Source organism: Clarias gariepinus, chromosome 1, assembly GCF_024256425.1.
Source record: "Clarias gariepinus isolate MV-2021 ecotype Netherlands chromosome 1, CGAR_prim_01v2, whole genome shotgun sequence".
NCBI lineage: Eukaryota > Metazoa > Chordata > Actinopteri > Siluriformes > Clariidae > Clarias > Clarias gariepinus.
This window is the reverse complement of record NC_071100.1, coordinates 10573104-10645192: the sequence shown is the minus strand read 5'-3', so window position 1 is coordinate 10645192 and position 72089 is coordinate 10573104. Positions and strand designations below refer to the sequence as shown.

General features: G+C 39.2%; 2 protein-coding genes across 2 annotated transcripts; both read right to left on the bottom strand.

Annotated features, from left to right (window-relative positions):
* Positions 1-1142: 1142 nt before the first annotated feature.
* Positions 1143-2336, bottom strand: LOC128520091 (low affinity immunoglobulin epsilon Fc receptor-like). The gene is made up of 3 exons (XM_053494124.1): positions 2316-2336; positions 1784-1961; positions 1143-1513 (listed from the first exon to the last, which is right to left on the bottom strand). The coding sequence occupies exons 1-3, from the start codon at positions 2334-2336 to the stop codon at positions 1143-1145; spliced, it is 570 nt and encodes a 189-aa protein (XP_053350099.1).
* Positions 2337-36585: 34249 nt separating this feature from the next.
* Positions 36586-36944, bottom strand: LOC128514007 (lithostathine-2-like). Its single transcript, XM_053487663.1, has one exon. It carries the CDS (start codon positions 36940-36942, stop codon positions 36586-36588), a length of 357 nt encoding a protein of 118 aa, XP_053343638.1. The 5' UTR covers positions 36943-36944.
* Positions 36945-72089: the final 35145 nt, after the last annotated feature.

Here is a 72089-nt window from a genome sequence, read left to right as displayed (position 1 = left end):
GGCTCAAGTTGCCTACAAAGGGTAATCCTGATAGGCTTACTTTATCAATTTTTTATATAAAAAATAAAAAAATATATTTTTTTAATCTGTATATTTTAATAAAATATATAACACTCACATGTGAATACAGAATAAAAAGGCATTTTTTTTCTAGGTTAAGTAGGCCTAACACTTGCTGCATATTTCAATTAAGCACTTGAAGGATACGAATAGAAATCTGAAAATACTACAAGTATGAAGAATCAGAACCGTCAATTAAATACATGAAATTTTTATGTACATACACCCTAAAAAATACTGAGTTAAAAACAACCCGGTTTGCAATATTCAGGTAACCTCTAGCTCAGGCTTTTGCCAGCATAACCGATTACAAAATCTACATGGACTTTGAGTGTTAAATATAATTCTAAAATGTAAAAAGAAATGTATACACACAATTATTCCAGTATACATATTTATTTATTCATTCATTTTAGAAAGAGATTAGCAGTTAACAAACCAACAGTGCTGATGAGCTTTACAATCTATTTGTGGCAGGTTGTCTGTAACTAACCCACAGACTAACTAATGTTTTACTGAAGTAGTCAAATAAAAAAAATAAAAAAACCAAAAAAAACAGCTGTAATATTTCAAAATTTCTTGTGCTGCTAATATTATTGCAAAAAAAAAAAACTGTATTTTCTTTCTATTGGTAAAGCTCAAACACATTGTCTGATTATAAAATAATTCGTTATTAAGCTGCCAGTGCTGCTGCTGTAAAACTGCATCAAATATAATGAATAAAAAAAAAATTCTTGTTAGAAAAAAATAAACTTTTTTTGGAAATTATTGTATCATCTACCAGGCTGTATTTGTGTAGGTGAGCCAGTTGCATTGCTACATGTAACAAATTAATTCCCAACAAAGCAAATAAAAAATATTAATAAAACACGAAACAGCTAACCAAGGCATTACTGATAATACAATATAGTCCATGTGATCAAAAGGAAAGACTCAATTTAAGAAACGTCTGGTCCTGAACTGTGAGGATCCAGCTGAACTTCATGTGTCCACTTCTAATAGTCTGTAAACAGAACATGAACCAGTTTCATTCTCCACAAATAATTTAAATAATAGACAAATGTACAGATCTCTGACCTCCACTAGGTGGTGACACAGATGAAGGGGAGTGTTTGAGTCTCTGGCAGGCTAATCCACTCCTTACTGTCAGACAGCATCGCTCCGGTTCTCTCCACATCACCACAGTCTTCCACTCCGGTCCCGTTACCTGGAGCCCAGTTTTGGTAGCAGATGGTCTCTCCTGTCACCCAGTACCAGAAGCCCAGAGCGCAGGTGTGACGCAGACCAACCCATATGAGTGATGCATTAGTGGAGACATTTTGAGTGACTAATTCCACCCTGTTCTGCATTTCCTGTGACTGAACAGAAACCAGGTCGCCATGATTCTGTCTGCAGAACCTCAGGGCGTCTCGCCACGTCTTCTCCTGTTCAATCACGATCAGTGGAGTTCGCTCTGCAAAATTAACAATTATAATAAATGACTAAATAAATGATATACATTAGTTTGTGAATAAATAAAAAGTATGAGATTTAAAAAAAAAATAATAAAAGATTTAAACAATTAGTCATAATAACAGAGTATAAAAATGTATTTTAAAAAGATGTATAAAAACTGATGGCTAATTTATATCTCTGTTCCACCAGCTCCAACAACAAGCTGTTAAAGAGAAATAATTAATCCTGTGAAGTAAATCTATTACTAATGTTCTGTTACATTACTCACTTTTATAGCAGACAAATTTGTCAGTCCAGTTGCAGCCTGCATCATTCCATTTATTACTGTCTTTCTGGATTTGTACACAGTTATCAGTCCCAGCGTTGTTTGGCTCTCCATGATCCCAGTTGAAGTATGAGACACAAGACTGATCTGACCAGACCCAGGACCTATTGTTTCTGGAGCACTAAAAAATGTATTAATTAATAAATAAATTAATGATTAATACCTGTGTGTGTGTGTCTGTGTGTGTGTGTGTGTGTGTGTTTGTGTGATAGCTGTAAGGTATAACATGGCTATATGTAAGGTAGAGTTGTTTAATAAGGCAGAAAACCAAAACAGAAACAGCTATTTGTAACCGTAAAACATGTTTAATAAGCTGATCAGCTAAGTGTATTGTCTTACAGATATGCACCTGCTATTGCTTTTATGTAATTCAGTGTATTTAAATTAATAATTATTGTGAAGTTATTTAAAAGGACACAGAAGAGAAATATCCTCAGTGCTACAATATCTGCAGTCTGATAATTAAAATACTTACATTGCTATGAGTCTGCCTCATTCCTATCCAGAAATTATCACTACTCCCTTTAATCATGGCTTTTACAGTATTCATCTCTTCATCACTCTCGATGGTTGCCAGATCAGTGTAATTCGCTCTGCAGTACGCCTGAGCATCGGTCCAGTTCAGCTTTGTGTTCACCACATAAAACTGACGATATTCCCCCACAGTGAGAGTCCACAGTCCTACTGGGATAGACATTGGTCTTGAGCTGAATAGTGTGATAATGAAATAGAAGATCTTTATGAATTCTAAGAAACTGACCTGAGAGAAGCAGGATGAAGTGCAATGCTGAACCCATAACTGAGAAAAAAAAAATTAAATCCAGACAATAAATATTACTACAATGTCTATAACAAGAGTTAACTTTATGCACAGTCTGTGTGTGTTTTAGATGTAATTATTGTTAGTTTAGTTAATGCTAAAGTTTGACAGCAGACACTAGATTTACCAAATGCTTTTAAATAATGTCATGATTTCACACAAACTGTTTAAAAACAGGCGTTTAATGGCTTCATGATTCTCTTCTAAAAGTCTGACAGAACAAACGATCAGTAAGAAGAATAATGTTGGATTTCTTTAGTTCATATTAAATTCTTAATGTTTGACTTTTTTAAACTGCTAGATGAAAAACAAATAGTGCTTATGGACAGACTGGTGATAGCGATGTTCTTTAATTTGCTGTGTTTTTTTTAATTATTATTATATATATTAAAATATTTTATTCCACCCTTACATAGGAGAATAAGAGCCACCATGAAAACATATTTGAGTTCTGACTTTTGTATAAAAATATATTTAAAAAATTTGCAAGTTACCTGTCTGATCTCAATTATGTGGTTGCAAAAAAATAGTCATGTGTAAAGGTTATGCAAACGAGTTTGCTGCAGTCAATAAAATGTACCAATGTTCCATAACAGGCTGTTTTTAACTATGACTATAATGGGTTTAAAAATAAACATAAAGCATTGAGTTATACAAACCAAGGTACAGTTGAAACCAGATATTTACATACACTTAAAAAAAACATTAAATCAGAGTAAACGTTTTCTGTTTTAGATCATGTCAGAATCGAGCGAGGGAGAATTTTTATGTATTGTTTTTAATTTATAAAAGTTTTTCCTTCCTTACCTCTTAGTGAGGGTGAAGATTCTCTGTTGTCTCTGTCTGTATCTGGAGACCTCTGTGTCTTGTTTTCTCTGGAACTCGAGCTCTACATTTATACATTACTTCCTTGTTTCCTGTGCTGCCTTCCATAAAGTTTTATAACAACATGCAAATGAACTAAAACACACTATACCTATTATGTATGTGAACAACTTGCTCATGGTTGTTACCTGGCCCCGGACCAGAGTGCTCTTACCACTAGAAGAAGAAGAATATTCAATTATTTGTCACATGTACTTTATAGCACAGTGAAATGTCTTCTTCGCATATACCAATTTTCCCCTTCCTGATCTTTTTATTGCATATTTGTCATACTTAAATGATTCAGATCATCATACACATTTTAATATTACACGAAGATAACCCAAGTAAATGCAAAATGCAGTTTTCAAATAATTATTTCATTTATTCAGGAAAAAGAGCAGTCTAAACCTACCTGGCCCTTTGTGAAAAGAAAAATAATTTCCCTATTTCCCTATTATTATGTCCACACAACACCTCTTAAAATAGAGTTTTGGAAAATCTTCACTTTGGAAGGAGTTTTCTAAAAGCTCAGTTTTCAACGACCAAAACTGCGTTTGTATGTGGACGAAAGGTGAAAACCGCAAAGAAAAATCTCCATTTTTAAATGTACCCGACTTCGTGTGGACATGTCTTAATAAGTCTACAGGTGTTTTGAGGTTCTAAAGAAGTTCTGACATATCCTGACATTTGTATTTTTCAGTTATTTATAAACATATAAATAGCTAAAATCTGATTGCACTGTATTCAGCACAAACTGGACTACACTACTATGTGAGCAGCTAAAGTGTTTGTGTTAAATAACATTATAGATAGCAGTGTCATAAGCTCACCAAAAACTGAACCAAGTAGCAACCATAAGCTAAAGCTCTCCAAAACGAGGTGAAATACAATAGCATGTTTACACCACCGCTGATACTGACTCTAATCTACAGAGGGCATTAGCTTAGCCACCGGAAGCGAACATGATCGTGCTAAGCTACATAAGTCGGTATTGTTAGTATGATTAGCAATGTTATCTACATGCTTCCATAAACTATGTAACATAAAACATTGAAAGACATTGTTATATATAGACTGGCCAAAGCTAGCCAAAACAAGGAAAAATCAAATATGAGTTTTATATATTCCGAATAATGATTATAATGAACTTCTTGTCAGGGACTAACCCGAGGAGATCAGAAGACATAGCTTTAGCGGTTAGCCCAGTGTAAAGTGAATGGTAAACCCAAACGCGGAGTGACATGAATAGGCAGGATAATCACGCTGTTTAGTCTAAGGACTCTCACAATTGGGGAGTAAGGGAAAGACACAATCTAACCTGCGTCCTATAAACACACACTCAATATGAAAGCAAAACCACAAAGTGAGTACTCACGAATTGGTGAACACATCCGAGGCTACATCGGCGAACTCAATGACTGAGCGTTGTGCTGTGGTTTGTTTACTCCTCTTATACTTCCTGGTTCGCAACCCCATTACTTCCGGGTCCTAGTGCTGGTCGCGGATTGAGTGTGCATGACACTTCTTCTCCATTCTCTGTCATAATTTCAGTATTGTTCTGAGGAAAAGATTAACTTCTCCCATTGTCTCCCACAGCATTTCAATTACAATTTTATTTATATAGTGCTTTTAACAATTGTCATTATATTAAAGAAGCTTCACAAAAATGAAAAGAACATGTATGGAAGTGTGTATGTGTGAGAAAATAAGTCTAGATAATAAGATTGTCCCTGATGAGCAGTCCAAGGGTGAAGGCGACAGTTGCAAGGAAAAACTCCCTGAGATGTCAATATGAAGAAGCCTTGTGAGGAACCAGATTTAACAGGGAACCCATCCTTATTTGGGTGGTAACGGATAGAAATTATGTAATGTGTGTTATGCAGCTGAAAGTTCAATATAACAGAAGTTCTTTAAATTAACACGAAGTCAAATCAATTTAATTAAATTTTATTTGTATAGCGCTTTTAACAAGTGTCATTGTCGCAAAGCAGCTTTACTCAATTAAAAGAATTATTTAAGTCTGTATGGAATGTGAGTGTGCAAAAATTAAAATGAGCAGATTGACCCTGGTGAGCAAGCCGAGGGCAAGGAAAAACTCCCTGAAATGGAAATGGGAAGAAACCTTGCAAAGGACCCAGACTCAACAGGGAACCCATCCTCATTTGGGTGAAACAGAAAGCAGGAATTGATCTGCATTTACACTGTGTTAGGTGCCAGCCAGTTCAGCTATAACAGTTAATGTTAATTAATGTTAATATGGAGTCCACGTAGTTATACGTCTACATTGAGACTCAGGTAGACTTGTAGGAATTTTCTGTCTTAAACTATCAAGCAACTGCAGTCAAGTCAAGTCCTCAAAGAAACAGCTGACAACACCAGTCGAGGCCAGAACCATCTTTATGGTAGAGTAAAACCATATCCAGAGAGGGGGAGAGAGGAAAGAGAGAGAGGGGGAGAGAGAACAGAAGAGTGCAAGCAGAACTTTAGTGTAGAGTGCAAGCAGAAACTCCGGCAGGACTAACTTTAACAGCATAACTAAAAGGGAGAGCCAGAAGGAAACAGACATGATAGCTCTATCAAGCAACCAATCACCTCACCGTCAACAAACCTGAGTGATCAACGAGAGTAGGGAAATCAGCATCTAAACATACCAGTTTACCATAATACTCTACGTCCATGAGTCCCCCAGATCTGCCCCTTTACCCAAGACAAATCTATTTATAAAAATGCTTGATTAAATAAATAGGTTTTGGCCTGGACTTAAACACTGAGACTGTGTCTAAGTCTATTATGCAGTATTGGAAGACTACTGCATAATTTTGGGGCTTTGTAAGAAAAAGCTCTGCCCCCAGCTGTAGTTTCGGAAGATCCCAGGTTCAAATCCCACAACCACCAAGTTGCCACTGTTGGGCCCTTGAGCAAGGCCCTTAACCCCTTAAATGCTCAGATGTATAATGAGATAAAAAAAATGCAAGTCGCTCTGGATAAGAGTGTCTGCTAAATGTGTATATATTATTTTGTGAACACAAAATGTTTCAGGCTTTTCATCATGTTTTTTGCTGTTTGTGTCCAGCATTAAATAATTTTTTCATCCATTATTTGACCACGGCTGGAAATAAGAGCTGGAACGTGATTGTGACTTTATGCTGTTCACACTCCTGACTCACGACTGTGTAGCAACACACAGTTCGAACCACATTATTATGTTTGCTGATGACACGACCGTGGTGGGTCTCATTAGCAAGAACAACGAGTCAGCGTACAGAGGGGAAGTGCAGAGGCTAACGGACTGGTGTAAAGACAACAACCTGTCTCTAAATGTTGACAAGACAAAGGAGATGGTTGTTGACTTTAGGAGGACACGAGGCGACCATTCTCCGCTGAGCATCAACGGCTCCTCTGGTGGACCAAATTCCTGTGTGTCCACCTAGAGAAGGACCTCAGCTGGTCCCTCAACACCAGCTCCCTACACAAGAAAGCCCAACAGCGTCTCTTCTGTCTGAGAAGATTGAGGAAGGCCCAGCTTCCACCACCGATCCTGACCACCTTCTATAGAGGAACTATCGAGAGCATCCTGAGCGGCTGCATCACTGTCTGGTTTGGAAATTGTGCCATATCGGACCGCAAAACCCTACAGCGGATAGTGAGGACAGCGGAGAAGATCATCAAGGTCTCTCTCCCCTCTATTGAAGACATCTACACCACACGCTGCATCCGCAAAGCCACCAGCATTGTGGCTGATCGGACACACCCCTCTCACACACACTTCACACTCCTGCCATCTGGAAAAAGGTACCAAAGCATTCGGGCACACACATCCAGACTGTGCAACAGTTTTTTTCCCACAAGCCATCCGTCTCCTCAACAAAAAGGGACTGGACTGATAAACACAAACACACACACAAACATTATCACACAGCTTAACTGAACTACCTCAAAATATTGGGACTGGACTAACTAATCAACACAAGTGCAGACACACTGACCTACACCACCAAATTATCGTACACACCAACCTGTAAATGCTTTACTGTTTATCTCTTTTGCACAATGATCATTACTGGACTAATTTTCGCACTAATTCCTCAATTCTTGCTGCTGTTGATGTTTATGTTTACCCACTACCTCAACACCATATTTTATGTTCTGTTTATGTTGTGGTTGCGCACTGTCACTTAGTTTTTTCTCTTGTTTGCACATTTGCACGTGCACTTTATGTTGTCTGTAAAATAGTTATACTTAGCTAGTTAGTTTTTGTTAATTTATGTTGTAATTTATGTTATGTATCTCTGTCCTGTCTCTGCTAGCCAGTTAAGGCCTCTTGGTAAGCTAGTTTAGTGTCTATGGTAATTTATGTTGTAAATTTATGTTGCATGTAGCACCTTGGTCCTGGAGGAACGTTGTTTCGTTTCACTGTGTACTAACTGTATATGGTTGTAATGACAAAAAAGCCTACTTGAACTTGACTGTAATAAAGCTGTTCGTCGCCGTGCGGAAACCTGCGGCTCGTACTTTTACTTTACAAAAGACAGCAATCAAAAAAAGCTGATTTTGTATTTTTTTGATCAAAAAGCTGATAAACGTGTGGGATTTATCGATAAAATTGCAGACATTCTGGGCCAGAAATGCACCCAAGACAAATACAGATGTTACTCATGCGGTATTCTCTTTTTACCGCCACGCCTCATGGTGGCAGCATTTGGGTTTGTGCGTTTGCTGGCTTCTACTGCTGAGTGGCGCTATATAACTACAGACTGACGCCTCGGGCATCAGTTCATTCTCTCAAGGATTAATGAGCCGCGCTCCTTTAGAGCTGCACGAAGTAGTAGATAAAATCAAGTGAAACATTGTAGTTAAACGATTCATAATCACAGTATTAAAATTACAGTACAAATGTAGAATTTAAATTAAATTAAATCTTATTAGGATTAAATTTAAGCAAAGTAAACATTAACACAGTGAGCCTTTAGATTTTATGATGTGTAATTAGAAAAGCTACGCATGTATGTTTTTTGTCATCTTATATTTTTTGTTCTTTAAATTTGTAGTAGATTAACTGAAATAAACGAAAATCTGCGTCAGCAGATGTTGATGTGTTTTTGCATTATTATAAGAATTAAATGCAGTAGGCTGTTATAATCATCATAATGTTCTTTAATAAATAATGAAAACATTTTAACAAATTACATTTTTACATTCGAGCACCCCTGGTGCACTGCGCCACCACCAGCAAAAACCTTATAAAATACAAGTGAAACATTAAACAAATGTATCATCACAGTGCTAAAATTACAGTACAAATTGAGAACTTAAATATAGGGGTTTCTTAGTTCCATCGAATTTAAGCAAAGTAAATGTTAACACAGTGAGCATTTATATTTTATCATGTGGAACACTCGCGTAGCCAGAAAACTCTGGCTGTGTGTATCAGAAAACTTGGGTGAGTCACAGGTGTTGTCAGATTAATGGGCAAAAACTATATAATAAACCTATATAAGCTACATAACCTTTATAAGACTTTACTTTTATTTAAGTGCACGCACAATGACGACAAAACGTTATGATGTTGTAAAATAATGAAAGCAAACAGGGATACAGCGCTATTCTGTCTCGGTTTCTGTGAACTGAGCGCGTCAGAAAATAAACCAAAACTCTGTGTATACTCACCTCACAGATGTGAAAAATATACTGTATACTTATAGGCAGCAAAATGTCTGCTTTTATATAAACTAATGGAGAAAAAATCAGCTTATGTAATTCGTAGAAAAAGTGGATTACTACAGCGCATCCACTCACAGCCGAAACGAAAAGACTTTAACTTATCAATGAACTATTAAAATGGTCAGTCAGTTTCCTTGCTGTTTTCCCCGATGCATTTATAATCATTAGTCTAGTTCTGCTGGTGCGGTGTTTCTTATCCACACCCCCGTTAAAATGGCGTATTCAGAGAAAGGCTCGCCCGTGAGAGGTTGTGCACATACTACACAGCTAAAACGTATTTGTATACTATGACTGAGATAGGGTGGCTCACGTCGGCGTGCATTTCGCACAGCGCCGCAAAGATAGCGCTTATTTAACACGTATAAATTTGTGTTGGTTATATTTCTGGGAAAGAGAAATCTCTTATACATCTTTCATATCGGCGCGCGCGTTCATCTGACTCTATGTGAGCAGCTTTCACTAACCACTAAAACTGCAACAATCACTAACCATTAAAATGTTTAGAATTTAAACACGAATATATAAATTATATTTTGTTTATACATAGTATTTTTATTATATATTTTTTTTTATTTTATATATATATATATATATATATATACTGTATATAACAACGACTCAGGAAATCATATCTGTCTGTATACACGACAATCACATTAGCACATATTTGATTTATATCTGATTTATTTCCACATATGAAGGAGGCCTGAAACCGATCTTGAAAAATCGAAATGCATGAGTTTTTTTCCTGTTTACACTGACATAGAACATATGCGATATGTGTCACATATGAGCAAAAAATCGGAATTGGGTCACATTTACCTGACAGTGTAAATGTAGCCTTAGAGGAGCGAGTCAGGAAACGTTTTCCTCCACGAGAGTAAAGAAGAGTAGAGGAGAGAGCAGACAAGTAAGAGAGATAACAGTTAGGTATGGTCACTGTCACACAATGTTTAAAGTGTGCACAGTAAATGCATAATTTCCAACACTTGCAATTTAAGCTGTTGAATTACAACATAGTAACTATAAGTAATATAGTAAAGATTCCATTAGATTACAATTAACTTTATTGTCATTACACATGTACAAGTACCAGGCAACGAAATGCAGTTTAGGTCTAACCAAAGTGCAATTAGCAGAAAGTGCAGGATAGAGGTATAAGTTCTAAGTACACTTAAAAGGGATATGTGCAGGGAGAAGCTATGGGTAATTATTAAAAAAGGATATTATGTGAGCATAATATACAGGTCTTGGACAGCAGCCTGTCTTGCATGCTCTCTGCTTTTTAAGTTACTTTCCTCTTTCTTTGTTTTTCTTTTCATATATTTATTGTTTTTTACTTAGATAAGTTTCAGTTTATAATTTTTGCACTGTTAAGTCATTTTTTATCTGTTTGGACATGCAATTCTTCTGCATCTGATGACAGCAACGCCACGCTGCCCCTTTGTTTACAGCTGGGACCAGCTGCTGGGACTCCGACAGCACAGCCACACTGGCATTCAGCATGATCTTAACCACACAAATCTCACCACTGTTCTACCCACGTTCAAGAAATATGTGGACTGCAAAACAAGAGACAATAAAACATTGGACCTGCTCTATGCCAATGCTACGGAGCGTACACCTCCATCCCTCTCCCTCCCCTGGGCAGGGCTGATCACAACCTAGTCCACCTCCAGCCCTTTTACAAACCTGTTGCAGATGACATCAGAAGGGAACTGTGCAGACTCAATTTCAGTAAAGCTGCTGGCCCTGATGGTGTCGGTCTCAGGGCCCTCAAGTGCTGTGCTGCCCAGCTGTCTGGAGTTCTACATCAGATCTTTAATATGGGTCTGAAACTGCAGAGGGTCCCGTCACTATGGAAGACATCCTGCCTGGTTCCTGTCCCAAAAAAAAAATCAACCCGTCGACCAGTGACTACAGGCCAGTGGCTCTGACTTCACACATCATGAAGATGCTGAAGAGCCTCATCCTGAAACACCTGCGTCTGTTGGTTGAGCCTTGGCTGGATCCCCTACAGTTTGCATATCGACCACGTATTGGTGTGGAGGACGCCATCATCTACCTGCTGGACCAGGCTTATTCTCATTTAGACATTGTTGGGAACATGGTGAGGATCATGTTTTTCGACTTTTCTAGTGCTTATAACATGATCAGACCATCACTGCTGAAGAATAAGCTCACAGAAATGCAGGTGGACGACTCACTGGTAGCTTGGATTACGGACTATTTAACAAACACAGCATGTCCGGCTGAAGAGCTGCTGCTCTGATAACATCCTGAGCAGTATGGGTGCGCCACAGGGGACCGTCCTATCACCCTTTCTCTTCACCCTCTACACATCTGATTTCAGGTACAAGTCTCAGTCATGTCACCTGCAGAAATTCTATGATAGTTCTGCCATTGTGGGCTGTATCAGGGATGGACAGGAGGAGGAATACAGGAGTGTGGTGGACAGCTTTGTTGAGTGGTGTGAGCTAAACCATTTACAGCTTAACATCACAAAGACAAAAGAAATTGGTTGTGGACTTTAGGAGGCAGGATCCTCCTCCCACCCCTGTCATCATTAGAGGGGCTGATGTGGAGGTAGTTGAGGACTACAGGTACCTGGGGGTACACATTGACTGTAAACTGGACTGGTCTAACAACGCCAATGCTGTTTTCAAGAAAGGGCAGAGTCGGCTTTTCCTACTGAGGCGGCTCAGGTCGTTCAACATATGTAGGAAAATGCTGACCATGTTCTATCACTCCGTGGTAGAGTGTTACATCCCTGATGTAAAAGTCTAGGGTAAGGGACGTAACAGTGAAAAGTAAAAATAAAATTGGTTGGGGTGAGTGCGTACCCGTCCCCTGCCTCACACAACAGACACAGTATATTTCAAATGATCTGGTCTTTTTATTGACAAAGGGTATGATTTAACAAAGTAGAAAAATGGAAGCAGAAATAGACTTCAGGAGGGGGAAAGGCCAAAACAACAAACAAAAGGACCCTCTTACTAGTTAGGGAGTAAAAACTGTCTAAACTAACAACATAAAAGAAAATTAACAACAGAAATGTACACTAACTCCCTAACTATACCAAAAACAGGAGAAAAGAGTTTCGCAGAAATAAAATGGCACCCACCTCCTTACAGCTTCCAATACACACAAACTTAAACAACAGATCAAAAAGGGCTACAATAAGCCGTAACTTGTAGTTTTTGGACAAGACCAAAGTCTGTGACCCAACAAACAGCAACACAAGGCAGGCAAGGGGAACAGCACTCTGGAAGGCAAGCTTCAATGTGGCTGGCATGCCGAGCAACCTTTGTTTGCAACCTTAGCCCAGTAACGAGCAGCAGGTGAGAGCGATCACCTCCCTCTCTTCCACACCTGGTTGAGCAGCAGGTAGAGCAGACACACAAAAAGAGAGAGAGAAGAGCACACCACAGCACATAGCATCCAACATTATACAAAATAACCACGGAACTTAACACCCCCACCCATAAGTTTTCAAGCATCAACCAATGTCTTGAAAATAAAGAAACTATGCAAACCATATACTCACTTTTCTTTCACTCTACAGCACAATATACTCTCGAAAGGGCATCAGCTACAGTATTTTCAGAACCCTTACAATACTGAATATTCAAGTTGTACTCTTGAATAATGAGGGACCACCTCATCAGACGCTGATTTGAGTTTCGCATCCTATGCAGAAAAGCAAGTGGGTTATGATCTGTATAGACAGTGACGACATGATTACTACCACCACCAAGGTAAACCTCGAAATGTTGTAACGCCAACACCAGGGCTAAGGTCTCCTTCTCAATCGTACTGTAATTTTGCTGAGCGTTGGTGAACTTCTTAGAAAAGTAGCATACAGGATGTTCTACACCATCGGCATCTTCCTGCAGCAGCACAGCTCCAGCACCTGAGGAACTGGCATCTACCTGCAGTCTGAATGGGAGAGTAAAACAAGGAGCAGAAAGGACAGGAGCACTACTTAAGAGATCCTTGGCAGCATTGAAGGCAAAATTACACTCAGGAGACCATACAAACTTCCGGGCCGTACTGAGCAAGTCAGTCAAAGGGGTGACTACTAAAGCAAAATTTCTACAAAAGCTCCTATAATACCCCACCATTCCAAGGAAACGTCTCAATTCCCTTTTATTACGGGGTATAGGAAACTCCAAGATAGCTTCTACCTTGGCCTCTACAGGCTTTACTTGACCTACCTTTTTACCTAAATAGGTAACCACTGCTTTGGCAAACTCACACTTCTTCAGATTAAGAGTTAGTGAAGCGTTGGCCAGCTGCCTAAAAACTTGATCGAGGCTACTTAGATGCTCTTTCCAAGTGTGCGAAAAAACACTACATCATCCAAGTAGGCTTCACAGTTAGGGATACCCGACAACACTTGTTGCATCAACCTTTGGAATGTCGCGGGAGCATTGCGCATCCCGAAGGCCATTACAGAGTATTGCAGCAGGTTATTAGGGGTCACAAAGGCAGAAATCTCAGAAGCACGGGCGGTTAATGGCACTTGCCAATACCCTTTTAGAAGGTCAAGTTTTGTGATGAAATGGGCACAACCAATTTTGTCCACACAGTCCTCCATTCTGGGTAAAGGAAAGGAGTCTGGCTTTGTCACACTATTTATTTTGCGGTAGTCTGTGCAAAAACGGTAAATAGAGTCTTGTTTAGGTACTAACAAACAAGGGGAGCTCCAAGGGCTCTGGCTTGGTGTGGCAAGACCATGCTTTAGAAGATATTCAACTTCTCTTCTCATTAGCTCTTGTTTTTGAGGATTGACACGGTATGGGTGTTGTTTTATCGGGGGACAATTACCTACATCTATGTCATGAACAATCATAGAGGTTCTTCCAGGGACATCAGAAAAGAGCATGTGATACTTATTTAACAGTTGAACAACAGATTCCTTCTGATCTTGAGGTAAGTACACAAGGTAGTTATTAAGTTGACTTAACACCGCTGAATTCTGAAGGTGTTCAGGAGTCAGTTTACCCACAACTGGATCATCTTCAAAGGAGCATAGAGCAGCAGGCACCACCACAGCAGGCTTAGCTGGCTCAGCATCCTTGTTTGAAGGAACTTCTGTTACATCTTTACTCACATAAGATTTCAACATGTTAATGTGACAAACTCTGCTTTTTCTTCTGCGGTCTGGAGTAGAAATGACATAATCCGTCTCACTTAACTTTTTCTCAACACTGTAGGGGCCAGCAAATCTAGCATAGATAGATCCAGCGCAGAGGATGGAACGGGGAGTAAAGCAAGCACACGATCACCAGCCTGAAAACTGCGTTTAACAGACCTTCTATCAAATCTGGACTTCATTTTAGACTGAGTACACACTAGATGAGCTTTAGCAAAGTCACATACACTATGTAGTCATTCACGGAAGTTACTGACATAATCAAGCACGTTAGTGGCAAGTGGGGTTTTTGACATCAGCTGTTCTTGAAAAAGTTTTAGGGGCCCCCGAACTGTGTGACCAAACACAAGTTCGGATGGACTAAACCCTAACGATTCTTGGATAGTTTCTCTGGCAGCAAACAGTAGCAAAGGTAGACCTTCCACCCAGTCTTTTCCCGTACTCACACAGTACGTACGGAGCATGGACTTCAGAGTCTGGTGGAATCGTTCTAGCGCCCCCTGTGATTCTGGATGGTAGGCACTAGACATCTGATGAGAAACTCCCAATTCTTTCAGAACCTGAGCAAACAGCTTTGAGGTGAAGTTAGAGCCTTGGTCAGTTTGAATGACCCTTGGTAGGCCAAATGTTGAGCAGAACTTGATGACTTCTTTAACGATGATGTTAGCTCTCAGGGAACGCAGTGGAACAGCTTCTGGAAATCGTGTGGCCGCACACATTAATGTTAGGATATACTGATGACCAGATTTTGACTTGGGCAAGGGTCCAACACAATCCAAAATCAAGCGTTCGAAAGGCTCATTCATCACTGTTATCGGACGAAGAGGAGCAGAGGGAACAGTCTGGTTGGGCTTACCTGAGACTTGACAATCATGGCAAGCTCGGCAGTTACTCACTACAATGTTCCTCAGTCCAGGCCAGAAGAAGTACTTTAAGATGCGCTTGTACGTCTTAGTGATTCCAAGGTGACCAGACAAGGGATGCTCATGCGCCAATTTCAGGACCTGGGAACGGTAAGCAGAAGGTAAGACAAGTTGATGTACAGCCAACACATCCCCATTGACTGGTGGTTGCCATCGTCGCATTAGTACACCATCATCCCAATAGTATGTAACAGGACCACCCGGAGCTTTTTCCAAACTGACAGCAGCATCTAGACAGGATGACAGAGAAGAATCAACTTTCTGAGCTGCAGCAAGGTCCTCTTTTCCAACTTTTAAAAAGGTTGCAGCTGGATCAGGGTTATCCTTTTCAAGAGAAGAAGAGATTTCAGGTTTAATGAGGAGAGTGCACTCTGAAATGTCTGACACAGGGTTAATAAATGAATCTGTGAGGTCCACAACATCATCCCACTTCCGGGACTGTGCTCGAGTAACAGCACAGGCGGGGAAAACAGCAGGGAAATGAGCAGCAACATTTGGCTGTCCTGTCACCATAGGCTTATCCACCACAATAGGACAAGGGAACACTTTACCTCCAGCCAAGTCATTTCCCAGAACCCAGTTCGGTCTTTACTCCTATCCGAGCCGGACCTGTGACCAAGTCTGATTTCAAGTAGACTGTATGCAAAGGTACTTTCACGCAGCCTAGTTCAATTCCTCGAACCAGTACGTCTGCACCAGAGTACGTTTCAGGTGAGAAAGGCAAAACTCCAGCTAAAATAAAGGATTGTGCAGCCCCTGTATCTCGCAGGATAGACACAGGTTGGCCAGGCGAGTCAACTGAAAGAGACACAGAGCCAGTTAACAGGAAGGGTTGGTAACCAGAATTCTATAGCAGGGGGAATGAATGGTCAGACATAGAACTAGCTTGAGCAAAAGCTACACTCTTGGACTTTTCAGCAGCCGTCTTCTGTTTCCACGCCTTGCAGTCAGATATCAGGTGACCTGGATCTAAGCAGTAAAAACAGACACGCTTACGGCTTGTGCGATCCAGCATAGGCTTCCCTTTCTCAGACTTCTCAAAGGAAAGAACAGGCAACGTTACTTTTTCTGTCTGGTCATTTACAAAATTCCGACGTCTAAACTGACGTGAAAAAGAAAATACTGACCTGTGTGTGAGTGTAAACTCATCTGCTTATACTACAGCTTCAGAAAGTGAGTTTATCTTTTGCTCATTCAGGTGAAGTACAATATTCTCAGGAATACAGTTTTTGAACTCTTCAAGCAAAATGAGTTCCTGTAGTTGTTCAAAACTGGTTACTTTATTGGCCAAGCACCATCTCTCAAACAGGGTTCTCTTTTCTCGTGCAAACTCAACAAAGGTTTGTTTGACTGTTTTCACTAAACCTCGAAAACGCTGGCGGTATGCTTCAGGCACAAGTTCATATGCACGTAGTACAGCTGCTTTTACAACATCATAATCTAGGGACTGTTCTATTGGTAGTGAAGCACATACCTCCTGAGCCTTACCCACAAAGTTACATTGAAGCAGTAAACCCCACATATCCTTGGGCCAACCAAGTTTTTCAGCAATTCGTTCAAAGGCTATGAAGTAAGCATCCACGTCAGCTTCTCGAAAGGGAGGTACTAATTTATTATATTTTGCCACGTCAAAGTTAACCCGAGAATCATTTGGAGTGCCAAAATTAACAGTGCTACTCTGTACCGGAACAGCAGTCAATGGTGAGGAAGGCCTAGAATGTGGAGCTGGCACAGGCTTACGGCGTAAAGCTTCTGCATCAAGCTCTAAAGTTCTTAGCTTGATATCTCGCTAAACCTGTGCTTCAATAGCACGGAGCTGAACAACTTGAGTTTCATGCTCCTGTTGCTTAATAGCTAGCTCAAGTTCTTTTAGTCTGATTGCTAATAAAGAATCTATACTCGGATTAATACCAAGGGGAACAGCTGCAGCACTAGTTTCAGCCATTTCAGCTACTTCGTTCTCCTCCTCTACCCCTTCAGTTTGTGAATCAGTCGGTAGGATACCAGCATTAACTAACTCAGTGTACAATTGATCTTTTAAAACCTCTTTGGTTACATCCCTAGACACAGAGATATTAAAAAACTCAGCAATTAACAGCAAGTCCTTCTTACGGCAGTGATTGAAAACTTCTACTGAGGGAGCAAGGGTAAAGTCAATCAAATCAAATTCCATTCTACACAGTATAACCTCTCCGCCCCTACCAAAAAAGAAAACAGCCAAAATTTAGTTAAGTAATACAAGATTCGAATTACCTTGAAGTGCTCACAATAAACAAATGATCAATTCTTCTTTGCACAAAATTTCAAAAATACAAGTTGTAGTATAACACAAAACAAAAAGTCTTTAGCTTTACTTTGCAACAAATATAATATTTCACTTTTAGAAGTAAAGAACAGACGAGCCCCCAATTTTCACTGTTACATCCCTGATGTAAAAGTCTAGGGTAAGGGACGTAACAGTGAAAAATAAAAATAAAATTGGTTGGGGTGAGTGCGTACCCAGCCCCTGCCTCACACAACAGACACAGTATATTTCAAATGATCTGGTCTTTTTATTGACAAAGGGTATGATTTAACAAAGTAGAAAAATGGAAGCAGAAATAGACTTCAGGAGGGGGAAAGGCCAAAACAACAAACAAAAGGACCCTCTAACTAGTTAGGGAGTAAAAACTGTCTAAACTAACAACATAAACATGTGGGCTGGGGCAGTGGGGTGAAGACAGCTGATGCAAACAGGTTGAACAAGCTGATTAAAAAGGCTGGTGCTGTCCTGGGTGTCAGTCTGGAGAACCTGGCAGAGGTAACAGAGGAGAATGCTAAAAAAGCTTCTCGGTATCTTCGACAACCCCTCTCACCCCATGCAAGCCTCCATGATGGGCCATCGGAGCACACGCAGCAAAAGACTCATCGCCCCTAAATGCAGAACTGACCGTCACAGAAAATCCTTCCTACCTGTGGCAATAAGACTGTACAACTCTTCACTGCTCTGTAGGTGATTTCTCAGGATTAATAATAATATTAATATTAATGTTACTTTGTCCTCAGTCATATCGTGCAATATTACACATATTTATGTCATTGACTGTTTGTTTCATCCCACTATTACATTCTTCTACTTTCTTTATTCATTTTGCACTGTTACTTTTCAGAACCACCTGCACCAAAAGTTATATTACTGTATTTTATTTTTTATCTATTTGCACTATTTTACCGTGTTATTACTATTACCTGTACTTATGTATACTGTTTTTATTTTTATTATTATTATTACTTACTGTATATTTTTATTTTTCTTGTTTTTTGGCTGCATTGAGCATGTTTGTGACAAAAGAATTTCCCTCTGGATGAATAAAGCTGCTCTTATTATCTTATCTTATCTATAATTATACATTAAAATTGAATGAATAGTATATACAAGTTGCTATTAACTGTAGTCAGGAATTTGCAAATAGATATATACATAATGTACAGGTTGCTATTTTCTATAGACAGGAATTTACAAGTAGACATGTACAGATATATACTCAATCAGAAGTTTACAAATGTATTGTGCATGGACATTTGTTTATTCAAACAGGTATGTACATTGTAGTGCAGTCCATATTAAATAGTGTAATGGTAATGGGAAGAGTATAGGGGTGTGGGCAGGTGTCAGTGGGGGCAGAGTTCAATAAGGAAACAGCTTTGGAAAAGAAGCTGTTCCTCAGTCTGCTGGTTTCTTTCTGGGACACCTGAAGCGCCTACCAGAAGGCAGGAGAGAAAACAATTTGTGGGCGAGATGAGAGTAATCCTTAAGAATACTGCGTGCTCGATGCACACAATGTTTCTTTTGAATGTCCTCAATGGCTGGAAGTGGAGTCCCTATAATACGCTGGGCAGTTTTCACCACCCGCTGCAGTGCCTTAAGGTCAGCAACAGAGCAGCAGCCATACCAAACTGTGACACAGTTGGTTAGGATGCTTTCTATTGTGCAGCGATAGAAGTTCACCAGAGTAGTTGAGGACAGCTGGTTCTTCTCAAGTGTTCAAGAAAAGAGGCACTGGTAAGCCTTCTTGACCAGGCTAGAGGTGTTGGTGAACCCGGATAGGTTCTCCAAAATGTGGGTCCCCAGGAACTTAAAGGATGAGACAGAATTAACAATTATCCCGTTGATGTGAATGGGTGACCTCTTCTTCCACTCCTGAAGTCCACAATGAGCTCCTTGGTCTTATTGGTGTTAAGGAGCAGATTATTGTCCGTGCACCAAGTGGCCAGGTGCTAAATCTCCTCCCTGTAGGCAGTCTCATTGTTGTTGCTGATGAGACCGATCACCGTAGTATGCAAACTTTGATGATGTTGTTAGATCCATACACAGTCGTGGGTGAAGAGGGAGTAAAGGAAGGGGCTTAGCACACAGCCCTGTAGTATGCCAGTGTTGACCGTGACGGTATTGGAGCAGATGTGGCCTGACCTAACATGCTGGGGTCTGTTAGTCAAAAAGTCCATAATCCAATTACAAAGTGATGTGTTAATATCCAGATCTCTAAGTTTGGTGATTAATTTAGAGGGTAAAACAGTAATAAATGTTGAGCTAAAGTCAACAAACAACATTTGTGCATAGGTGTTTGTATTGTCCAAGTATGTGAGTACATAGTGTCTATGGAGTTTAGTCTATGGAGACTACATCATCTGTGCTTCTGTTGGCACAGTAAGCAAATTGGTGTGGGTCTAGTGAGGATTGGAAAAAGTCCTTTAGGTGTGTCAGGACCAACCGCTCAAAGCACTTCATAATGATGAGTGTGAGTGCTACGGGGCGGTAGTCATTCAGGCATGTTGTCAGGGGTAGCTCAATGGTTAAGGCATTGGACTACGGTTCGGAAGATCCCAGGTTCAAACCCCACAACCACCAAGTTGCCACTGTTGGGCCCTTGAGCAAGGCCCTTAACCTTCAACTGTTTAAATGTGTAATGAGATACAGTAAAAATGTAAGTCTCTCTGGATAAGAGCGTCAGCCAAATGCCTAAATGTAAAATGTTGTAGCATTTTCACTACTGGAAGGATCTTGAAGAACGAGTGAGGTTGATTGTTTCCCAATGCAAGGGCTGGGGGAACTTTATTTCACACAGCACAGTACAGCATAGGAAACACATTCACTCAAGAACCCACACAGTTCAGCACATTCAACAGGTCACACACCCTTAACACACAAGCATGGCCAAAGCCAGTAACCCAAACAACCCTTCCCAACATGTTGAACACACAAAAACCCCTCCTGCAAAGCATGATGGTCGCCAGCCTACGCCACACTAGTGAGGGTCCACGCTCATACGCTCCATAGGTGCCCCCACCCGAAAGTCCTGCAGCAGTGCCTGCGAGCGCTGGGTAGGGCCCTTCTTTTCCGTGCAGAGGTCGCATCGGTGGAACAAGAGTTTACTGTGGGTATGACAGCCTGGCCAGTAGAAACGAGCGCTCAAACGCCGCAGAGTTTTAGCCACCCCGTATGTCCATGCACCAAACCCAGTACACATGTCCGCAAAGCCCTTGGTACCAGCAGCTGAAAGCATTCGCCTGCGCCGCATGGCCATTCCCAGTGGCCGAAGAGTAACACTTCGTGCAACGCTAGGTGAGTAAACTGGGAGCGAAAACCTTTTACCTCTCGCCCTAGATGAGCGACTGCGGTGTAATCTGGTCTCAGGCCCGCTTTAACCCAACCTAGCACCCTATGCAGAACTGGATCCTTCTCCTGCTCAGCAATGAATTGATCATGGTCTAGCTGTGGCAAAGGCGAAACAACTATGGTTGGTGCTCTAGGCGACGCAGTTACTCGGCTGCGCGCCGGCTGGGACGGCTGATCACTGTCGGAGAGCCCGGAGGACTGCACGGGGAGAATGTTCTGAGTTGACGGTTCTACTGTACGTCGCAACCGCACATGCGCTCTTCAACTTGTTCGCAGTACCGACAATGCACTTTGCTGCACGGCCGTCGGGATAAAGCGTCGGCGTTAGTGTGTAGTTTTCCCGCTGCTACCGGATGTTTACATGGCGCGACTACCGTAAGTTCCGCCCCCGGGTGTGGTTTGGGTATTAGCAACCTGGTTAACCTGAAGTTACCACGCAGAGTTCCATCATTTAAGTCCAACACCGCACCCCATTTTTCTAACAAATCCAACCCCAAAATGCAATCATCCTCAATATTCTCCACAAAGAATTCATGTGATTTTCGCTCACCTATTTTTACTTGCACCATGCGACAAGGCTGTATCTTCGCTCGCGAAGCCGCGGTGGCCGAAGTCCTTGGGAAAATGCGCGACAAGCTAGCTTTTTCTGCTTATCGGGCTCGAATTCTGGATAACCCCGGCTCATGGACCGCCAGCTCCTCGCACGCTGCCTCTTTGCGGTCATCCGCACCTAACCGGAAGTGGAGCGACTCCCGTAGCTTTGACCAGTCCTTCCGCACATCGGCCATAGGGTCTTCCAGCGCCCAGAGCGCATCGCCTTTTAGCGAGAGTGCTACTTCCCTAACCCTAACCCTAGGTCCTCGATAGTGCACTCGAACTCGTAATTCTCCCTCCCACTTCTTACACCAATGTAGCATTTTTAACGCTAGAAGGATCTTAGAGAACAGGTGAGCTTGATTGTTTCTCAATGCAATGGCTGGGAGAACTTTATTTCACACAGCACAGTACAGCATAGGAAACACATTCACTCAAGAACCCACACAGTTCAGCCTCTGCATGAACCAGAGCACATTCAACAGGTCACACAACCTTAACACACAAGCATGGCCGAAGCCACTAACCCAAACAACCCTCCCAAAACATGGTGAACACACAAAAACCCCTCCCGCAAAGCATGATAGTAGCCAGCCGCCGCCCCGCCTACGCCACAATATTGTAGCGTTTTTACGCCGGAAAGGATGGTGGAGAGACGAGTGAGCTTATTTGCTGCCCAATGCAAATGGCTGGGAGTATTTTATTTAGCACACAGCGGTATGGCGCACACAAACACTTCCCACCATTACTAACACACACCTAAACACATACACACATACCCTGGCCGAAGCCACTAACCCAAACACCTTTTCCCAACAGGGTGAACACATAACAGTCCCATCCCGCAAAGCATGATGGTTCCCAAGCGAAACCCCGCCCACGCCACAATATTATCCATGTCGAGAAATATGTAAATGACATTGAGCACATTATTATAAATAACAACAATAATAATAATGATAATAATTCTATGTAATTAAATCTTTTACTTTATCAATGGCTATTATTTTTTTCCCTTGACCAGCATAAGAGTAAGTCATGCTTGCCACTTGATTAGATGCTCTGTGTCTGGGGTGAAATGTGGTGGTAAATGTTCAACATTGCACAGACAACCAAGGCATGTCACAAGGCCAGACCCACGGCCCCATCTACTAGTCTGTTAATCAAAGATCAGTGATAAAAGAATTAACTGTTCTTGTGTCAAACAATTGATTTAAGAATCAAGTGAGCAACAGGAAATTATGCAGCAGGTGTAGAAAGACTGCAGCCAAAGACAACAGATCAACAGTTTTCTTAATAATTATAAATTGTCAAGAGCCAATTTTATAGGTCAGGGAAATCCTTAGCAGGGAAGGATAAACAATTCACCAATAAAGTCAGTAAGACAACCAACTGGCATTCTTATTCCAGTGACATTCTTATTTTGTAAAATTACTTTTAAAAAGTTACAAAATTGATACATAAAGCTTTCTGAAAGGACAATAATTTTGTTTCTAGAAAAGCATAGAATCTGAAAATAAAAGAAAAAACATATTTTAGAACAAAAGGACTAATAGTTAAATTGCCAAATGTTAATTACATGCTTTTGTACTGAATGTCAGCACAGCTGAGCTCCATTCCTTGTGCTGTGTCACTGTCACATTTGTAGGATGGTGGGCGAGGCATATTAGAGGCTAAGACTTAGAGGCATATTAGAGGCTAAGACTTAGATTATGACTAATCTAATCATGAAACTGTGGCTAGGAGAACTTAAACAAAACATGAAGCTATTGCCTACAGAGAACATGAAACATGGAGAAACAACAGAGAAGTAAACAAAAAAAATCTTCCATCACCTGACCAAGGTGCATTCTGGGACATGGAGTCCAAAACAAAACCTCTGGGCTCAAGTTGCCTTTAAAGGGTTATCCTGATAAGCTTATTTCATCAGATTCATATTTTTATCAATCTGTTGATATTAAAAATGTTGTCCTTAATCTGTATAATTTAATAAAATATATAACTAAAACACTCACATGTGAATACAAAATAAAAAGATATTGCAGTGTTTTTTTCCAGGTTAAGTAACCATGGAATATCAACACTTGCTGCATATTTCAATTAAGCACTTGAAGGATACTAATAGAAATCTAAAAAAATACTACATTTACATTTAGGCATTTGGCAGAAGCTCTTATCCAGAGCAACTTACAAAAAGTGCTTTAAAGTTTACATCATTGAATACCTAAACTGAGTTAACTAGGTTAATAACTAAGTGCCATTAGTCAACACAACTGGGAAGAGGGATTTTTTAAAATTAATTAATTTTTTTATGGAGGTTAGTCCAAGTACTGGAGAAACAGATGCGTCTGGAGTCGTCGTTTAAAGATAGTCAAAGTCTCTGCTGTACGGACATCTAGAGAAGTTCATCCCACCACCTAGGTGCCAGAACAAAAAAGAGCCTGGATGAATGCCGCCCTCGATTTCTGAGAGATGGTGGGATGAGGCAAGCAGTGCTGGAGGATCGAAGGGAACGTGGTGCATTGCGTGGTGTAATTAGCGCAGAGAGGTAAGTGGGTGCTGGGCCATTTTTAGCTTTTTAGGCAAGCATCAGCATTTTGAATTTGATGCGGGCAGCTACAGAAAGCCAGTGCAGGGAGCGGAGGAGTGGGGTGGTGTGGGAGAACTTGGGAAGGTTAAAAACGAGTCGTGCTGCTGCATTCTGGATCAGTTGCAGAGAACGAATCGTGGACAGAGTCAGGCCTGCCAGGAGTGTGTTGCAGTAGTCCAGTCTTGAAATAACAAGGGACTGAACAAGCACCTGAGTAGCCTGTGAAGAAAGAAATGGGCAAATTCTTCTGAGATTGTAAAGAAGAAAGCTATAAGACCAAGTAAAGTTAGCGATGTGTGGGGAAAAATGACAGATGATTGTCCACAGTTACCCCAAGATTGCGGGCGGTGGTTGAGGGAGTGATTTGGTTGTTGTCCAGGGATATCACCAGGTCTTGACCTGGGGATAAGTCACAAGGGATAAACAACAGTTCGGTTTTTACTGAGATTGAGCTTTAGCTGATGAGCAGCCATCCAGGATGAGATGTCTGCCAGACATGCTGAGATCCAAGTAAAAACCTGAGTGTCAGATGGAGGAAAGGGGAGAACAAGATTCAAGATTCAAGATTTAAAGAACTTTATTAATTCCAGAGGGAAATTGCTCTTTTCAGTTATACAGTTGCTCAGTTTAATTTACTGGGAAGCAAGGAAAGTTAGATTAGGAAAAAAAAAATTATATATTAGACAGGAAAATAAAATTAAAGAAATAGAAATGTAAAAATAAAAAAAAAATAACAATAAATAAAAGTAAAATAGAATAGAATAGAATAAAATTAACTCTGGCATATAATTTATAAACATAGTTCACTAGAACTGTAGTGTAAGTGAAAAGAAGTATTGCACAAGTGAATTATAATCGGATATTGCAATACAGATGTCGCCATTAAGACTGCGCGTGTTTTCCCGCGAGATGCCGCAATTTAGCGCGCGGCGTGCCGCGACTTGCCGGAGGCAACATTCGGGAATTTAAAATAAATGTTTTGTGCTTCACTGAACATCCGCCAGATGGCGCATGGAAGGACTTTATGAATGCTGAAGCAAACATGAATTTTATTTTGTTTTACAACAGATATTTCATAATGAATGTGCTTCGTGTTATTTTCATAATGATGAAATGAGATGCCCAAATTCATGCTTTAAAAGTTTTTTATATAGTTTTTGTGATGTCTTACCAGGGACAAAATAATAAAAGACATCGCAATGCCTCGGTTTAAATGGTATTGAAATTATAATTTATTTCCTGATAGTAGGCTATCTGATAGTGTTAACTATGCAAATGTCCGGATTCGTGAATATGCCAACATATCTTATTTAAAACATTAAATATTGGCAGGGGGAATTGGCAGAATTGAGGGGTTTAAAACTATTTAACAAGACTGAGCAGACGTCTCTGCCTAAAATGTATTTCGCCAGCAAAACATAGAATAGGCCTATATACAAATAAAATGCTTAATAGTACCAATCAAATCAGACTTCATAATTACTTTGAGTGTAATTCACAAATTTACTGATTATATTATGTTATGTGTATACAGTATGTGTTTGTATGTGAATATATTATATAAGTATGTGTTTGTGCGCGTGTCTCATATGTAACATTTATATTAAATGCAATTCATGATAAGTGCATGTTGTCAAAGTATTTGTGGATATGTATGTACAGTAACGACGCGGTTTGCACGAGGGGCAGTGCCGCGCATAAACAATTTAGCGCGCAATCTCGGGTTAAAGCGCACAGAGCACAAACTCTCTCTTTCTATAAATCCTCGGTAAGGGCATACAGTTAGCCCCGAGAACATCTTTAGTTTTTTTAGTTTCCAGAACCCCGTCCGTTCTCGCGTAGACGGCGGAGCTCTGGTTATTTTTATTTTTATATTTTAAGGTGTGTGGGTGCGGAGAGTTTGTGTGTGTCCGCGCGCGCGTCTCATATACAATGTATGTGCTTCATATTATTTTCATAAGGATAAAATGAGATGCCCAAATTCGTGCTTTGAAATTCATAGTAAGTTTCTTAGATAGTTTTTGTAATGTCTTAACAGGAACAAATTAATAAAAGACGCGGCAATGCCTCGGTTTAAATGGTCTTAAATTAATTTAATTACCTGATAGTAGGCTACCTTATAATCTGATAGTGTTAACTATGCGAATGTCCTGATTCGTGAATATGCCAAAATGTCTTATTTAAAACATAAAAATGTGTCGCCATCATCAGAAGACATGAATGAACTATATATACTCAACAAAAATATAAATGCAACACCTTTGTTTCTGCTCTGATTTTTCATGAGATGGACTTAAAGATCTAAAATTCATTCCAGATACACAATATTACCATTTCTCTCAAACATTGTTCACAAATTAGTCTAAATGTGTGATAGTGAGCACTTCTGCTTTGCTGAGATAATCCATCCCACCTCACAGGTGTGCCACATCAAGATGCTGATCTGACATCATGAGTAGTGCACAGGTGTACCTTATACTGCCCACAATAAAAGGCCACCCTAGGCTAAATTAACTATCAGTCAGCTGTACAGATAACTACTAGATGGAAGTATTAATATTTGGGTGATTGTAATGTGCCAGTATGACCCCAGCTATGACAATGCATTTCCTCGGTAATTAGCTTAAAATCAACGCAGACCACAAGATCAACTAGTCTGACTGGAAAAAAAAAAAAAAAAAAAAAAAGAGCTTTATTCCAAAAGCCATGCTTATTTTGCTTATTTTATTTTTGGTAGTAGCTGTCTCCATGTTTTTGTTTCAGGTTACCTATACCCTAGCTTTGTTTTTTTTTTTTTCTTTAGTATAAATCCTATTACACATTAAATTGATAGTCTTATTCAGTTTAATCTTTGTTATTCAACAAATTTTTAACTTTCTTTTATTTCTTTCTAAGGTTGGCACCAACATGGTGGAATACCTCCAGCAGGCTAAAGTGTCAAGGCCGTACCCCTACTGTACATCCTGACGTTGGGAGATAATGACCAGCGCTGCTCTCAGGCATTCGTCATTCTGGTGGGACAGGCTCTGGAGCAATGCACACTACTTGGGGCGGTTGATGTGTGCTTCAAGGCATTTTATATTTTTGACATTAACTATCCAAAGCAGTGTGCTACCGTAGAGGACTTTTTGTAATGTTGCTATGAAATACCTACTTGAAAAGTCATAGACAGTGTTTGTATGTTAAAATGAGACCAGGGCTGGATAGTTTTGTACTGCAGAAAAGATATCTAATGTCACAGAGAGATCCTGCTCTGTAAAAGCTGCCACAGCCTATTTGTGTTATTACTCCATTCTGCCCTTGTGAGTAATAGTATAGTAATGATGTCGCTGCTGATTATCTGTTCTTGTGCTTTTGAAAAATAAATGTTTTTTTTTTCTTTGAACATTTAGTAGTTTATTTTTGTAATAAACCAGTATATATCAAAGTAATTTAACTGTTTAATAGACATGGGTAGTTTTTTTTTTTTTTTTTTTTTTTTTACAGATTCACTGTAAAACATGAAAATAATAATAACCTATTTGTAAGGTAGAATTAACCCAACATTGTAGTTAAATATGACCTAGCATTTGGGTTGAATATTTAACCCATTTTGCTGGGTTAAAAAAATAACCCATTTTGCTGGGTTAAATTAACCCAGCATGTAGTTAGTCCAATAGTTACCCAGCACCTGGGTTAAAAACAACTCAGAATGGGTTATTTTTAACCCAGCATTTTTTAGGGTGTATGTATATTAATATGTAGATAAATCATAGGAGTGGCCCATCTATCAAAATTACTCCAAGAGCATGTAGAGAATAACAGGGCTCCCATAGAGAGAACAGTCAATGGATCACATTCCTGAACACCCTCTTCCAGCATGCATGGCACCATCCTGATAACCTTATCTGGTTTGCTATCTTAAGGGGGACGTCTGTAAAACTAAGAAACTCCACAAGGCCAGATGCTTTGAAGTAGACCCCGAAACCGAGGGTGTAAATCGGCGATCCGGTAAACAAAGAAGACAGTTTTACAGCTCCACCCCGAGCTGGGGAGAAAGAGGCCTCATCACACCTGGACACTCTCTTGACCTCTGGAAGACATGCCTTTCCATGAACAAAGGCATACGGCATGGACACTATTTTAAACATCTTTAAAGTGTGCCAGTAGGGCAAAACGTATTCACATGTATTTACTCAGTTCCTTTTATTCCTGTGTATATGTGTGATTATTCTGCATAACGTTAAAGGTGTAATCAGCATTTACAAACCTTTTTATTAGATTAAGGAAGGAATGAGTGGGTAAGATATGTAATGTTTGGTGTCAATCTCAAGCTGGCTTTATTTCAAGAATGTTGGTGACCATGGGTAATTGGTAGCATGAACAGAGCTCATGCAAAATTACTTTTTATAAAGTATTAAAAACTCCAACCGGATGGGTCACACGTGACAGCCGACTGGCTAATTTATGCATGGAAGGAGGAACCACGTGAGGTGTGGCTAAGCCCTGCAATCACATCCGATTGGATGAATCACCTGTGGGACGGACTGACCCCCAAAGGACCAAAAACCCTCAGGAAGTCCACAGTGTAGGAGAAAAAGGGAAGTTAACATCACAACTGCAACCTACAACATCTTCCAAGCAGCTCGGGCTCCCGCCCTTGCGGGCACTGCGCCGCCGCTGCTGGCGTCATCCGCTCTTCAAGAACTCTCAACGAGACTTCGTGCCAGAACTCCAAAGTCCAGCTACGAAGGAAACCTCAGGAGAAGTTCCAGAGCGCAGCCATCGGTAACCAGGCAACCAACGCCTCACCGAAGGGCTTTCCTGACTGACATCATCTCTACAACAGCGCACCAACCAATCAGCAACGACGTGATTCCCCTCGCTGGAGGCGAACCCACGGATGAGAACTAAACATAACGCAAGTAAACAAACAAAGCTGCATACCTTGCTGAAGTTGGTGCTCGTTTCATAACTAAACCGTAAGATTAAACCCAAGACTCTGCTCTTGTGACTTTCGTTGATCTAGTAAACGGTACTAGAATAACTTCATTCATTTTCACTTGCCAAACTGTTTGTGTGTATGTGCGTGTGTGTGTGCGTGCGTTCAAGTAGCGTAGTTTCATGTATCGTAGATTAGTCGAATAAATCCTTGTTTCTTTATAAAGAACTGTTGTCTTGTTCATGTATTTTAAAGTCTAAACATTTGCCCAGATCGTGTTACCTTGCTCATAATTGCTAAATACTAGATTTTGTGTTATAGCCGTTGGTAATGTGATAACCAGAACTGGTAAGATACACTAAATTGTGCTAAACGCTGGACGGGTAGTCGATAAAGTGTACATTATAAATTTTGATTCAGTTAATCAACCCGAATCGTTAAAGATTCGATACAACTCTGACCCAGAGCTAAAATTTACTTATTAATGATGACGGATGCGTTGGCATTGACCACATTAAAATGTCTATATTTATTGGTGGACAATCCAACCGTTATTCGTTGTCTTTATTATGTAAACCCTACTTATTAATGATGAAGAATGCCGGAAGCTATTCATGGTCATTATCATTGTTAAAACGCTACAAGCACAACAACGACTCATCCAAGAGCTTATTGAAGAACCCAAAACATCATCTAAAGATTGTAGGCCTCACTTGCCTTAGTTAAGGTTAGTGTTTGTGATTCAACAATAAGAAAGAAACTGGCCAAAATGGCATCCATGGGAGAGTTCCAAGGAAAAAGCCACTGCTGACCAAAAAGAACATAAGGCTAATATAACATTTCCCGATCAAGCTCAAGCTCAGGTGGGTTATGCAGCAGGATAATGATCTAAAACACACAAGCATGTCCACCTCTTGCTCAAAAAACAAAATTAAGGTTTTGGAGTGGTGCCCGGACTTGAAGCCGATTCAGATCCTTAGACGGGACAATCATGCTTGAAAACCCTCCAGTGTGGCTGAATTAAAACAATTCTGAAATAAAGAGTGGGCCAAATTTCCTCCACAGCGATGTTTGAGACTAATTTGCAGTTGTTGCCGCCAAGGGTGGCACAACCATTTATTAGGTTTAGGCGCAATTAACCTTTTCACATATGACCAGGCAGGTTCGAACAGCTTTTTTCCTTTAATAAATACAATCTTTTTAAACTGTATGTTATATTTACTCTGATTATCTTTTGTTAATTTGTTTTTAATAATTTATCTGTGACAAATATGCAAATAAAAGATAGGAAAAGGCAAATACTTTTTCATGGCATAGTATATTAATGAATATGATAATTTAGAAAGGGAAAATATGAGAAATTGTGCAGATTTGAATCCATCAAAGATGACAAAACACTCATTACTACGGCAACAGGAAATGCAGTTTCGAGCAAACAGGAAACAAACAGCATTGGTTTACAAGATAGAGATAGTGTGCTATGCAAAGCATATAAACATTTAAAAATAAATTTCATCCTTAAACCTTATTTCATCCACACAGGTTTTAACAGTCAAATTCAGACATTGAATAAATAACCTATTGGTGCCATCTATAAAGGTTACTAATTTGAGTTATCTTTATATGGCTTGTCACGCTTGCATTGTATTTTCATGTAAATCCCAGGAGCCTACATTGTGGGGTTTTTTCCATCTGAAAAGTGGTCTGTCATGTGAAATGATGCATTCTTTACACACATGCAAATGTTCTTCTGTAATGTTATTTATTATGTTTAAAGTTACAAAATTTGTACTAAAAATAATATAGTGCCTAAGACTTAGCCTGATTTTCTTCCTTGATTGTTTACAATCATGTCCTAAAATCTATACTAAATAGAAACATGAATGTTGTGGCATTACAGTAGAACTGACAATAATACATTAATGGGGTAAAGTGAGCGATTCCGCTCCCTGAAGACCAACACAGAGAGGAGACTGAGGAGGAGCTTCTTCCCGCAGGCGATACGGTCTCTTAATCAGTCCACCACACAGTACTGATCCATTTTGCACATCCACAAACATGTTTTTTGCACTCACTGCGGACATTCTGGACATTCACTTACACTAGTGGCCACTGCACAACCACACATTCATGGACATTAGTTAAGTTAAATTATCACAAGTCACTTTAAATATGTCACTTCAAGTATATTTGCACACCCCCTGGACATTCTGTTACACAGAGGGACAGTCACTTTAAACACTTTAAACACTTTAAATTCGTGACATTTCTATTTATACTCAATTTATATTCAACCTCATTCCCACACATAGTCCTAAATTCTACATCTTTGTATTGCACAGCTGTTCTTATTTTCCTATTTACCATATTTTTTCCATATATGTTTCTTATATTGTATATTTGGTTCTGTACAGTTCAGCTGTCTCTTATTTTTCTATATTTTTCATATATGTCTCTTTTATTGCATATTTTGTACTGTACAGTTATGTTATGTTATGTTATTTTATTTTAATTTTATATTTTATTTTATTCTTTCTTAGTTAAATTTACCTTCTGTTTTCCTTTTCATATTTATTTTTCTATTTCATAGGCTTTTATTTTAAGGTCACGGGCAGTTGTCTAAAGCATTTCACTGCACATCGTACTGTGTATGACTGTGTATGTGACAAATAAACATTCAAATTTGAATTTGAATTTAAATTTATATCTGGCACCAAGGCATTAGGAGCAGATCCTTTAAGTACAGGAAAGTGTGAGGTGGGGCCTTCATGGTTCAGGCTTGTTTTCCACCACAGGACACAGACGCTCGATCTAAAGATCTAAAGATGTTTTAGGTCAACACCTTCAACTGTATACCATGTTCCTTAATTCATTCCTGAACATTATTGACTGCCATCAAGGAATACTTTTCAGTGGAGTGATGAACTTAGTGTGCAACGATATTTAGGCAGGTTATATGTGTCAAAGCTATAATTCACGGAATATTCCATCATGATGAGTTCTGGAGCTGATATCCAGCACGGTGCCGTGTTTAGTTGCATTTTGACATCAGTCATATAGTGCATTGCGCGTTAGCTTAAGCTTTAAACTTGCAAAATACAGGAGAAAGAGAGTTCTCATATGGGAAAAAGTACTGTATTTGCGAACAAACGGGAAAATCGGTACATTTACACGGGAAAATCATACATTTAAATGTCAAAAAACACGTAGATAGGACAAGACATGCACATACTGTATACAGGAAAGATGATTTGCCCTTCTGGGCCACCTTACGTAAGGAATACTAAAGTAATGCATTTATGCCATGGAGGACCCTGAGCAAAGTAAAAAATGCGTGTGGACCCGGGCCAAAAGGAACATGGATACATTGGATAAAATAGCTGTCAGTGGCACTTGCAGTGAGTATATTGTTTGTGTTGAACGATTTATGGATGATAGCTATCATAAGGTCCAAAGGCCGGGAACGCCCAGAGGGGCGGTAGTGTGCCGCGCTGCATGGATTTTCCTTCCTGTTAACATGTGACTTGTGTAATGATGATTTTAATGTACTCTTAATGTACAGGGGTGGGTCAGTATGAAACATTAGACATAATAGAAACATCTTAATTTATTGTATAATGTACAATTATTTTCAATTAGGTGTGTCCATGGCCCCCACTGCACAGCTGGCAGACAAAAGAAAACCCCATGAGTTGGAGATGTGTAAGATCAGACTAGCACATTAAAAGGAGAAGATTGATGAGCTGACTAGGGAGAGAGACTATCTAAAAGAACAACTGACATCAGGTTAGTCTCCCATCACACAGTATCTATTCAAATGATAGTACAGTTGTCTCATTATGTGATTTTTATCTTTGTGGTCCTGTGTGCTTTTTCCGATGTTTTTAACAGCTCTTAGAAAAGAGGCCACAGGTTCCATCCAGACAATACCCTTGTCTTCAAATATCCTCTAGTGAGAGCTCATCTGACTCCTCCTCTAAGTCATCCTCATCAGTTAGGGACAGAAAGAAGAAGAAGAAGATGATAAAAATAAAGATCAAAAGGAAAAAGTATGGAAAGAAGTCAAAGGAAATGGAAGGAAAGTCATGTCAGAGAGGTTAGAATGCTATTTTCATCACGTAGTGACCTGGTCACTATTCTTGAAGACGAATTGCTCAAAATCCCTCTGGCCACTGTGCAGGACATGTATTTGTCATTCCCAATATGAATTGATGCTGTATTGGTGGCAACAGGAGGCCCTACACCATACTAATTAATTATTGTGGTCTAAAACCAGGATTCCAGTTTCATTGTCCAACCTTCCTGATATGGTAATAGGAAAAAACCTTAAGAGGAACCAGGATAAGTCAGACATCTCCAGAGGGCAGAGGGGGTCTGGATGACTGGCAGCTCAGAAGCAAGCAGCTGTATATGTAGACAGAGAGATAGGTAGAGGAAAAAAGAAAAAGGTAAACAGAGAGAGGAGAAGAGATAGAAAAGAAGAGAGCAGAAGAGTAAGAGAAATAACAGTTGGGAATGGTCACTGTCACACAATGTATAAAGTGTGTGTACTGTATGTTTGTGCAAGCAACCAACGCTTTGCTGCAGCAGAGGTCTTGCTTTCCTGGGTCTTCATGAGGTCTGAGTGCTTGATGGGTCTTGCAAATGCATTTGACACAATACTGTTTTTGCAAGAACTGTTTCAGAACAAAAAATAACAACTGACTTTTGATGTTGTTCTTAATTTATCACTTAATTCCATCTATAAACTCCATTCATCTAATCTCCAGTAATGTACAGTGTATGCATAATTTCCAACACGTGCAATATAAGCTGTTGAATTACAATACAGTAAATATAAGTAATATAGTAAAATATATATATTACTATATATAATATAAAAGGAAGAGCTGAAAAAAAAGAAGATTCAGTGTCTGTTTCTTGGACTGCTGGCATTTGTTCTCATAATTTTCATTTTTTCCCTCAGATTTGTGACCTAAATTTAAGAACTAAAAGGCCAACCAAGTCAACTTAAAAGTTGGATGAGAGAGAGAATATGTGTCTTTAGACTTTTTATGCATATTTTTTTCATCATATAATTACTGTATGTTTGGTTGAACAATGATAATCTGTTGTATACACATGTTTATTTTAATTAATGAGAGAAAATATTATCCATGTTGAAAAATATGTAAATGACATTGAGCACATTATTATTATTATTATTATTAATAATAATAATAATAATAATAATAATAATAACTATTATTAATATTATTATTATTATTCTATGTAAAAAATAATTTACTTTATCAATGGCTATTTTTTTCCCTTGACTAGCGTTAGAGTAACTCATGCTTTCCGGTTGATTAGATGCTCTGGGCCTGGTGTGAAATGTGGTACTGTAGATTCAACATTGCAGGGACAAACAAGGCATGTCACAAGGTAAGGTACCAGACCCACATTCCCATCTAATAGTCTGTTAATCAAAAATCAGTGATAAAAGAATGAACTGTTCTTGCATCAAACGATTGATTTAAAAATTAAGTGAGCAACAGGAAATGATGCAGCAGATGTCGAAAGACTTCAGCCAAGGACAACAGATCAACACTTTTCTTAATAATTATAAATTGAGGAGAGCGAATTTAATAGGTCAGGAAAATCCTTGGCACGGAAGGATAAACAATTCACCAAAAAAGTCAGTGAAACATCCAACTGGCAAAATTTGGTTTTAGTGACATTTTGATTTTGTAAAATTACTTTAAAAAAAGTTACAAAAATGATGCATAAAGCTTTCTGAAGAGACACTAATTTTGTTTCTAGAGAAGCATAGAATTTGAAAATGGAGGAAAAAAACATATCTTGAAGCAAAAGGACTAATATGCTATATGCTAATTGCGGGATAAGCCAAAGCATTATGGATGGTCACAGATGAAGGGAAAATGTTAATGTTATAATAACAGTAGTGTTTGATGGAGCGCATGTAAAGGTCTGGAGTGTATTAGGGGGTCAGCAAATAACTGCTTCTTGTAGTCAGTGTTTCGAACGCAACATATGTAGAAGACTTGAGCAATTCAAGTTGAGCAAAGGAAGGAGGAAGTGATTTTATCAGGATGTTCTGTGGGATAAAGAAAAGACATTGGAGGGAGTGTGATGCTGTAGGCAATATCTGATTCAGGTAACCTCTAGCTCAGGCTTTTGCCAGCACAACCGATTACAAAATCTACATGGACTTTGAGTGATAAATTTAAAAAGAAATGTACGTATACACACAATTTCAGTTAACATTTATTTATATATTCATTTTGGAAAATGATCAGCAGTTAACCTACCAACAATGCTGATGAGCTTTACAATCTATTTGTGGCAGGTTGTCTGTAACTCGGATGCAAGATGCAGGTATGGGTTGAAAACACACGCGAGTCTCTTTTTATTGTTTTTGGTAAGCTTTCCCACGCATCTTGAACTCTTCTTAAACTGAGATGATATAAACAAAACCAAATAAACACAAACACAAAACAGCCTCGTCAGGCTGGGTCTGCAGGCGGGCATGAACACACAAGAGCTGAACAGCAAACTAACAGAAATGTCACGTGGGCTCTACGCTGCGCTTGGCTGGCGTCTTGACCGTGACCTTGACCCTACTGCCTGGTTACAAAGGCCTTACCCCAACCCTGCAGACTCGGCTTAGTCCTGAGGAGGAGACAGGAGGTTATAGTGAGGTTGGGAAAACACGTGCGAAACAAACATAGCAACAACAGTGAACGGACAAGACACTACGGGTTCGGCTGGCCTAAATAAAGACACACAGGGGAGAGACACAGGTGTACATAATTTGTGATAAGGGGAAGACATACCAACGTAGACACACTAGGGGGAGACAAAGCCTCGGCTCAATAGTCCGGGGAACCGGATCTCACTCCCCCGGACTGTGGTGGCACAGGTGTGACACAGACTAACTAATGTTTTAATGAAAAAGTCAAATTGGTAAAAAAGAAAAACAGCTTTAACATTTCAAAATTTCTTGTGCGGCTAATATTATTGCACAAAATAAATTGTATTTTCTTTCTATTGGTTAAGCTCAATCACATTGTCTGATTGTAAAATAATTCTTTATTAAGCTTCCAGTGCTGATACCGTAAAACTGCATCAAATTAAAAGAGATATGGAGAAGGCTCACACCACTACTATTGGTTAATATTTAGAAATAGTTACTTAGATAGATTTGTCACGCTACACACTATTACAATGTCACTATTACTATGACAGGTCCATTATATTATACAGAAAAAAATCTTATTAAAAAAAAAAAACATTGTTTGGAAAGTACTTTATCATCTACCAGGCTGTTTCTCAACCAAATTATGTTGAGAAAGAAAAGTCTGGTCCTGAACTGTGAGCATCCAGCTGAACTCCAGTGCATCCACTTCTGGTATCCTAAAAAAGGAGAAGAATCAGTTCAATTTCTCAATGAATGACTTCAATAATAGACAAATGTACAGATCTCTGACCTCCACTAGAAGGTGACACAGATGAAGGGGAGTGTTTGAGTCTCTGGCAGGCTGATCCACTCCTTACTGTCAGACAGCATCGCTCCGGTTCTCTCCACATCACCACAGTCTTCCACTCCGGTCCCGTTACCTGGAGCCCAGTTTTGGTAGCAGATGGTCTCTCCTGTCACCCAGTACCAGAAGCCCAGAGCGCAGGTGTGACGCAGACCAATCCACATTGATGATGCATTAGTGGAGACATTTTGAGTGACTAATTCCACCCTGTTCTGCATTTCCTGTGACTGAACAGAAACCAGGTCCACATGATTCTGTCTGCAGAACCTCAGGGCTTCTCGCCACGTCTTCTCCTCTTTAATCACCATCAGTGGAGTTCGCTCTGCAAAATAAACAATAACAATAAATAAATAAATAAATAATATGAATAAGTTTGTAAATGAATAAAAAGTATGAGAAAAAGGAAATAAAAGATTTAAACAATTAGTCATAATAACAAAGAATAAAAATATATTTTAAAAAGATGCATAAAAACCGATGGCTAATTTATATCTCTGTTCCACCAGCTCCAACAACAAGCTGTTAAAGAGAAATAATTAATCCTGTGAAGTAAATCTATTACCAATGTTCTGTTACATAAACATTACTTATACTCACTTTTATAGCAGACAAATTTGTCAGGCCAGTGGCAGCCTGCATCATTCCATTTATTACTGTCTTTTATTTGTACACAGTTATCAGTCCCATTGTTGTTTGGCTCTTCACCATCCCAGTTGAAGTATGAGACACAAGACTGATCCGACCAGACCCAGGACCTATTGTTATTACTGGCTGAGCAGCAGGACTAAAAAATAAATAAATTAATAAATTAATTAATGATTAATACCAGTGTGTGTGTGTGTGTGTGTGTGTGTGTGTGTGTGTAGCTGTAAGGTATAACATGGCTATATGTAAGGTAAAGTTGTTTAATAAGGCACAAAACCAAAACAGAAACAGCACCGTAAACATGTTTAATAAGCTAATCAGCTAAGCGTATTGCCTTACAGATATGCACCTGCTATTGCTTTTATGTAATTCAGTGTATTTAAATGATTAATTAATGTGAAGTTATTTAAAAGGACACAGAAGAGAAATATCCTCAGTGGTACAATAACTGCAGTCAGATAATTATAATACTTACATTGCTATCAGTCTGCCTCATTCCTATCCAGAAATGATCACCACTCTCTTTAATCATGGCTTTTACAGTATTCATCTCTTCATCACTCTCGATGGTTGCCAGATCAGTGTAATTCGCTCTGCAGTATTCAGCTCTGTGTTCACCACATAAAACTGACGATATTCCCCCACAGTGAGAGTCCACAGTCCTACTGGGATAGACATTGGTCTTGAGATGAATAGTGTGATAATGAAATAGAAGATCTTTATGAATTCTAAGAAACTGACCTGAGAAAAGCAGAATGAAGTGCAATGCTGAACCCATAACTGTGGAGAACAACAGAGAAAGAGAAAAAATAAATAAATCCAGACTATAAATATTACTACAATGTCTATAACAAGAGTTAACTTCATGCACAGCCTGTGTGTTTTTAGGTGTAATTATTGTTAGTTTAGTTAATGCTAAAGTTTGACAGCAGACACTAAATTTACCAAATGAAATAAATGTAAAATAAAACTTGAAATAGAGTAAAAAAAATAGTCATAAATAACGTTATAAATAACAAATATGCATAAATAACATAAAAGTAGTATACATTTAAAAAAAATAATAAAAAAAGCTGCAAGTTGCCCGTCTGATCTCAATTATGTGGTTGCATAAAAATTTCTGGTGCAGGGAGGGTTCACACTCAACAGCAAAATTGTCAGTGGGATTTTATAGCATGTTATCTTTTCTGTTCTATAGTAAACAGTGTATTTACAAAGAATATATGTAAACATTTCTGCCAAACTAACAAATGTCAGGAATAGGAGAAGGTTTAATTGTTGGAATAAAAACACTTGAGAAAGATAAACAAGAAGTAGGTGAATGCAGTAACACAAGAACACGACATGAGGCCAACAACCAGAAGACAACAGATGTTAGCAGATACAGATCTTAAATACTGTAATGCTCATTAGAAATAAACCTGACACAGGTGCACTTAATCTCAGGTATCAAGGCTGATGGGTAACTGAGTAATGTACAGTAGTCCTAACTACAAAGACTGCTATTTTTGTGACTTACAGAGTCATGTGTACTGTGATTATGCAAACGAGTTTGCTGCAGTCAATACAATGTACCAATGTTCCCTAACAGGCTGTTCTTAACTATAACTATAATGGGTTTAAAAATACACATAAAGCATTGAGTTATACAAACCAAGGTACAGTTAAAACCAGATATTTACATACACTTCAGAAAAAAAACTTTTTTTTTTCTTTATTGTCAAACATTAAATCAGAGTCAACCTTTTCTGTTTTAGATCAATAAATATTAACATTTGCTAATGGACAGAATCAAGCGAGGAAGAATTTTTATGTATTGTTTTTAATACATAAAATTTTTTCCTTGCTCAATTCTGACTTTTAACAAATGCAAAAAAATATTGATCTAAAACATAAAAAGTTTACTCTAATTTAGTATTTGATAGTATAGAGAAAAAAGTTTTTTTTTCAAATATATATATATATATATATATATATATATATATATATATATATATATATGCACACACACACTATACTATTGACACTTCTAGCTTCATACACTAGATTTAAATTTTCAATTGAAATAATTATTCATTTAATTAAAAATATACATTAATTTTGTATTTTGTTAATTGTTTGTGCACTTAGGATGAAGTGGTGACTAATAACAGTTTAATCAATCAGTCAATTAATCTACAAACAAATATGACCAATAATTATGGTTTTGTTCAAGAAGATTTTTTAAAAGAATTTAACTACTAAACATAAACGTAAAAAGACAACCAGAAATTGTTAGTCATAATAAAGGTTCTTTTCTTACCTGTTAATGAGGGTGAAGATTCTCTGTTGTCTCTGTCTGTATCTGGTGACCTGTGTCCTGTTTTCTCTGGAACTCGAGCCCTACATTTTTACATTACTTCCTTGTTACCTGTGCTGCCTTCCATAAAGTTCCGAATAACAACATGCAAATGAACTAAAACACACTATACCTATTATGTATGTGAACATCTTGCTCATGGTTGTTACCTGGCTCCAATGACCAGAGTGCTCTAACCACTAGGTCACCATGAGGAATAATATAGGATAATTTTCCCCTTCCTGATCTTTTACATTTTTATTGCATATTTGTCATACTTACATGATTCATATCATCATAGACATTTTAATATTACACAAAGATAACCCAAGTAAATGCAAAATGCAGTTTTCAAATAATTATTTAATTTATTCAGGAAAAAGAGCAGTACTAAACCTACCTGGCCCTATTTGAAAAAGTATTTAACTTAAATTTAAGTTACTAAAAGTTACATTTCACTTGTCAATCTGTCCAAACCTACCTGCCCTTTTGTGGAAAGAAAAATAATTTCCCTATTATATTAAATCATGAATAAACATCGATTTTTGTAAAGCTGAGTAAAAGTTCACTTGCCACACCCAGGCCTGATTACTGCCAGACCTGTTGAATTAAGAAATCACATAACACTTTGGCCATGTTCGCACGTAGCTTGTTTTTTTTTTTTTTAACTGAGATTTTTCTACTATGTTTTTTCAAATAATTCTCTCCACACGACCAACGTTTTAAAAATATCCTTGTCCAAATGAAAACGCAAAACACTGTGTTAAGTGCTTTTAGTATCCTCCCCAGGGAACCCATTCTCAATTGGGTGGTAACGGATAGAAATTATGTAACATGTGTGTTATGCAGCTGAAAGTTAAATGTAACAGGAGTTCTTTAAGTTAACACAAAGTCAATTTAATTCAACTCGATTAAATTTTATTTGTATAGCGCTTTTAACAAGTGTCATTGTCGCAAAGCAGCTTTACACAATCAAAAGAATTATTTAAGTCTGTATGGAATGTTATTGTGCATGAATCAAAATGGGCAGATTGTCCCTGGTGAGCAAGCCGAGGGCGACAGTGGCAAGGAAAAACTCCCTGAAATGGTTATAGGAAGAAACCTTGAGAGGAACCAGATTCAACAGGGAACCCATCCTCATCTGCGTGAAACAGAAAGGAGGAATTGATCTGCATTTACACTGTGTTAGGTGGCAGCCAGTTCAGCTATAACAGTTGATGTTAATTGATGTTAATATGGAGTCCAGGTAGTTTTTGGAGACTCAGGTACACTTGTAGGAAATTCCAGTCTTAAACTATCGAGCAACTGCAGCCGTCAAGTCTTCAAAGAAACATCTGTCAACACCGTTTGAGGCCAGAACCACCTTCATGGTAGGGTGAAACCATCTCCAGACACCAGACACATCCCAAAAAAAACCATACGGGGCATCCATGCGACGAGATCTTGAACCAGAAGCGGGGCACCAGGATGGGTCAGTCAGGTTCGCAGGGCAGAGGGAGTCTGGATCACTGGCAGCTCAGGAATGACATGTGTAGCTCAACAGAGAGAGGGGGAGAGAGAACAGAAAAGGGGAGAGCAGAAGAGGAGACATAACAGTTAGGTATGGTCGCTGTCACATAACGTATAATGTGAATGTATATTTAGGGTAGAGTGCAAGCAGAGACTCCAGCAGGACTAACTATAACAGCATAACTAAAAAGAAAGAGCCAGAAAGAAACACACACATGAGGGCTCCCTAAGATGTAAAGCAAACAAACACCTCACCATCAACAAACCTGAGTGATCAATGAGAGTGGGGAAGACAGCATCTAAACATACCAGTTCACCATAATACTCTACGTCCATGAGTCCCCCAGATCTACTTCTTTACCTAAGGCAAATCTATTTATAAAAATGCTTGATTAAATAAATAGGTTTTTAGCCTGGACTTAAACACTGTGACTGTGTCTGAGTCACGAACATTATATGGAAGACTATTCCATAATTTTGGGGCTTTGTAAGAAAAAGCTCTGCCCCCAGCTGTAGTTTTCATAATACGCGGTACTGACAAGCAGCCTGCATAGAGGACAGACAATTAATACACACTCCTTCAGATTCGCTGTGATTCAACTGACTCTCTCCAGTCACAGGCTGTTCTGTTTTTTTTTCTTTTCTTACAATAATGTTTTATACCACAATTTACATTACCTTTCTGTGTCTTACTTATGACAATTGGCATCAACACAAAAACAAATTTAATAATAAAATAAACTTAATCAACAATACATTAATATACCTTAATATCATGGCCAATATATTTCACTTTGTCAGATCGTATAGTGGTTGATTTTCTGATTTTGTTACACATACCTGCAGTTTATTGACAGAGGACAGACAATTAATACACACTCCTTCAGATTGGCTGTGATTCATCTGAAGGATGCAAAATAAAATGCATTAGCACCGTCCTCCTTAACAGCAACTGCAATTCTCATCCACAGATTTGTCTATAAACACCCTTTAAAACAAGTTTCTCACATTTACTGCACTGAATAAAATTTCCGCAGACTCAATCTACCAAAAATAATTATGTAAGAGAACTCTTATTAAAACGGAAAAACCCATGCTCAATTTTGGTGCAGGCGGAAACATGAAACAAACATGTGCATTTATAAAACTCTGAATATACATCAAAATCTCCAACGGATAAATACAAGTTCACTCATTTAAGTTTCATAACTCTCTTAAGATTAATACCAACTCAAACTACAATTTGTAAAGCACATTTTTACTGTAAATTTGTGACTAAGTGTTCTGAATGTGGAAGTGAGAAACATATATCTGCGCTACACCCAGGCCGACTTTCAAAATCTCAAGAAGCTGCTTCCTTACCACCGCATGGCGGGGTGGAGATTTCCACACCACCAACAGAAGTGGAAGCTCATTGCACTGAGGTTTGCAGAGGTGACCTTAGTAATAAGTTATGTTCAAAAATCAGTTTGGCAAAAGTCTATCCTAAGAGTCAGCCTGAGAAAGCAGTAAAGGTCTATGTGATCCTTGATGAGCAGAGCAATAGGTCATTGTTTCGCTCTGAGTTCTTTGATGCCTTCAAAGAAAATGTCTCAGCTTCTCAATATACCCTGAGAACGTGCTCTGGAGTGACGGAAACTATGGGTCGCAAGGCGTCTGGATACCAAATTGAGTCTGTAAATGGAAAGGTAGTCCTCTCTCTACCAAGTTTGTTAGAGTGTAACAACATTCCTGACAATACAGCAGAGATTCCCACACCAAAAGCTGCTCTCCATCACTCACATCAATAGCTTCATTCATACAAGAACTAAAGCCAGAGGTTCCCATCATGAATTTTCTGGGTCGTGACATTATCAGAGTACATAAGGTGCACTGCCAGGTAAATAGTCCTTATGACGCTCCTTATGCACAAAAGCTTGACCTGGGATGGGTCATAGTTGGCAAGATTTGTCTGAATGGTCTCCATAAGTTTACATTTGCGAGCACATTCTTTACTAACACAAAAGAAAAACGCCCCTCCATCTTTGATTCCTGTCCAAATGTTTTTCATGTAAAGGAGAAAAGCAGTAGTGGTCAGAGAAAGAACAAGGGTATGTGTTCTATGGAACAACTTGCCCATAATCACAAAGAGGATCAGTTTGGCCAAAAATTGTTTAGGGTTACATGTGATGATAAAGTGGCTCCATCTATTAATGATTTGGCATTCCTTTAGATTATGGAACAAGAGCTGGAGAAAGACAAAAGCAACAGCTGGGTAGCTCCATTGCCTTTCAAAACTCCAAGAAGCAGACTTCCTAACAACAGATGTCTAGAGAGAAACCCAGAGATGAAACAGGAATATAACGCCATACATTTTGAACAGAAATTTGTCAATGGTTTTGAACTTTTTAACTTTTTTACATTCATGGGCCAAGTCTTTCATAACAATCATGCAGAAGAAGCTTCCCCTCTGAAGGAAAGAGAAGAGTGCTGGTATTTGTATGTGTATCACCCAAAAAAGCCCAGGAAGATAAGAGTGGTTTTTGACTCCAGTGCTCGGCATGAGGATGTCTCACTGAATGATGTTCTTTTATCGGGCCCAGACATGAACAACACCCTTCTAGGGGTACTTATGCGATTTCGCCAGGAAGCAGTGGCCATAATAGCTGACATTGAACAAATGTTTTATTGTTTCTTAGTAAAGAAGGATCATCACAATTTTCTAAGATTCCTGTGGTTTCACAATAATGATCCATCTAAAGACATTATTTAGTATTGCATGCGAGTTTATGTATTTGGCAACAGTCCCTCCTCTGCTGTTGACATTTATTGTCTCCGACAATCTGTCAAAAAGGGGGACCCGGATGTTAAGTATTTTGTGAACCGTGACTTTTATGGCGACAATGGATTGAAGTCTCTTCCTACAGCAAAGGAAGCAGTAGAGCTGCTCAAAAACACACAGAGGACACTTGCAGGTTCCAACTTACGGCTTCACAAGATAGCTTTAAACAGCACAAAAGTGCTAAACTCCTTCCTATCTCGAGATCATGCCAGTGATCTTAAAGATTTGGATCTTGTCTCTGACATGCTTCCTATGCGTGGTCTTGGACTGAATTGGTGTCTGAAATCTGACACATTTTCTTTTAAAATAGATACCGAACCAAAACTTGTTGGGGTGTTCTATCCACCGTCAATAGTATCTTTGATCCCCTTGGCTTTGTTGCCCCAGTCATAATCCAGAGCAAATCGATTGTAAGAGCTTAAAGGTCCTACACATCCCATTTTTCATTAAATGTTAATATGATCTTTAGGGTCCTAATGAAAAGTTTGTATTATACGTTAATTAAAAATTCAAAATTATTGTGTAAAAAAAAACACTACTTTTACCTGGTAAAAACTAGCTCTGTTCTCAGCAACCTGTTTCAGTACATGCTAATTTAAATGCTCATGACCTCTGCTGAGCCCGCCCCCCCAGTTCTGTGGGGCGTGACACGTGGGGTATAGCCACGGAAGTGTAGTCCAGTGCGGGCAATGCTTTGGACTGCATTACCCACAAAGCATTGCCCACAACGCAGTGCTTTGTGGGTAATGCAGTCCAAACTGGAAACCTGTGGAATATGGAGCCTGAGCCTGTTTTCTTCAGTCGTTTTTGGTTTGATTTAAGTACGGAACCTATGTAAATTTTCATGAAGGGAACGACATTTCCTAAGTAAGTGATGTCTTTTGCGAATGGGACAAAGCGTTGCAGCATCCTCAGTTTTCCTTTCATCTTTATCTGTGTTTAAATGTAAAGGGGAAGAGACATTTATTTTATTAAGTGAGACTTCTCTTGACTTGCTTATCTTTCAACTGACTCTGTTTTGTAAAGTGAATCTGTTTGAGTAGAAAGGTTGAACTCTGGATCATTCCTTTTTCTAGCTTGCTGACTAACAAAGCCAACCAAGACTTTAAAAAAGGGGAATGAAACACCATACCTCTCCTTATACCCAGCTCCATATGACAGTCACTTTTCTTGCAAATTAAATGGAAGCTTCTGAACTATGGGATTGATGCCCCTTGCTGTGTCCAGATACAATAGGCCTGGAAGGTATCCCCAGCTTTGGCTGATGCTACTTTCGCTCAGTTCATGAAGCTTTGCTTAAAATCCTTGGAAAACTTTCAACACGCTTGAAAAGTGCTCTTTGAATAACCTCTGGAGCACTGTAACACTTCTCCAATCTAGTCCATATCGTGTTAAGACCCCTTAAGGGCTGATTAATGTGTACTGACCTTATGCGTTTAAATTGCATTTTTTAAATTACCGTTGCCAAGCTCTGAAGCTTTCTGGTTGGTCACTGAACTGTATCAAACCAATGCAAACAATTTCACGGCGAGCAAAATATTTGACAAAATCTGAAATGTCCGTTTTATTTTGCTCAAAAGTTTAAGGTGTTTTACCTGTCATCAGAAAAGGCAGTGTGCTGGTTTGGGCAAAATGTGTCTGCCATCTTTTTTCCGAGCTTCGCTAGACTGACCAATTTTTCAACTTTTTTGTCCGCTTACGAAGAGTGAACATATAACAGATAAGTATTTTATACTATCTTATAATATATTCACTCGAAACGCCTGTTATATCGTTACGTTTTAATTGTTTTCCTGCACACCGCTTTTAACCGGCATTAGCATCGCTAGCCCGTTAGACCAGCTACCACAAGTTTGTTTACGCTCTTTTACACCGGTTATCTCCGTTTCTATACAGCATGTCGGTTGTGTCTCTGCCCCTGTGTGCAGGTGAGGAAACATTGGAGCTGCACTCGGCGGACTTGGAGCTGGAAGCCGTGGAGAAACTGATCCGCGACCTACAGGTGAAGCTGGCCCGGTTACAGCAGCGGAAAGCCACCCTGGAATCGTCGAAACCACTTCGCTCCTCTCCGCGAGACGGCACACGACGCGCTGGTCATCTGAGACTCCATCGTCCGGAAAAGTAAGGCGTACACTCGCTGTTTACCTGGTGCACGTGTTAGATGATGCTAATGACACTTTAGCCCTCGCATTTATGGACTTACTAAATTCCTTTGGAGTTAAACAAAATATAAATGGATCAACTCACCGCTGTAATCATACGCTAGATTTAATTAAATCTCATGGTATAGATGTCTCTAATATAGTGATTTTACCTCAAAGTAATGATATAACAGATCATCACCTCCTGATATATACTCTACCCGTAGAACAGATTAGCTGTTTCTCCCCACGTTATCGATTTGTTAGAAATGAATGAAACTACTAAAGACAGATTCACGAGTAATCTGCCGGATCTGTCCCAAATTCTTATTAGACCCCTAAATGCAGATGATCTAGATGAAGTGACTAGCAGCATGGGTACTATTTTTACCAGTACATTAAACACTGTTGCTCCCATCAAAAAAAGTCAGAGATAAAACACTTGCTCCTTGGTACAATAGTCATACTCGCGCCCTAAAGAGAGCAACCAGTAACCTCGAGCGAAAATGGAGAAAAACTAAATTAGAAGTTTTTCGAATTGCGTTTAAAGACAGTATGTGCAGCTATAGACAGGCTCTAAAAACTGCTAGGACCGAGTATCTTAGCCAACTGATAGCAAGAAACCAAAACAATCCCAAGTTCTTATTTAGTACAGTAGCTCGCCTAACAAAACCTAAGATGCCTGCAGAGAGTATCCCATCACAGTTTAGAAGTGTAGATTTTATGGACTTCTTTAATGAAAAAATCGATAGCATAAGGAAGAAAATAACGGAAGTTCAACCTCTAATAGCATCTCATGATCTAGTTCAGCCTAAAGTTTCACATTTAGTTTTTCAGTGCTTTACAGGTGTAGGACAGGAAGAGCTTTATAAACTTATCACCTCAGCTAATTCAACAACGTGCCTGTTAGACCCAATCCCAACCAGATTTTTGAAAGAAGTAATGCATACGGTTGGAGAGCCACATTTAAACATTATTAATTCTTCATTATATCTAGGTCACGTCCCTAAACCTTTCAAGTTGGCAGTTATTAAGCCGCTTCTTAAAAAATCTAATTTGGACGCAAATGAAATAACAAATTATAGACCGATTTTAAACCTCCCCTTTATATAAAAAAAATATTAGAAAAAGTAGTATCAGCTCAAATATGCACATTTTTGCAGGAAAACAACATCCTTGAAGAATTTCAATCAGGTTTCAGGCCCCATCATAGTACAGAAACTGCACTAGTTAAGATTGCAAACAACTTGTTTTTAGCTTTGGACCAAGGCTGCACCTCAATTCTAGTCTTGCTTGATCATAGTGCTGCATTCGACACTATAGATCATAATATTCTCATAGATCACTTACAAAATCACATAGGTATTCAGGGACAGGCATTAAAATGGTTTAGATTATACCTGTCTGATCGATACCATTTTGTAGATCTAAATGGAGAACTGTTTGGTGTAATGCCAGTGAAATATGGGGTCCCACAAGGGTCAGTTTTAGGACCTCTGCTGTTCTCAATATACATGCTTCCCTTGGGTAACATCATTAGAAGACATGGGATTAGTTTCCATTGTTATGCTGATGATACCCAATTATATATCTCAACAAAACCAAATACTTAAATTGTCTAGATTAACCGAGTGTGTCCAGGACATAAAAGATTGGATGACCAATAACTTCCTTTTACTAAACTCAGAAAAGACAGAGATATTCCTCATCGGCCCAAAAACCAGCGCACAACAGCTTTCACAATTCAGCCTGCGTTTAGAAGGATGTACTGTTACTCCTAGCTCAACAGTAAAAGACCTGGGCGTAATATTAGACAGTAACTAGTCCTTTGAAAATCATATTTCCAATATCACAAAAACAGCCTTTTTCCATCTTAGAAATATCGCCAAACTTTGGAGCATCTTATCTGTATCTGATGCAGAAAAGCTAGTTCATGCCTTCATGACCTCCAGACTGGACTATTGTAATGCATTACTAGGTGGTTGTCCAGCATCCTCAATAAACAAGCTTCAGTTAATCCAAAATGCAGCCGCCAGGGTTCTCACCAGATCCAGAAAATATGATCATATAACACGAATATTATCATCTCTGCACTGGCTACCTGTTCAGTTTAGAATTAATTACAAAATAGTATTACTTACATACACGGCTTTAAATGGTTTAGCTCCCACATACCTAACCAGTCTTCTGAAACGCTACAATCCACCACGTTCCTTAAGATCACAAAACTCTGGACTTCTTGTAATTCCCAGAATTTCAAAATCTACCAAAGGGGGAATAGCCTTCCAGACAGTGTTTGGGGCTCAGACACAGTTTCCCAGTTTAAAAGTAGACTCAAGACGCATCTCTTTAATCTGGCATACGCGTAACTCATACCATAACTTCATACTTCAGTACATCTATCCTGAATGGCAACTACGCTAATTCTCTCCATCTGTTCTGTACTTTTCTACCCATCCCGAGGCATCTGGAGATTGTACCAGCTTCAGTAGACAAAGGCCAACCCTGCGAGGATCCTGAGGCATCCAGAGAAGGACCAGCTTCAGCTGGATTCTGCCTTATTATGGTTGGAGATACACATCCTGCTCCTGTGCACCCAGTAATCCAGATCCCATATGCCCTCTGCACCTACTGACTCATCCCTATGTTGAACTGGACTTCATGTTAATTTAAAGAATTTCTGTTATTTTGTACTTTCAGCTGCATAACACACATGGTGTTATATCATCTCTATCTTATCACCCAAATGAGGATGGGTTTCCTGTTGAGTCTGGTTCCTCTCAAGGTTTCTTCCTAATGCCATCTCAGGGAGTTTTTCCTTGCCACTGTCGCCGTCACCCTTGGCTTGCTCATCAGAGAAATTTCATTCATTCACCTCGTTATTATCTAGACACATTTTTCTCACACATACACAGTTTATTATTATTATTATTATTATTTTATTATATATATATATATATTTTTTTTATGAATTTCTTTCATCTTTGTGAAGCTGCTTTGAGACAATGACCATTGTTGAAAGCGCTATATAAATAATAATAAAAAAAAGAATCTCTACTTAGTTGCATGTGACAAAATTCAGAATCTTCTGAGCAACTCTCTGACTTGAAACATGCTGCTGGAACAGAATTTGTGACTGATAACTCTGTGTAAGGCTGTACAGTCTCTTTCAAAGGAAGGAGCTCTGGTTTTGATGCTGATTCTGTGACTGCATGCAGATTCATCTGTTCCACATATTCACTTGTCTGCTGCATAACGTCCACAGAAGCCATTTCCAATTGAGGTTCGTGTTGGCTATGGACGTTGGTATCAACAGCTGCTTCTAGAGCCTCTGCTTTGGCCACGGCTGCAGCCGTTTCTCTCTCCAACACCACTTTATCCATTTTTGCCTCCAATTTGGTTTTCTCCACCTCCATTTTTGCTTCCTCATCTGCAAACTTAGCTCCCTCAGCTCTTGCTCTGGCTATAGCAGCTACAGTACTTATAGTGGAGCTGCCAGATTTTGAACAGGACAAATGGGATCTAATTTTGAGTGAGGGTGTTGACTCCATTGCACAAAATACCCTTTTAAGTTTACTTGAATCTTTGTGACTGCTGTTGTAGACTTATTGCAGCCGCATTTTCACTGTACTGTCCTCAACAAAGTTTTGGTGTTCGTATTGACAGTCAGATAAACTCCCCTCCCTTACACAAAACTAAAGACAAGAAGTTTGATTGTCCACAGGTTTAACGGTCTTGGGTATGGAGTGAAATTACAAATAAATAAATGAACACATTAAATAATAATGTCCAGAAACAAATTTATAGTCATAACCTTCCATCAAGAAACAAACATCCTTTATATATGCAAATATACAACACAGCTATGTAATGCCAACACACAACGTGGCTAATACTACAGCTTAATTAAAACGGCTAATCAATTAACTTTAACCACAACAGTTAACATTTATACACAAATATAACGAACATTATTGTAAATCAAAACTATACTTACAAGTGATGCTGTTGCAATGTTAAAGATTACATGCATGGAGATTAAGAGAGCCATAGTTATCGCTGCCCGCATGAAGCACTTTCTATATTTTTCCTGAATCACGTAAACACCTGAAATAGCAGTTTAAAAGTAACGCTAAACTTGCCACTAGAAGGGGCTGTAAACCATTAATAAAGTCAATAGGAGAACTACTACCATTAATTGATTGGGCTTAATAAACACTCAAAACCCCTATTAAATTAAACAACATAAAATCTGTTCACGTTAAACTTGTTTCATTACAATGACATTTTTTTATGTACATACAATTTAGTAGACTAAATATTTCTTTATTCCTCAACAATAAGCCAAAGCTTTATGGATGCTCAAATATAAAGGAAAAAATTTGAATGATCTAATAACAGTAGTGCATGAGGGAGCGCATGTAAAAGGTCTGGAATGTATTAGGCCATCAGCAAATAACTGCTTCTTGTAGTCAGTGTTTAGAATGCAACATATGTAGAAGACTTGAGCAATTCAAGTTGAGCAAAGGAAGGAGGAAGTGATTTTATCTGGATGTTCTGTACTGTGGGATGAAGAAAAGACATTGGAGGGAGTGTGATGCTGTAGGCAATATCTGATTCGGGTAACCTCTAGCTCAGGCTTTTGGCAGCACAACCGATTACAAAATCTATATAAATAATTAATTGTTAAATATAATTCTAAAATGTAAAAATAAATGTATGCACACAATAATTCCAGTAAACATATTTGTTTATCTATTCATTTTGGAAAAAAGATCAGCAAATTGAAAAAAAAAAAATCTTGTGCAGCTAATATTATTGCACAAAATAAATTGTATTTTCTTTCTATTGGTTAAGCTCAAACACATTGTCTGATTGTAAAATAATTCTTTATTAAGCTGTTTATTAGTGCTGCTGCTGTAAAACTGCATCAAATTAAAAAAAGATATGGAGAAGGCTCACACCACTACTACTATTGGTTAATATTTGGAAATAGTTACTTAGATAGATTTGTCACGCTACACACTATTACAATGTCACTATTACTATGACAGGTCTATTATATTATACAGAAAAAAAAATACATTGTTTTGAAATTACTGTATCATCCAAGGCTGTATTAGTGTAGGTGAGCTAGTTACATTCCTACATTTAACAAATTTCCCAACAAAGCAAATAAAAAATATTAATAAAGCATGAAACAGCTAACCAATACATTATTAATAATACAATATAGCCCATGAGATCAAAAGGAAAGTCTCAATTTATTCTAGAAATAATCAGTGGCTAACAGTAAAGACAATAATAGCTATTTTAGAGGTATAACTACGAGCGATGCTCTAATTAACTTTTTAAAGACATTTCTTTAAGGATTATTGTTATTGCATGTCAATAAATTGGAGTAAACTTATGTTGAGAAAATAAAGTCTGGTCCTGAACTATGAGCATCCAGCTGAACACCAATGCTTCCACTTCTAGTATCCTAAAGAAGAAGAATCAGTTAAATTTCTCAGTGAATAAATTCAATAATAGACAAATGTACAGATTTCTGACCTCCACTAGAAGGTGACACAGATGAAGGGGAGTTTTTGAGTCTCTGGCAGGCTGATCCACTTCTTACTGTCAGACAGCATCGCTCCGGTTCTCTCCACATCACCACAGTCTTCCACTCCGGTCCCGTTACCTGGAGCCCAGTTTTGGTAGCAGATGGGCTCTCCTGCCACCCAGTACCAGAAGCCCTGAGCACAGGTGTGACGTAGACCAATCCACACACGTGATTTCATATTAGGGAAGGCATTTTGAGTGACTACTTCCACCCAGTCCTGCATTTCCTGTGACTGAACAGAAACCAGGTCCACATGATCCTGTCTGCAGAACCTCAGGGCTTCTCGCCACGTCTTCTCCTCTTTAATCACGATCAGTGGAGTTTGCTCTGCAAAATTAATAATCACAATAAATGACTAAATAAATAACACTGCTATGAATAAGTTTGTAAATGAATAACAATTATAAGGAAAATAAAATAAATAAAATATTAAAACAATTAGTCATAAATAACAGAGTATAAAAATATATTTTAAAAAGATGCATAAAAATCGATGGCTACGCATCGAACAATCACTTTTATAGCAGAGAAATTTGAAAGTCAAGGAGCAGACTTCATCATTCCATTTATCCGTGTCCTTCCAGATTTGTACACAGTTATCAGTCCCAACGTTGTTTGGCTCTCCACCATTCCAGTTGAAATATGAGACACAAGACTGATCTGACCAGACCCAGAACCTACTGTATGAACTGGCTGAGCAGCAGCACTAAAAAATGAATGAATGAATGAATAAATTAATGAATGAATGAATGATTAATACCAGTGTGTGTGTGTGTGTGTGTGTGTGTGTGTGTGTTATAGCTGTAAGGTATAACATGGCTATATGTAAGGTAGAGTTGTTTAATAAGCTATTTGTAGACCGTAAACATGTTTAATAAGCTGATCAGCTAAGCGTATTGTCTTACAGATATGCACCTGCTATTGCTTTTATGTAATTCAGTGTATTTAAATTATTCATTAATGTAAAGTTATTTAAAAAGACACAGAAGAGAAATATCCTCCGTGGTACAATAATTGCAGTCTGATAATTATAATACTTACATTGCTATTAATCTGCCTCATTCCTATCCAGTAATAATCACTACTCCCTTTAATCATGGCTTTTATAATATTCATCTCTTCATCACTCTCGATGGTTGCCAGGTCAGTGTAATTCGCTCTGCAGTACGCCTGAGCATCAGTCCAGTTCAGCTTTGTGTTCACCACATAAAACTGACGATATTCCTCCACAGTGAGAGTCCACAGTCCTACTGGGATAGACATTGGTCTTGAGCTGAATAGTGTGATAAAGAAATAGAAGATCTTTATGAATTCTAAGTAACTGACCTGAGAGAAGCAGGATGAAGTGCAATGCTGAACCCATAACTGTGGAGAACAACAAAGAAAGAGCAAAATTAAATTCAGACAATAAATATCACTAGAATTCTTATAACAAGAGTTAACTTGTGCACAGTCTGTGTGTTTTTAGATGTAATTATTGTTAGTTTAGTTCATGCTAAAGTTTGACAGCAGACACTAGATTTTCCAAATGCTTTTGAATAATGTCATGATTTCACACAAATCATTTAAAAGCAGACTTTTGATGGCTTCATGATTCTGTTCTAAAAGTCTGACAGAACAAACGATCAGTAAGAAGAATAATGTTGGATTTCTTCTGTTTAAATTAAATTCCTAATGTTTGACTTTTTAAACTACTATATGAAAAAAAATAGTGCTTATAGACAGACTGGTGGTAGCAATGTTCTTTAATTTGCTATATATATTTTTTTTACTCTCACTCACTCAATCACTCATCTTCTATTCCGCTTTATCCTGTATTCAGGGTCTCGGGAAACTCCATGCACACAGAGACAGGAATCGAGTTTGGCCGGGAATCGAATCTGGACCCTGGAGGTGCAAGGCGACAGTGCTGTTTTTTTTTTATTATTATTATTTTATTTATAAAAATATTTCTTTCCACCCTTACATGGAAGAGAGCCACCATCAAAACATATTTGAGTTCTGAATTACTGTTCAGTATAAGAAAAATGAAATCTAAAATAAAGCTTGAAAGAAATTATTTAAACAAATAATCATAAATAACATAAAAGTAGTATAAAAATATAATAAAAAAAGGTTGCAAGTTGTCTGTCTGATCTCTATTTTGTGGTTGCATAATAATAGCTGGTGCAGAAAAGGGTTCACACTAAACCGCAAAATTGTCAGTGGGATTTTATTTTATTCTATAGTAAACAGAGTACAATGGAACCTTATATTGCTAGCATAATTCGTTCCAGAAGTGGGCTCGTATTCCAAAACACTCATAAACCAAATTGAATTTTCCCATAGGAAATAATACAAACTCAAATTATTTATTTTACAGCCCCCCAAAAAATCAATACATTAAAATAATTGATACAAAATCTAAAGTAAAAATAAAACAAATTAACTGGCACTTTATCTTTAAAAAAAAAGAAGAAATAAATTCCGACAGCGTTTCTGTTTGTGCGCACAGGCACTGTGTATGTGTGTATGTGTGTGAATCTAAAGTAAGCTCCCCTCTTCGCCTTCTCATCTTACTCAGTTATTCTTCCTCCACTCTTTTCACACAGATGCACGCGCACACAACGAAAACACTGTTTTATCGTAAAAATAAACAAGAAATCTCTCACTCTAATGACACTCTAATGATTGAGCGACACACTAACGGAATCACTGCTGTAAAGTAAAAATAAAACAAATTAACTTGCACTTTACCTTTGAAAAGAATCGCGACAGAGCAGTGTTTCTGTGTAGAGCAGAGAGAAAGAGTGTGTGTGTCTGTTAAGGCGAAACGAGAAGGGGTCTGTGTGTGTGTGTGTGTGTGTGTGTGTGTGTGTGGCACGGTGTCCAATGACACGTGCGCACACAGACCCAACGAGCAGGCTGAGCCTTGAGGAGAGAGAGAAAATGTACTTTTAACCTCTTTAATGAGATTTGCTTTTGCTTTACACGTGCGCTGTACACACCCATACAGACACAAAATAAAATATGTTTTACACACACACATGGTCACAGTGTTATAATAAACAGTACACGCGTGCACACATGTTGGTTATACCAGTGAGAGACGAGCACTAAGACCCAGCAGGGAAGATGATTACCCACATGTCAGGAATAGGAAAAGTTTCAGGTACAAATACAGTTTAATTGTTGGAATAAAAACACTTGAGAAAGATGAACAAGGAGTAGGTGAATGCAGTAACACAAGAACACGACATGAGGCCAACAAACAGAAGACAACAGACGTTAGCAGATACAGATCTTAAACACTCCTGCATCGTGCTGTTTCCAAAACCAGGTTGTGATGTTTCCCATCAGGATGCTCTCTATGATGTAGGAGTAGAAATTCCTGAGCAACTTAGAGGGCAATCTGAAGTCCCTGAAGCATCTGAGGTGGTAAAGACGCTGCCGGCCCTTTTTTACCACGATGTTGATGTGACAGGACCATGACAGGTCCTGCGTGATGTGAACACCGAGGTATCGAAAGCTGTCCACTCTCTCCACTGGACTCCTGTTGGTGACGGGATCTGGTAGTTTCTCTCCTGCTTTGTACAAAAGTCCACTATCAGCTCCTTTGTCTTGCTGAAGTTCAGGAGGATATTGTTCCTCTGGCACCATTTCTCCAGATTTCCAATCTCCTTCAGGTAGGCCGTCTCATTGTTGTTCATGATCAGGCCTGCCACGACAGTGTGGTCAGCAAACTTGACGGCGGTGGAGTTTGTAGTGGCCACGCAGTCATAGGTGTACAAAGAGTACAGCAGAAGGCTCAAAACAAAACCCTGGGGGGCTCCAGTGCTGAAAGTAAGCGAGGCTGAAACATGTCTGCCCATCCTGACTGCCTGTGGTCTGCCAGTTAGGAAGTTGGAGATTCACTGACACATAGATGAGCTGAGTCCCAGGTGCTCCAGCTTGCTGGTGAGTGTGGAAGAAATTTTGGTATTAAATGCGATTAAAAGGAGCATTTTAACATAATTTCCCCTTCTAGTGTCCAGGTGAGTGAGTGATGTATGGAGAAGATGAGAAATGGCATCATCTCTAGAGCAGTTCAGGTGGTATGCAAACTGTAATGGGTCTAGTGTGTCTGGTGGTGAAGAAATAATGAAGTCTCTGACCAGCTGTTCAAAGCACTTCATCACTACTGAGGTGAAGGCTACAGGGCGATAGTCATTGAGGGAAGCAGGATGAGGTTTCTTTGGGACAGGAACAATGATGGACTCTTTGAAGCATGTGGGCATCACCGACTAAGATAAAGAGAGGTTGAATATCTTTGTGAACACAGGTGCTAGCTGGTCTGCTCTTTCACCTCCTTCCAAATGTTGTATGATGCAGCCTTGTATGGGTCCATGTCCGCCGATGCAGGTCCCGTGTTGTAGGCGGCGGTGCGAAATCTCAGACTGTTGCGGATGGTTATATCCACCCACAGCTTCTGGTTGGGAAACGTTCTGATAGTCTTTTTTTCCACGGTATCATCCACTAGTTTCCATATAAATTACACAACCGCTTCTGTAAACATGCGAACGTCATCGGAGCTGTATCAGAACATGTCCAAGTCTGCGTCGTCAAGTGCGTCCTGTAATGCACCCACAGATTGGTCCGTTCAGTGTGCGACCTCCCTCGAACCTACCGGAACTGTCTGTTTGAGCCTTTGTTTGTATTTTGGCATGGGGAAGATGGCGGCATGGTCGGATTTCCCAAACGGTGTACGAGATTGTGCCTTATAGCAGTCCTTGACTTTAGTATAACAATGGTCCAGTGTTCTTTCGCCCCTGGTGGTGCAGGTGATGTGCTGATTGCACTGCTTGTTTGAAGTTGCCGCTGTTAAAGTCCCCTGCCACGATGAGTGCAGTGTCCCGGTGCTGTGTTTGGTGCTGTGTGAGTGTCTCATGCAGCCCGCATAAGGCCATGTCCCTGTTCGCTTGTGGTGGAATATAAACGGCGCTGACTATAACTGATGTAAACTCCCGAGGGAGGTAAAAAGGACGACATATGATGGACAGTAGTTCTAAGTTGGGTGTCCAGGAGCGTGTAAGAGGAACACGCTGCTGCACCAGCTGCTGTTTACCATTAAGCACACGCCGCCTCCCGTAGACTTCCCTGAGTCCTGTGTCCTGTCCATGTGATGAACCGAGAAGAACTTGGCTGGCTGGATGGTGTGGTCTGGCACCACTGGGTTCAGCCATGTCTTGGTGATTGCAGCCCCGAATGTCTCTCTGTAACTTTACCCTGGCCCTGAGGTCATCGAGCTTGTTCTCCAGTGACTGGACGTTGGCGAGCAGGATGCTAGGCAGAGTTGTGCAGTGTGCACGAGATCTCAGCCTGTTCCTGACGCCGCGTCCCGTCCTTTGTTCTCCCTCAGGATCTCACTAGGCCAGCTCGGATCCAAAGATAAAAACATTGAATTGTGAGTACATTGTATACCAATAGAAACAAAAGTGTCTCTATCATACCTAATTTACTCAATGCTGGTGATTTTGACAGTTTTAAAATGCTGAAAACTAATTTAAAAAACAAAAACAAAGAAAATTGAGTTAGAAGTTGTGATGGCAGCCGACATCACCGGCGCCATTTCCTTTAACATATTTTTTTGCATATTTTACAATGGGAGCCACGTCAAACAGCCGTCTGGAGCATGACAGGTCCATGACAGGACCATGACAGGACCATGCACGATCCGTGCACAGAATGTGATCCCCCGTGATGATGCAGTTAACCATGCCCCGCCCCATAAACGCGCCCATGCGCTTTCTAAAAAGATGGTTGCAATGCTGTATAATCCCGCCAGATGGAGCATTGACTGCTTCAGTTAACTGTAGTGTCCAAGCAGCCGTATACTATATTCAATAAATAACATAACTTACATCCACATAGTTTCATAAATAGATGATGTGGTAAAAAAAGGGAAAAAATTATTAATAAAACAGATTTAAAATCACTTAATACACAACCCATGATGCATATGCTATTTTTAATTAATTATTAAAACTACTCATTGCAATATTTTCACAAAATCATAAAAAATCCTTAAAGACATGGTAACATTTATAATTTATCTATACAGGTCGTTGTAGGTACGGAATACAAGTGTGGGCTACAGTATGTACTTTTGCTTGGGTTTATTTTCATAATATTTTCGATGTTTACGCTGATGTTTTTTTCGCTGATAGTCAAAAATTGGCATAACAAATTGATTAATGGCGCATAATATCTGGAACAAATATCTGTCCATACGGATCAGTATATCTTTAGTCATTTAACCAGCATAACGTTCCCCCATCAAAGAAATGATGGGACATTAATCACTCATCACAACTGTGAATAAATGCGGCAGCAGAGACAGATAGATGCGGCAGCAGACACACACACACATACACTAAAGAGCAAAGCAGAGATGCGCATTCACTCCTGTCTTTTGTCTTGTAAATGAGTATCCTCATTCCCTTCCAATCCCCCCCAGCACACACACTCTGTACACTGTTGCTGTGTTTGTTAGGGCACTTGGTTATACACAGCACTTTAAGGTACTGTATAAAACACTTACTTTCTGGTTTGTTTTAATTTAAATATTGCTTATTACCTTATTCAGCTAAATAAATAATGTTATCATTGTGTAAATTATTAACATATTGTCTTTTATTTAAGGACAAAAACAGACCCTGCACTTGTGTTTAGGACTGATGCTAAATAGCTGTGTTCATAGGTTTAATCAACGATTTACAAGACGACAGTTAAAGCATTTGTGGATGGAGAGGTGCGTGTGTGCGCGCTCCTGCATTTCTCCGTTGGTTTTAACACAAACACATTTGCGCAAACAGTAATTTGTATAAAACCGGTGAATACATGTTGTATTTTGCTTAAAGGTCAGTGAAATACCCCAATAACACCAGCTGCTTATCAGTCTTTATCTGGTTCTTTTATATTCTAAAAATAAAAATATATATATTTTATGTTCTAAAATATCAATAAAAAAACTATTAAAGATGGAACAGTTTTTGTTTCCCCACAAAGTATCAAATATTTTGTAATTCTATGTTCAGAATATAGACCTGACCAAACATCATTCTAAAGCTGTTGCACTGTGACATCACTCCTACTACAGCTCCCTCAACAGCTTGTTCGAGTTCCTCCAGTATCTCCAAAAGGCCAACTGTCATCCGTCTGACCCCCTACTCCTCCACAGCTAGGATCTGCTTAAAAAGAACAGGAGAATTAAGTGAAGACAAAGATAAATAAACTTTACAGTATATCTAGTTGTAATAAAAATAAAAGATATTAGTAAACCTACACCAAAGAGTGTGTAAAATACTGTTTGGGGGAATTCTGGAATGTAAATAAACTGTGCTAATGTGAACCATAGAACTTTGTTAGCGTTAGCCACTGTCTGTCTGTATTATCGTCTGCATTAAATTAACCAAGAATTTACTTAATGCACTTTTTTATACAAATAAGTTAAGCAATAAAACACTCATATATGAGCATTAGTTCATCTCTGAAGCCAAACTATAACTTACAGAGTACTAAAGCCCCCCACAACTTCCCTCCACCCCCCCCCCCCCCACACACACACACACACCTCCCCCCACTCCTTAACTGATAAACACTTCAGAGTTTTTACCCAGCTTGTTAACTAAGCGCTCGCACTACCGTGCAAACTCAAGGCCAAAGTGAGGAAAATATAAACCTGGTTATGAGCGTTTAGCTCGCTAGCTCTTGTACATCTATCCTCAGCTTGTGTCCCTCATGAACTGCATTACATTATATTCACAGAAATAACCTACAGATTAACTATTACCTAAAGAATAAATAAATGCTGAATTTATCCAGACAACACTCAGTCAGATTCTAAAGGTATTTTCAGAGAGCACAAACACTCTTCCTCGGGTAGTGCAGCTTTTGTAATAGGGATATTATTAGTATTTTTAAAGCTTTAGCATCTTTTTGATTAAAAGAAGAGTGACATTGTGACACTGACAGTAAGCTGTAATGTTAACTCCAGATTTGGTAAACAGATCATTAAGTTATCCAAAGTTACATTTGACCGCTGCTGGTGCTGCCAGTGATTCTCAAAATGACCAAAAACTAAACTGGGAAATAAACTGTAAACTACCCCAAACAAATTGTATAAAATAAAACACCACTTACCGTGAATAGTCCATTAAGCCGCCATCTTCATCTCTGTAGTGCAGTTTAATAGCGTCAGTTCGGCGGGTGTGGGGGGTGGGTTGTTAAAATCATGTGATTGCAACTCAGCGCAGCTAAATTGCTGGCTTGGGTTAACGTGTTCTTGAGAACAAAGCGCCATCTTTTTGATGTGGCTGTCATGTTCTGCGGGTGCAACACCCCGCGCTCCTATAAGCGGCACTCACACCACGCGTTCCTATGAGCAGCACACACACCCCGCGCTCCTATGAGCGGCACTCACACCCCGCGCTCCTATGAGCGACACACACACAAACTCAACACACACGCTCCTATGAGCGACACACACGCACTCGATACACACGCTCCTATGAGCAATACACACATACTCGTAGAAGGCACACAGGCTTAGAGCTTTCAACTACCGACAGGGAGAGACACTAGAGACAGGAGGGAGAAACAGACAGGAGTAACTGAAAAGACATCAGATGCAGCAGCTACCTGGCCTCACAGCCAGGCAACGGCAATGGCTCCAGTTCGCTGTCGGGGTCTAGCAGTGGTGGACTCCTGAGGTCGCAGCAGGGTGGTGGAGGCAGTCCTGGATCCGTTTTGTGGACTTGGCTGATGAAGCAGCACCGGATCACGTAGGCTGGGTGGCGGAGGCAGCACTGCGTCGCTCGTAAAACATGAGCCTCGTAGGAAGCGCTGGGTTGTCCTCCAAGCCGGGCGGCCGATGCAGTACTGGGTTGCCCTCCCAGCCCGGGCCTTCTCTGCAGCTCTTGGACGAAGGTGGAGTCTCACCTGAGGCTCTCGGGGGTTAAAGGGACCCTTCTTGTGGCTTTGCCGTGGGATCCTCTGCTATGCCCTTGTAGTGGTCGAGCATTCTGTCACGTTCTGCGGGTGTATCGGGCAGATGTTATCGCCGTGGGCTTAAAAAGGGCAGGCATATACGCAGAGGGTTGTCAAAATAAAGAGTCTTTTATTCAACATAAACTAATCATACAAGAACAAAACAAACAAAACACTGGTTCTTTCAGCATAACCTCCTCAAGAGTTCTTTAAATACAACATATAAAGCAAAAGCTCTAGACACAGACACACGAGTAGTTCTTGACACTAAACTCACATCAGGGTAACTTTAGATCCTAACACCAGCTTGAACACACACAGGCTTTAATGCCCATAGACATTAACACATACAGGACATTGTGACACTTGCTCTATGTTGTGACATAAGCTTAAACACACACGGGCTCTAATACCCTTAGACATGCTCTATGTTGTGACATAGGCTTAAACATACACCTCAAAGCCTAAGAACCTATAACTCAAGCTCTTTAAAATGGAATCAACCCTGTGCCATACATGCGAGTGACATACACGCCCTCAACACACACGCTCCTATGAGCAACGCACACGCTCCTATGAGCGACACACACGCCCTCAACACACACGCTCCTATGAGCGACACACACACCCTCAACAAACACTCTCCTATGAGCTACACACATGCCCTCAACACACGCTCCTATGAGCGACACACATGCACTTAACACACACACGCTCCTATTAACAATACACACATACTCGTAGAAGGCACACAGGCTTAGAGCTTTCAACTACCGACAGGGAGAGACACTAGAGACAGGAGGGAGAAACAGACAGGAGTAACTGAACATAATAAAACACTTCGTCATCTTCTGACCGAGGTGCCTTCTGGGAAACTGGGACTTCTAACAAAAATACAAACAACAAACACTGCCACAGTGCCCCCTAGGGGCAGTCCCTTACAATGGCTCCATCTGTAAATGTCAGAATCGAGCGAGGGAGAATTTTTATATATTGTTTATCACTTTCATCAAAGTCATAAGTACACTTATACGAAGTTTAATGTGTTTTTAAACAAAAAGTAAACTCCAGATGATTCCATTCTGAGCTTAAGAAGGTTCTGATAGGTTAACGGATTCCATCTGAGTTGATTAGTGGCACACCTTTGGATGCATATAAAGGCACACCTCAAACACAGAAACTCATTCTTTGACATCATGGGCAAATTAAGAGAAATCAACCAAGACATCAGGAAAAGAAATGTGAGCCACAGTTGTGGCTCATCCTTTGGTGCAATTTCCAGATGACTGAAGGTCCCACACATGAAAAAAAGTATAAGAAACATTTGAATGTACAACCATCATACTGCTCAGGACAGAGACGGATTCTGTGGTCCAGAAAGAATCACTTTTTTAGTGTGAAATGTGCAAATCAAACCCAGGACAACAGCAAAAGACCTTGTGAAGATGCTGGCTGAAACCACCATGAGATGAAAGTTACTCTGGGAGGAGGAAGCCATAACTTCAAAACCACCTTAAAAAAAAGCCAGACTACAGTTTGTAACTGCACATGGAAACAAACATTTTTATTTCTCGAGAAATGTCCTGTGGTCTGACGAAACAAAAATGGCAAAGCTTTGAAGCCTCAGAACATCATCTCAATTGTAAAGTATGGGGGTCATAATACTGGTGCACTTAAAAAAATAGATGGCATCATGAGAAAAGAAAATTATGTGGATATATTGGAGCAACATCTGAAGCCATCAACCAGGAAATTTAAGTTTGGGTGCAAATGGGTCTTCCAAATGGACAATGACCCCAAGCTTACCTCCAAATTAGCACCAAGTGGCTTAAGGACAACAAAGTCAAGGTATTTGAGTGGCTATCACAAAGCCCTCATCTCAATCCCATAGAAAATTTGTGGGCGGCACTGAAAGCCGAGTGCAAGCAAAAAGGCCTACAAACCTGACCCAGTTACATCAGTTCTGTCAAGAGGAGTGGAACAGAATTCCAGCAAACTATTGTAGAAAGCTTGTGAAAGGATAGTCAAAATGTTTGGCCCAAGTGAAACAGTTTAAGGAAATGTATGTATACTTTTGACTTTGATGAAAATGATAAAAAAAATACATAAAAATTTTCCCTTGCTCAATTCTGACTTTTACCAAATGCAAATTTTTTTTTTATATTTATTGATCTAAAACATAAAACTGTTACTCTTTATGTTTTATTTTTTAAATCTTTAATTTAATGTTTGACAGTAAAGAAAAAAAAAATTGGGGTTTTTCCTGAAGTGTGTGTAAATAACTGGTTTCGACGACTCAAGACGCATCTGTTTCTCCAGTACTTGGACTAACACCTCCCCCCCGCCAAAAAAAAAAAAAAAAAACCACAACCTCTTCCCAGTTGTGTTGGACTAATAGCATTTAGTTATTAAACTAGTTAACCCAGTGTAAGTATGTATCCAATAATGTAAACATTAAAGCACTTTTTGTAAGTCGCTCTGGATAAGAGCGTCTGCCAAATGCCTAAAGGTAAATGTTTCAACTGTACGAAAATGAAATAAAATGTTTTCAAATATAATTATATATATATATATATATATATATATATATATATATATATATATATATATATATATATATATATACAGTGGTGTGAAAAACTATTTGCCCCCTTCCTGAATTCTTATTCTTTTGCATGTTTGTCACACAAAATGTTTCTGATCATCAAACACATTTAACTATTAGTCAAAGATAACACAAGTAAACACAAAATGCAGTTTTTAAATGATGTTTTTTATTATTTGGGGACAAAAAAAATCCAAACCTACATGGCCCTGTGTGAAAAAGTAATTGCCCCCGGAACCTAATAACTGGTTGGTTTGGCCCACTCATCTTTGCAGAATTGTTGTAATTCAGCTTTATTTGAGGGTTTTCTAGCATGAACCGCCTTTTTAAGGTCATGCCACAACATCTCAAATAGGATTCAGGTCAGGACTTTGACTAGGCCACTCCAAAGTCTTCATTTTGTTTTTCTTCAGCCATTCAGAGGTGGATTTGCTGGTGTGTTTTGGGTCATTGTCCTGCTGCAGCATCCAAGATCGCTTCAGCTTGAGTTGACGAACAGATGGCCGGACATTCTCCTTCAAGATTTTTTAGTAGACAGTAGAATTCATGGTTCCATCTATTACAGCAAGCCTTTCAGGTCCTGAAGCAGCAAAACAACCCCAGACCATCACACTACCACCACCACATTTTACTGTTGGTATGATGTTCTTTTTCTGAAATGCTGTGTTACTTTTACGCCAGATGTAACGGGACACGCACCTTCCAAAAAGTTCAACTTTTGTCTCGTCGGCCCACAAGGTATTTTCCCAAAAGTCTTGGCAATCATTGAGATGTTTTTTAGCAAAATTGAGATGAGCCTTAATGTTCTTTTTGCTTAAAAGTGGTTTGCGCCTTGGAAATCTGCCATGCAGGCCGTTTTTGCCCAGTCTCTTTCTTATGGTGGAGTCGTGAACACTGACTTCAATTGAGGCAAGTGAGACCTGCAGTTCTTTAGATGTTGTCCTGGGGTCTTTTGTGGCCTCTCGGATGAGTTGTCTCTGCGCTCTTGGGGTAATTTTGGTCGGCCGGCCACTCCTGGGAAGGTTCACCACTGTTCCATGTTTTTGCCATTTGTGGATAATGACTCTCACTGTGGTTCGCTGGAGTCCCAAAGCTTTAGAAATGGCTTTATAACCTTTAACAGACTGATAGATCTCAATTACTTTTGTTCTCATTTGTTCCTGAATTTCTTTGGATCTTGGCATGATGTCTAGCTTTTGAGGTGCTTTTGGTCTACTTCTCTGTGTCAGGTAGCTCCTATTTAAGTGATTTCTTGATTGAAACAGGTGTGGCAGTAATCTGGCCTGGGGGTGACTACAGAAATTAAACTCAGGTGTGATAAACCACAGTTAAGTTATTTTTTAACAAGGGGGCCAATCACTTTTTCACACAGGGCCATGTAGGTTTGGATTTTTTTCTCCCTAAATAATAAAAAACATCATTTAAAAACTGCATTTTGTGTTCAATTATGCTATCTTTGACTAATAGTTAACGGTTTTTGATGAGCAAAAACATTTAAGTGTGACAAACATGCAAAAGAATAAGAAATCAGGAAGGGGGCAAATAGTTTTTCACACCACTGTATTATACTTCAAAATAAATTTCCTCCTGAGTGCTAGTAAAAATTTGTTTACTTTGACACTTTTAGCAATAAACTAGATTCAATTTTTTTATTGAAATAATTAATTTAATTAAAAATATACATTAATTATACATTAATAGCCGTGGTTCTCAAAGTGTGGGGCGTGTCACTAGTGGGGAATACAGACATGACAGGTGGGGCGCAATAAACGGAAGGGGAATTAATGGAAAATAATAGGAAAGTACCTATTCTAATTTATGCTTTTTTTATTGACAATAAAGATTGGACACTCGAAAGTAAACAATCACACGCAAAGAAATGGATCATTAATACAAGTAAATTAAAATAACATCAGAGAAAAAGTGGAACCATAGTGCAACAATAACGGGTTAACGTCGGCATGTTAATTGCAGAGGAACAATATATGAGGAAACATTCTGTATTATATATATAATTTTATTTATTCCAATGTGTATGCTGATGTTTATGTATTTTTGTAAAAAATTTATATTTTATCAGGCAGTACTAGTCTAGCATGTCTAGTTTCTAGTGTGGCAAAAAAGTTGCTTTTTGATCCTTCAGGCGCTGAACAGAAGGGTAGATCAATATTGTTCTATGCTTTTTGTTGATGTGCAACATTTTGCAATGATCCCTAAATCATTCGTTGCACTGTAGAGAATAATGGTGTTTATGCGATTAAACATGTATAATTTAAGGCGGATGTAGCTTAAAGACAATGTAAAAAGGAAATATACGTGGGTATCTTATATGCGGGTTTATTTACGCAGCTATTGAATTCGGAGATGCGAATATAAAACTAACATTACTGCCACCACAAACCAGGTCAGTAGCGTACTTTATGTAGTGAGCATACTGTAATAACGCCAATGGATACATTTGTTACATGGACCTCAAAAAAGCAGGTGATTCAGCACTATCGGCCTTATCAACCAAAAAGGCAGCGGAAAAGACAATATGATGAAGCCTATGTTGCGCTTGGATTCATGGTGGGGATGGTGGGAAAAGAAGAGAGACCTGTGTGTGTTTTGTGTCTTTAACCACTGGCAGCAGACAGCACGAGACCGAACAAATGAGGAAAACACTTATCTTATTGGTTTAGAAAATGATTTTTCAATAAAAAGTAAACTTGGCTGATTTCGTTATCATTTTGTTGACAAGTGGGGCTTGAAAATTCGCGTGGGGAACGACAGAAAATGTTTGAGAACCACTGATTAATAGGATGAAGTGGCGACTAATAACACCTTAATCTATGAATCAATTAATCTACAAACATATGTATAAAACCAATGTTAATGGTTTTGTTCAAGAAGATTTTTTAAAAGAATTAAAGTACTAGACATAAATTAAAAAAGACATAACCAGAAATTTTGTGATAATAAAAATTCTTTCTTACCTGTAAGTAAAGGTGAAGATTTTCTGTTGTCCCTGTCTGTATCTGACTACCTCTGTGTCCTGTTTTCTCTGTAACTTGAGCTCTACATTCATACGTTACTGTATTGTTTCCTGTACTGCCTTCCATAAAGTTTCAAATAACAACATGCAAATGAACTAAAACACACTATGCATATTATATTATTAGGAACACCATACTAATACGGTGTTTGACCCCCTTTCGCCTTCAGAACTGCCTTAATTCTTCCTGGCATTGATTCAACAAGGTGCTGAAAGCATTCTTTAGAAATGTTGGCCCATATTGATAGGATAGCATCTTGCAGTTGGTGGAGATTTGTGGGATGCACATCCAGGGCATGAGGCTCCCATTCCACCACATCCCAAAGATGCTCTATTGGGTTGAGATTTGGTGACTGTGGGGGCCATTTTAGTACAGTGAACTCATTGTCATGTTCAAGAAACCAATTTGAAATGATTAAAGCTTTGTGACATGGTGCATTATCCTGCTGGAAGTAGCCATCAGAGGATGGGTACATGGTGGTCATAAAGGGATGGACATGGTCAGAAACAATGCTCAGGTAGCCCGTGGCATTTAAACGATGCCCAATTGGCACTAAGGGGCCTAAAGTGTGCCAAGAAAACACCCCCCACACCATTACACCACCACCACCACCACCAGCCTGCACAGTGGTAACAAGGCATGATGGATCCATGTTCTCATTCTGTTTACGTCAAATTCTGACTCTACCATTTGAATGTCTCAACAGAAATTGAGACTCATCAGACCAGGCAACATTTTTCCAGTCTTCAGCTGTCCAATTTTGGTGAGCTCGTGCAAATTGTAGCCTCTTTTTCCTATTTGTAGTGGAGATGGGCCATGTAGATTTGGATTTTTTTTTCTCCCTTAATAACGTAAACCTTCATTTAAAAACTGCATTTTGTGTTCAATTATGTTATCTTTGACTAATAGTTAAAGGTTTTTGATGAGCAGAAACATTTAAGTGTGACAAACATGCAAAAGAATAAGAAATCAGGAAGGGGGCAAATAGTTTTTCACACTACTGTATTAGTCATACTTAAACGATTCAGAACATCATTCGCATTTTAATATTACACAAAGATAACTTAAGTTAATGCAAAATGCAGTTTTCAAATAATTATTTCATTTATTCAGGAAAAAGAGCAGTCCAAACCTACCTGTCCCTATGTGAAAAGAAAAATAATTTCCCTCTAATATTAAATCATGAATAAACTTTGATTTTTGTAAAGCTGAGTAAAAGTTTACTTGCCACACCCAGGTCTGATTACTGCCAGACCTGTTGAAATAAGAAACCACTTAACACTTTGGCCATGTCCACACGAAGCTGGGTATTTTTAAAAAAGAGAATTTTCTACTTCGTTTTTTTAAATAATTCACGACCAACATTTTAAAATATCTTAGTCCACATGAAAATGTGAAACACTGTGTTAAGTGCTTTTAGGATCCTCCCTAATGTAGCGTTTTAACATAATAATGACAATGAATAGCTTCCGGCATTCTTCATCATTAATACGTAGGGTTTACATAATAAAGACAACGAATGACGGTTGCATTGTCCACCAATAAATATAGACATTTTAATGTGGACACAATGCCAACGCATCCTTCATCATTAATAAGTAATGTTTAGCTCTGGGTCAGAGTTGTATAGAATTTTTAACGATTCGGGTTAATTTGATTGAGTCAAAATTTATAATGTACACTTTATCGACTACCCGTCCAGTGTTTAGCACAATTTAGTGTATCTTACCAGTTCTGGTTATCACATGGCCAACGGCTATAACACAAAATCTAGTATTTAGCAATTATGAGCAAGGTAACACGATCTGGGCAAATGTTTAGACTTTAAAATACATGACCAAGACAACAGTACTTTATAAAGAAACAAGGATTTATTCGACTAATCTACGATACATGAAACTACACTACTTGAACGCACGCACACACACACACACATACACACAAACAGTTTGGCAAGTGAAAACGAATGAAGTTATTCTAGTACTGTTTACTAGGTCAACGAAAGTCACAAGAGCAGAGTCTTGGGTTTAATCTTACGGTTTAGTTATCCAACGAGCACCAACTTCAGCAAGGTATGAGGCTTTGTTTGTTTACTTGCGTTATGTTTAGTTCTCATCCGTGGGTTCGCCTCCAGCGAAGGGAAATCACGGCGTTGCTGATTGGTTGGTGCGCTGTTGTAGAGATGATGTCAGTCAGGAAAGCCCTTCGGTGAGGCGTTGGTTGCCTGGTTATCGATGGCGGCGCTCTGGAACTTCTTCTGAGGTTTCCTGCGTTGCGGGACTTTGGAGTTCTGGCACGAAGTCTCGTTGAGGGTTCTTGAAGAGCGGATGACGGCAGCAGTGGTGGCGCAGCGCCCGCAAGGGCGGAAGCCCGAGCTGCTTGGAAGATGTTGTAGGTTGCAGTTGTGATGATAACTTCTCTTCTACACTGTGGACTTCCTGAGGGTTTTTGTCCCTTGGGGGTTAGTCCGTCCCACAGGTGATTCATCCAATCGGATGTGATTGCAGGGCTTAGCCACGCCTCACGTAGTTTCTCCTTCTGTGCATAAATTAGCCAGGTGTTTCGGCTGTCACGTGTGACCCATCCGGTTGAAGTTTTTAATACTTTATAAGAAGTAATTTTGCATGAGCTCTGTTTATGCTACCAATTACCCATGGTCACCAACATTCTTGAAATAAAGCCAGCTTGAGATTGACACCAAACATTACATATCTTAGGTATCTAAGGTTTGTAAATGCTGATTACACCTTTACAGTTATGCAGAATAATCAAACATATACACAAGAATAAAAGGAACTGAGTAAATATATGTGAATACGTTTTGCCCTACTGGCACACTTTAAAGATGTTTAAAATAGTTCAGGGGGTTCAGGAATGTGATCCATTGACTGTTCTCTCTATGGGAGCCCTGTTATTCGCTACACTAATCAATCAGAAGCCTGGACAAAACATCATTGTCTGTTGCGCTTTATAGAAGTTGTTGTGCACAATGAAGGTGCCCCAATGTAAAGCTCTGGTTTCCTATGCACGCGCACACAGAGAAGCCTATGTCTTCGCACTTCGCATGTCTATAGCTTCTCACGCACATCCCCGATTATATACAGATATAGTACCTTCTACCCCCCAAAAGTAAGTAAAATCAAATGAAATTAAATAAAAATTTCTCCCATAAAGTCCGACCGGGTCTCGTCTCGAAACCGCTGTCGCTGTCTGCAGGGTCTTTGTCATCAGAGTTTGTGTGTAGCAGCAGTGAGCTTCACAGTACATTAATGTAATGGGCCAGGGGTAGCTCAGTGGTTAAGGCATTGGATTACGGTTCAGGAGATCCCAGACAACAACCCCACAACCACCAAGTTGCCACTGTTAGACCCTTGAGCAAGGCCCTTAACCCTCAACTGCTCAGATGTGTAATGAGATAAAAATGTAAGTCGCCCTGGATAAGAGTGTCTGCCAAATGCCCAAATGTAAATGTGTGAGTCACTGCGTGTGTAGGTACATGTATGTAGAAAGTCCAGTAAGCAACATTAAGACAGTCACTAGTTTACTGTACATAAGTCCACCATTGCACAAAATATCCTCTGACGTCAAATCGAGTAGACTAGCACACAGAGAATTATTGCCCTTGCGTTTGGACAAAAGAGGAAAACCACAGATAAAATCAGGTGTTTTGAGACCCTAAAGAAGTTCTGACATGTCCTGACATTTGTGTATTTTTCAGTTACTTATAAACATATAAATAGCTAAAGTCTGATTACACTGTATTCAGCACAAACTGAACTACACTAATATTGAAAAAAAATGGTACATTTAAACTGGCCAAAGCTAGAGTTTTATATGATCAGAATAAGGATTATATGAGATTTAATAACTTACCCATGGTAACAGCTTGCTGTATTCTCCTCCTTCCATTGTCTCCCACAGCTAAACTCCTCCCACTGTCCAGAACATTCTGTAGAGCCTCAGAAACCTGTACAGTGTGACATCTTCCACACGTGTGGGAAACTCACTGAATCTGAGTGTGTGTGTGTGTGAAAGTTGTGAGTCTGTCAGAGAGAGTCTTATCCGGTCAAGGGAAAAAAAAAAAAAAAAAAAAAGAATAAACAACTGTGGACAGTTTTCAGGTGCTGGATTTTTATATTTACAACGAACCTTCAAGTCCCGAGTTATTTGTTGATTTGTCACGTTACTCCCATAGACGCTATGTGGTGCAATAGATTTAAAAGAACGAATGACTCAGACTAGAAGATATGACAGGTGAGCTACTCATTCTGTTTATTATAATATTTTAAATTCAATTTATTTGTATAGCACTTTTAACAAATCTTTAATAATATGTTTTTAGCTGCATTGTAATATTTTCATTACTGGAACTATAGCCAAATTTTTTTTTACTCCACAGAAAACATTTTTTTTGTTGATATTCAATTCAATTCAATTCAATTTTATTTCTATAGCGCTTTTAGCAATTTTCATTGCCGCAAAGCAGCTTTACACAGTCAAAAGAATTATTTAAGTTAGTATGAAATGTGAATTTGTATGAATCAAAATGGTCAGTTTGTCCCTGATGAGCAAGCCGAGGGCAACAGTGGCAAGGAAAAACTCCCTGAGATGGTAATAGTAAGAAACCTTGAGAGAAACCAGACTCAACAGGGAACCCATCCTCATTTGGGTGAAACAAAAAAGCAGTAAATTATCTGCATTTATACAGTGTGTAGGGTGGGAGGCAGATCAGCTATATTAGCTGATGTTAATTGATGTTAATATGGAGTCCAGGTAGTTATTGAAGTCCCTTGTAGACTTGTAAGAAGTTCCAGTCCTGAACTATCAAACTCTCAAGTCCCCAGAGAAACAGTTGCCAACACCAGTCAAGGCCCATTTTCTAGGTAGAGAGAATCATCCCCAGACACCAGACGCATACCAGAGAGACACACAGGGCATCCATGTGACGAGATCTTCAGCCAGAAGCGGGGCACCAGGATGGGTCAGACAGGTCCGGAGGGCAGAGGGAGTCTGGATCACTGGCAGCTCAGGAACGACATGTGTAGCTCGACAGAGAGAGAGAAAGAGTGAAAGGGGGAGACAGGAGGAGAGAGGAAAGAGAAAGAGGGGGGGGGGGAGAAGAAGAGGAGAGATGGCAGTTAGGTATGGTCACAGTCACACAATGTATAATGTGAATGTATATTAACTGTAGAGTGCAAGCAGAGACTCCGGCAGGACTAACTATGACAGCATAACTAAAAGGGAGAGCCAGAAGGAAACACAGACATGAGGGCTTCCTGAGATGTAAAGCAAACAATCACCTCACCGTCAGCAAACCTGAGTGATCAATGAGAGTGAGAAAGACAGCATCCAAACATACCAGTTCACCATAATACTCTACGTCCATGAGTCCCCCAGATCGGCTCCTTTACCTATGGCAAATCTATTTATAAAAATGCTTGGCTAAATAAATAGGTTTTTAGCCTGGACTTAAACACTGAGACTGTGTTTGAGTCCCGAACACTATTTGGAAGACTATACCATAATTTTGGGGCATTTAATGCTTTATATGTCAAGAGTAGTATTTTAAAATCAATGCGAAATTTCACAGGGAGCCAATGCAGTGAAGATAAGATAGGGGTGATGTGCTCATTTCTTCTGGTTCTAGTGAGGACTCTCGCTGCTGCATTCTGGACTAGCTGAAGCTTATTTATGCATCTAGCTGAACAACCAGACAGTAAGGCATTACAATAGTCCAACCTAGAGGTGAT

Bases quoted from the DNA above. Each gene is read 5' to 3' on its own strand.
- LOC128520091 (XM_053494124.1), bottom strand. From the start codon at position 2,336: ATGAGGCAGACTCATAGCAAT. The intron at 1,962-2,315 runs GTAAGTATTTTA...TACATTTTTTAG, and splicing joins TGAGGCAGACTCATAGCAAT to TGCTCCAGAAACAATAGGTC. The intron at 1,514-1,783 runs GTGAGTAATGTA...TTAATTTTGCAG, and splicing joins CAAATTTGTCTGCTATAAAA to AGCGAACTCCACTGATCGTG.
- LOC128514007 (XM_053487663.1), bottom strand. From the start codon at position 36,942: ATGGTGATTAAAGAGGAGAAGACGTGGCGAGAAGCCCTGAGGTTCTGC.